The sequence below is a fragment of the Passer domesticus genome, chromosome 11 (assembly GCF_036417665.1).
Source record: "Passer domesticus isolate bPasDom1 chromosome 11, bPasDom1.hap1, whole genome shotgun sequence".
Lineage (NCBI taxonomy): Eukaryota > Metazoa > Chordata > Aves > Passeriformes > Passeridae > Passer > Passer domesticus.
Window position 1 is genome coordinate 33,127,041 of NC_087484.1, and position 70,191 is coordinate 33,197,231.

The following is a 70,191-nucleotide window of genomic DNA, read 5'->3' on the forward strand; positions in this document are numbered from 1 at the left end:
CAGCCATCCCCAGTCCCCTGTTGCTATGATCGGTTTCCATGGCAACCATCCCCAGCCCCCTGTTGCTATGGTGTGTTTCCATGGCAGCCATCCCCAGCCCCTTGTTCCTATGGTCAGTTTCCATGGCAACCATCCCTAGCCCTGCGTTGGTATGGTCGGTTTCCATGGCAAGCATCCCAAGCTCCCCGTTGCTATGGTCAGTTTTCATGGCAACCATCCCCAGCTCCCCATTGCCATGGTCGGTTTCCATGGCAGCCATCACCAGCCCCATGTTGCTACGGTCGGTTTCCATGGCAACCATTCCCGGCCCCCTGTTTCTATGGTCAGTTTCCATGGCAACCATCAACACCCCCCAGTGGCTATGATCAATTTCCATAGCAACAACCCCCAGCCCCCTGTTGCGATGGTCGGTATCCATTGCAGCCATCCCCATCCCCTGTTGCTATGGTCAATTACTATGGCAACCATCACCAGCCCACTGTTGCTATGGTCAGTTTCCATAGCAACCATCCCCAGCCCCCGGTTGCCATGGTCGCTTTCCATGGCAACCATCCCCAGCACCTTGTTGCTATGGTCTGTTTCCATGGAAGCCGTCCCCAGACCATTATTGCTATGGTCAGCTTCCATGGCAACCATCACCTGCCCCCTCTTGCTGTTGTCAGTTTCCATGGCAACCATCCCCAGCTCCCGTTGCTATGGTCAGTTTCCATGGCAACCATCACCAGCCCCTTGTTGCTGTGGTCAGTTTCCGTGGCAACCATCCCCAGCCCCTTGTTGCTGTGGTCAGTTTCCATGGCAACCATCCCCAGCCTCCCGTTGCTATGTCAGGTTTCCATGGCAACCATACCAAGCTCCCCGTTGCTATGATCAGTTTCCATGGCAACCATCCCCAGCCCCCTCTTGCTATGGTCAGTTTCCAAGGAAAACATCTCCAGCCCCCTGTTGCTATTGTCAGTTTCCACGGCAGCCATCCCCAACCCCCTGTTGGCATGGTCAGTTTCCAAGGAAAACGTCTCCAGCCTCTTGTTGCTATGGTCGGTTTCCATGACAACCATCCCCAGCCCCTCGTTGCTGTGGTCAGCTTTCATGGCAGACATCACCAGCATACTGTTGCTATGGTCAGTATCCATGGCAACCATCCCTAGCTCCCTGTTGCTATGGTCAGTTTCCAAGGAAAACATCACCGGCCCCCTGTTGCTATGTGTGAGAGTCTGTCCGAAACTTCCCTCATTTTTTGCCTCTCGATCGTCATGAAAGCCAAGACCACCGGAGAAAGGGAAAGATCCTGTTCTGAAAATCCAGGTCTGTCTGGTCCACCAAGCCAGATTATTGCCTACGGGTGTGTTTGCTCAACTCATGGAACACTGCACCCAAGAAGGGGCAGTGTGCTCTCCTTCGCCTGCATCACCTAGCAACGCTAGTGCTGGAATTTCTCCACCCTTCTGACTTGGCTGGACTTTCTCTCTGGAATGACCTTCCTGGAGGTCGCCACAAAAGGACCCTCCACTCACCGTACATCAACCACCGTGACAGATGGACTGAGATGGGAGAAGGTTCTCCCCTCAAGGACTGAGACGTGCGACCCCTACATGGAAAAGCTCCCCTCTTTTGCCAAAAGGACTAAGACTGAAATCCCCACCGTAGGGTGAAGGAAGGCGTGTGTGGGGACCGGAGCAAGTTTTGCAAGCGACCACTGGACCGAGAAGACAATGGTTCCTGCCTACGACATCTGCTGCTGACAACGCCTGCTCCTGATGGACTACTGATGGACTCCTTGTACCCTTTATCAATAGACTATTTTGAAATGGGTCCCCTTCCCCCTTTTCAAAAGGACTATAAAAAAGGTTAGACCTGACTGATACCTTTGAGATCTCCCCTGACGTGAAGACGACAGGCCTCTTCGTCGACCGGACTTCGAGGGACTTTGTCATCCGCACGTCTGGTAGCTATATACCTCCTTGCCCTCTCTCTCTCTTCTTTTTCTTTTCCTTATTCTTTTCCCTTTCTTCTTTCCCCCTTTCTCTAACACATCTTTGCTATGGCTATTTAATAAAAGTACATGTATTTTGATTTTACTGCAAATCCCCTTGTCGTGTCAGTTTTTGCACCCTGAGATCAGTGAAAAAAGAACCTCCACGAATCACGTCCTTAGGACGGATCGTGTCAGCAAGTCACGGGCTGTGCCAAGTTCTGCGTGGAGAACGATCACGTGTGACTCGTTTGCCTCTGGTACACTCTCCTTTTAGTGTTGTTATTACCGTTTGTGTTCTTTTTTCACTGCTCTTTCTAGTAAATTGTTCTTATCTCAACCCGTGATCTTTACCTATTTGTGCTCTTCTCTCCATCCTGCCACAGGGAAAGTGGTGGGGAAGTCAGTGAGGGGCACGTGCTCTGAGGGGTATCAGTGTGAGCACTCAACTAGGGAATACCATTCCTACACTGCAACAATGTGGAAAACTCAGTTTCCTAAGGTACTTTCCTTGGCTAGTCCTACAGGAAAATCAGCCTGCTGAAAAGCAACTGCTGTCATTGAACTGAAAGCCATTCTAGGTGACACCTGTTTTAAAGCACAGATTTAATAAAGTTACACAAGCAGCAAAAATTAAATATTGCCAAATCGTCTTTATAATAATATTTTAAATTATTTTAAAATCCAAGATGGGAGAAACTCCTGTGAATTTTTCCAATGCCACAGTGGCAAATAATACAAAGAATGTAAAGCAAATTACAACTGAATATTTTCAGCCCCTAAAAAAAAGTTAAGCAAAACAGCAGAAAGAGCTACATTTCAGCTGCATTTCCAAAGCAGATGGTTGATTTTAATGCTTAAGGCTACAGAAGGGGAAATGAGAGAATCTGTGTGTTGAAAAAAAAAAAAACAAACCATAATGGAACTGTGCACATGCATTCTGCTCCTCCTTGAAACGGGAATTGTCATATTCAAAATATCACTGAAAGTTGAGGCCAAAATTTCAAGCGACTTGATGTCAATCAGCTGTGTTGAATCTTTCAAGAGGGCATTGCTGGTCTGGCTTCACAGGCACCTGAATGAATTATGAACAGAAAATCTGTGTGTTCCAAATTATACTTTCTTGGATAAGTCAGATTTTCCAAAGATTCAACAAACAGGTTTGGGTTTGGTTTATTTTCTCCCTCTAAAAAGAGCTAAAAGAGTTCATGCACTCGCTTAGTCAGGTCAAGGTCCTGAAGGGTCACTCAGCCAGTATTGAGGTCACAGACAGTGGATTCCAGAAAGATGTCCTTGATTTTCAGACTTTTCACAGACAAAATACCAAGAAAGAAAAAATTGAAATCAATTGAATTCAGACTGCTTTGCTCTCCATGAAACCACAAACCCACACTCTACCCTTCTCATCAATACAAACACAGAAACACTGGCAGCCTTGGTTGGCAGAAGATGGAAAACTGTCATTTCCAGACACTCACTGAGAGCAGGCAATGTGAAAGCCCCGCCCTGGGTTTCACAGCCACTCCCCTCCTGTGCCCATCCCTTCAGGGCAGGCCCAGCATCAGGACGAGCTGTGGGAAGAGCTGGTGACAGTGGCAGGTCCCTCTGCCCAGGGCAGAAGGCACAGCACCTCTGCTCCTGGCTGGAACAGGGGCTGTTTGCCCAGCTAGACCTGGTGTCCCAAAAAGAGGAGGGGCCCTGGCCCCAGGGCTCTCCCCAGCCCTGCAAGAGGCCAAGCCACCAGCAGCTCTAGCAGGGCTCTTGCAACTCTTTACTCAAGGAAAAGGAAATCAATTGGTATTTCCCTCACACACTCCCTAGACACTGGTTTCTCTCCCTCCTAATGCCCTTCCCCTTCCCCTTGTGCCCCCCGTGGGTGACACTCCTGTGCTGGGGGCACAGCCAAGGGCCCCTGCAGTCGAGGGCCATGGCAGCAGTGCTGCCTCTTCCACAGGAAATCCTGCTGCAGCTGCCACACCTGCAGCATATCAGATGCCAAAGGCAGAGCGGGCAGCAGGAGCATCTGCTCTCTCACAGGACCATGCCCTCAATCTTCCTATCCAAACATCTGGATACACAGTGACTCCACAGCCCGAGGTAATCCAATCGGGGACACTCCCCTCTGATGTTCCAGCCCAGAAGGTAGAACTAATTTCAGTCACCCGAGCTTTGGAACTGAGTAGAGCAAAATGAGTTAACATTTGAACTGATTCATTATACACTTTTGGAGTGCTACGGGTACATGGGATTTCTGGAAAGAAAGGGACCTTTTGACCTCTCAAGGCACATCAATCAAAAATGGAAAAGAAATCTTGGACACACTTGAAAGTATCCAGAAACCAGAGGAAGTTGCCATCAGGCAGTGCAGAGCACACCAAGTGGATAGGACCAAATTTGAATTGGGGAAACATTTAGCCAACGAGGCTGCAGAAAAAGACATGTTAGAAAACAAAGCTTTATCTTTAATACCCTTGCCAGAGATACCTCTCCCAGTAGAAAAAACAGAGTATAATGCTAGGGACTGTCAATTAAGTGAAACTGTAGAAGCGTGATTTGATCCACAAGGCTAGGCACTTATCCCAGCTGGGCAAAGAGTAGTCCCAGAATCACTCCTCTGCGAAAAAATGGATTGCAAACACAAAGCTACTCATTGGAGTATTGAAAAACTCTTGAAACATTTGCAAAAATCTGTAATTGGGTCTGAAATGGCTCAGATTGTACAATCAAGACTCCAAAAGTGTATAGTTTGTAAAAGAGACAACTGTAGCACAGCTTGCAATGTAGTGCTAAGAGCCATAAAATCTGGAGATGTTCCAAGGGAATAATGCCTGATGGATTTCATTGAATTTCTCAGAAAATGGGGGTATCAATCCCTCCTACATCTGGTGGATACCTTTTCTGGGTGGCCAGAAGACTTCCCTTGTCATACCAACCAATCTAGGGAAGTGGCTAAAATACTGTTGAATCAAATAATACCTAGATTTGGGGTACCTTTGGGAATGTCATAGATAGAGGTTCCCACTTTCTTGCAGAAGGGGTACAAGAGGTTAGGAAAGCCTTGGGAATAGCTTGGGATCTTCATGCTCCTTACAGGCCCCAAGCTAGTGGCAAAGGAGAGAGAATGAATTACACAATCCAATTGAACTTGGGTAGAATACGTCAGGAAATCTCCTTGACATGGTTCCAAGCCTTACCCATGGCTCTGCTTTGAATCAGGATTCAGACATGGGGCACCAGCAAAATCTGGCCCTGTAAGCTGCTGTATGGTTGACCCTACCAAGTACCACACATTTCAGGAAACACACACATATAAGGAGAGGTTGATTTGAATAATTACCTCATTTCTCTCAGCAAAACTTTACAGGACTTACAGCGAGCAGTGGCGATCTCCAGACCAACAGGACTGGACATAGCAGTGAACAAGTTCCAACCAAGAGCTTGGGTGTACTTGAAAGGCTGGGGAAACTGCTCTGCTACAGCCAAAGCAGGACCTTCCCGAGTTCTGCAGACAATATTGCTGCATTGAAACAGACAGGGTAAAATTGGGGGTACACTGTGAGCAAGGGTGCTCACAGTGTACCGGAATCAAAAGAGCCAAAGCCTCTTAGCTCAAGAAAACATGTATTTGGGATTTGAAGAAATCCTTGTAAAAATCTTTGCACTTTGTAACATCAGCTGAGCCTGCCCCCAGCCTGGCTGATGGGACCCTGTCAGCAAAGGAAGTGCAGGAAGCCTGGAGAGGAGGCAGCGGTGCTTGAGGAGGCTCTGTGCCCTGCCAGCTCAGCACAGGACTGGGAATCCAACCACCTGACTCCTGCACTCCGTGGGAGCATTCCCTTCCTGGCCAGGCTGCGCTGAAGCCGTGCTGTGCCTGGCGCTGTCCCTGTCCCTGGCGCTGTGCGTGCCGCACGGACAGTCCCGTTTGTGGCTCCGCACTGCCCGAGGCTCTCCCCCCTCACACAGGGCCCCGCCCCGCCCCGGGCGCCCCCTGGCGGCTGCCCGGCCCCGCCCGCCCCGCGCAGGCGCGCTCCCTGCCCATGGCGCCGCCCAGCGGCAGCCGCCCCTCCCTGCAGGCCCGGGCCGGGCTCGGGCCCTGCTGCTCGTCCTGGCCCTCGGCTCCCTTCTTTCCAGAGAGAGGAAGGCTCCAAAGGAAGCGTTTCCAGCTGTGGCCCTCTGCTTTACTCTGTGGGGCCGAACGTCTCCCCTGAAGGTGGCCCTGGTGCGTCCATGAGTGCTGGTGCGGGAAAAGGCCCCTTCCTTCTGCCGCCAGCCGTCATCAGTGGCTCAAAAGCAGCACCCAGCTCTGGAAGGAGAAACAGCCCGTGGCACAGTGGTGCCATCCCTGCCCAGACGGGGCTTTCTGCCACAGCAGCAGCAGCAGCAGCAGGGCTTGCCTTGGCTTCACCTGGAAAGCCAGAAGCCTCTGTAAGTCAGCAGGTTGCCAGGCTGCATCAGCTCCTGATGGGGGTGAATCCTGCTAGCTCTGACCATTTCCAAAAGGTTATAAAGGCAGCAGTACAGACATACATGCAGAGCAACCAGCATCCCATAAATGTGTAAAACTGTGTGGGTTTTGTGGCATTCTTAGGGCTGTCATGCTGACGGTGCCTCCTGCACAGCTTGTGTGCCATGCCATTGCTGGGCCAGCCTTGTCCCCAAGCTGTCACCCCCAGACTCGTTCTCTGGCTGCTGTTGCATCTCAAAGCACGATTGCCCAATTGCTGAGTTCCAGCTCTCAGGCTGGAGCACCAACCCGTGCTGTTGCATGTGAACGAATGGTCTGTGTCCACTTCATTGTGCTGGCAGAAGCCACTTTTGCTGAGACATAGGACATAGAAAGTAGAGGAAAAAATCAGTTGGGAACTCTTGTATCAAAAATCAAGGTGACTGTGACATTGTGGAGAGGGAGAGAGAATGATGCATCTGACTCCACCTTATCAGAAAGCTAATTAATTACTTTGTTATAACATACTATATACATTGCATCTAAACTGAATCTGCCACACACTCACCCTTGCTCACAGCTGCACAGAACTGCATCCACTCTGATTCTCTCGTGACTGTCTCGTGACAGTCCCAACACACACATTCTCGTGGCCCTGATAGGCCAAGGGAACAAAACATCCTCACTTTGGGTAAACAATCTCCATATTGCATTCTACTTTGGCACAACACAGTCATAAGGATTGTCTTTTCTCTTTCTCTGATGTTCAGAAAATGTGAAACCCGGAAATATTCCTGGGAAGAATTGTGCCTTGCTTTTCTCTGTGAAGAGAATATGGCAACACTCTTGGGCTGGGCGCAGGCTGCTGGAGCTTTCTGTTGCTTTCCTTTGAGGAAACAGCAGTGTTTTGTGAATGGTGGGCAGAAAACGGTATGCCTGGCTCTGGGGAATGTTTTGTAAGCAGTGCATGTTTGAAACTATTCCCTGATCTCTAGCCTGGAGGAAATTAGGGTCACCCAGCAACATCTTAAAGCTTCAGGATTATGACACCAGTAAGGCACAAATGTGGGGTGTGCAGATCCACAGGCATTCCTCATCTAATCAGACATTTCTTGAGAATTGTCCTGACTTCCAGTGTGACATGGAGACGGAATTTGCAGCAGGACAATATGCAGCCTCCCAGCTGTCACATGTGGTGTCTGACCAGCTGCTCTCTCCACTCCACTTGCTGGGCTCATGCCAGAGGTGGTCCTGGGGCTGGGAAACACCTGGACTTGTGTAGAGCCCTTCCAAAATGCTGCCATGGCTGCAAGAGCAGGCAAACAGCAAAAGCCCAGATCTTTCTCCGTTCTTTTTAGTTTTTAACTGAGACCTGGTGGTTTTTCCAGGCACTTTCTGTTTGTGCTCAGGAAGGTATTTTTAGGAGGGAGGAAAAAAAATTGGTTTCAAGGGCAGAGGAGAGGAGGGGGAAGGAAGCTTCTGAACTTTGGAAAGCTTTGGTTGCTCTGTTTTCCTGAGCCTGCCTTGCTAAGGTGTGCCCACCAGCTGAGCTATTTGGTCTCTGCCTCATAACTCCCTTTTAGGTGGGACTTTCCCATTTTGGTGGTTTTCCTCCCCCCACCAGCTTCTACATTGTCCCACATTGGGATTTAAGGTTCTTTTCCTTCCTTCTGTGTGTCCATTGGAGTCAGATCCCTGTGACTGCCAGATGCATACTGCAGGGAAGCTGCCAGAAGTGAGGCACAGGCCCCAAAGGCTTCTTTGAGGTGCTGTAATTGTGCAGCAGCAGTGTGCTGTGTGTGCAGCAGGTTGGTTACTTGGCTTTTTCCCCCCACTTAGGTGTCATTCTTCCTTCAGCAAGCCCTACAGTTTGCTGGTTGATGTTAGCCATGCAGCAAATGGGTGGGAATGACAGGCATTCCAGCTGAGTGAACTCTCCAGGATATTAGCAAAGCACAATTTCATCCACAGCATATAAGCAAATGTTCTTGGTTTTAATCAGAAGCACTGCTGGGCAAAAGGGCACATTGCCTTTGGCTTCCTCACATGCTGGCTCTTTCTGAGTGTTCAGCTTGGCATACAGGGTGAATGGGCTTGGTGCCTGTTCTGTGTTACTCTGGGATCCTTTGAGCTGTGGGTTATGGATTGCAAGGGGGTTTTGTGCTGCTTTGGGGCAGAGGAGAACTTTCTGGGCTTTTCTGTTGTGTTAGCTGTAGGGAAGGTTTGGTTGCCTTGCATGAACTCACAGAGCAAGCCAGAGCAGCTGCTATTGTGATGTCAGCAGAGGGCTGCCACGTCACAGCATTGTCACCAGGAGGTTTTCCTGGTGCCCACAAGGCCTCAGCGTCCAGAGCAGCTCTTGGCGTGCTCCTTGCAGGAGGATCACCTCGTCTGAGCTGTTCTCAGATTACGGCCGGTGTTCCTTTTGTCTCTGTATTTTCTTGCACAGTCCTTGGACTGGTGCAAGTGTCCTGTTTTTACCCTTTTTACTTGCACAGTCTCAGGACTTGTGCAAGTGTCCTGTTTTACCCCTTTTTTACTTGCACAGTCTCAGGACTCGTGCAAGTGTCCTTTTTTTCCCCTTTTTACTTGCACAGTCTCAGGACTCATGCAAGTGTCCTGTTTTTCCCCTTTTTACTTGCACAGTCCCAGGACTTGTGCAAGTGGGGTTTTTTTCCATTTTTGTTTCCTGGCCTACGGACTCGAGCAGCCCTGCTCAAAGGATGGAGCGAGTCCGTAGAGCAGTCAGCAGCGCCTTTTCATTGGCGGCTTCTCGGAAAGCTTTTCTTCGTTTGGCTGGTAAATAGAAGTTTTTTTTTCCCTTTGGGGCAGCACGTTGGGACACAAATGGCATAAAGATGCCATATGTTTGGTAAAGCTCCTGTCAAGAGCTTCAGCTGGAGAAGGGGGTGTCTCTTGCCCAGCAGGGTGTAGGAACCTCCAAAATGCAGACTGGGAGAGCCTTGCATGCATCCTTCTAAAAACTGTGCAGGTCTCTGCAGAACTGAGGAAAAGCATCTTTGGATTGCATTCAATACTTAAAGGATGTGCCAGTCTAACTGGACCCCCTCTGTGTGCTCCAAGAGCCATTGGCTCTGCGCTGCAGGGCAAACTGCCGAGCACTTTGTGTGTGCTCCTGAAGCCCAGAGCTGGGCCTGTGCTGTGTCCCAACAGAACTGCAAGTGCTGAGAGGGGTTTGGTGGAAGCTTTTGTAGGGAATTGTTTACAGCAACTGTGTGGGACATGCTTCATGCAATTTACAAAACAAAAAAACAAGTCCAGGAAAGAGAGGAGAAAAAAGCTGCTTTAGCTGTAGGCTGGACAATGAGCTCCAATGTAGGCACTGCCTGCTAAGGAACAATTTGCATCTTCACGGCCAAGTTTCTAGTTCCTTAGTGGCAAAGCTGAGCAAAAGGTAGACACAGCCTAGGGTATTGGCCTGCAGTCTTGCTTGCTGTGTTAAAGAAGTGCTGCTCCTGGAGGGATGTTGTGAAAGGAGAATGCTTTCTGCTTGGGGGGACTTGTTCTGTGGGATTCCTCAGCACAAAGAGTTTTCTAACAGCACCTGGTTCATTTTCCCTTGCCCCCGGCAGCTCGCCTCAGAGGTGGAAGGAGTCCAGCGCGCGCTTCGGTGAGTGGGACGGGCACCCTTGACATTCCTGGTGTCTGAGGAGTGTGGAGAAAGCTGTGGGCTTGGCCTGTTGCAGTAGAGTGCCAGCCTGGCAAGCTGAAAGAAAGGCCACATCAGCGCCTGTATGAACACTACCAGAAGGATTCCATCCCTTTCCTCCTTTTCCACTGAAGAGGTTTTAACTAATGGAAGTCAAGCTTTGCAGGCAGGAGGCTGCATGCTGATTGTAGCCAGCCTGAAATATCTCCTGCAGAAACATGCACAATCCTGTCTAAACATTAGCCTTATCAGCCCTTTTTAATTGAGTTTTAATGCCTGAGCATCTCACTTTTACCCAAATTCATGACTTGTGCTTAGGACAGCTGGGAATAGAGCTCAGGAGAAATCAGGCTCTAAATGACAGGTTACTCCCTGTCCCTCACACTGCTGCCTGTCTGCAGAGCACCACAGCAGCAGCAGAACCTCCTCTGGCTCGCTCTCTTCCTCCAGAGGCTAAAGGGGACACAAAGGACAACAAACCTCCAGGCGTTGTCAGTCCAGGGCCTGAGCATCCTACAGCAATCAGTGGCAGCTTTGGTTGGTTGAGTGCAAAGCTTTGGGGCAGTGCAGAGCTGCAAGTTTCTGAGCAGACAGCCCTTGCCCTTTGAGGCTGAGGATGCTGTGGGCTGGAGTCCTGCCATGAGCTCGCACTTCAGCCCAGCCACTGACCCATGAGAAATGGCATCTGAAAATTGACATGCAGGCATCATTTTCCTGGCATTCTCACAGGGACTGTGAACTTCCCTTGGTGTCAGAGAAGCGGTAGCATGATGTCCTTTAGTGCTACTGGTGTGGAAGTCAGCCCCTCTGTGCACAGAGTCTGTGCAGGCTCCCTGCTGTCAGCAGAGAGAGGTCCCCAGGTGCAGTTCACAGCCTTGTGGGGTGCCGAGGAGCCGCTGTTGCCTGCAGGGACCCACCCCTCTCCACGCCCTGTCTAGGTAGCTACAGGCACTGCTTCCACTGCCTCCTTAACTTTGACATGACCCAAGTGTGTTGAAAAGACTCCTGAGCAGCTCTGCATGGCAGAGACAAAATCTGTCTGTGAAGGGCTGGAATGCAGTTCCTTTTGGCTGCTCTTGAAGGCCTGAAATCCTGAGGGGAAGCCAGTTGAGCAGAGCTGAGCAGAGAAATGTTCCCTGCTTCTATTCAGACACTTCCAGAGCAACTCCAGGGTTAGTTGGGACATAAACACCACATCAATACCACATAAACAGCCCCACACAACAGCTTTTGTCTTCAGGAGGGCTGCTGCTTGCTGCTTCTAGCAGCTCTCAGGAGCCAACTTCCCTGCTCCTGATTGCTTGTTTGTGCTTTTTCCCTGCCTATTCCTTGCAGGTCCCGCGAGGAGAGGATCTTGCCAGTCAGGACTCCTGGGCCCAGACAGGAAAGGCGGAGCGGCAGGAGAGCACGGACAGAGTGCACGGTGCCCAGGAGTTCAGGTGTGTGTTGAGCTTTCTCGCTTTCTCTGAGCAGGGGTGGGCATTGCTGGGCTTTAGGAGGCCCAGTGTCAAAGAACAAATTTGGCTTTCTCATTGTTGACTTGCTCAGCACAGATGAGGGAAGGCAGCCCAGGGCAGGTCTGGCTGCTGAGCAACCTAGAGCACAGCTGCTTTCTGGGACTCACTCCTTAAACCCTGACAAAAAGCATTCCTAACTAGACCAGAGTAAAAGCAAGGGAGGGTCAGGCTGGGCTTAAGGAGAGCACAGCATTGACCTGCAAAGGCAGTCATGCAGCAGAACAAGTGTCTCAGAGAGCTTGGGCAGATTCCAGCCCTAGACATTCCAAAGCCCCAGCTGGATGGGGCCTTGAGCAGCCTGTCCAGATGCTGACCCCAAGTGCTTGGAACTGAAGACTGGGCTAGAGGCTTCCTGGGATCTCTGCCAGCCTAACCATCCTTTGATAATTGGATTGGAAAATCGTCCCCACCTCCTGCCCAAGCTATGGCTTGCAGGCTCTTTCCTTGTTTCACTAGTGAAAGCAAGAGTAATTGTGGCAGTACTCATCTAGACTTAGCAAGCATGTCTTAGCCAAAGAAGAACTTTTACAAGTCCAGTATCCACTGTAATCAGAAAGGAGTGTAAGAGCTAGCAGGCAGGAAGCTGTTACGCTGAGAGTACCTGAGCTTTCTGGAAGTGTTCTGTGGCTTCTGGAAGCTTGTTTGACTTCCTCAGCGGTGACTCCTTCACCTGCAGGAACAACAAAGAGAGATGCTGGTCTAGGGAGGGAATTGCAGCATTCTCTTGAGGTGGAAGTAGAGGGCTGTTGGAAGCCCCTGAGACTGCCTTGTGTGGGACATGGTATGCAGTCCTGGTCTTGCAAGGAGACTGTGTTGCAATTAAAGGCTTGTTTGTCTGTCTGCTTGCCGTAGGTGGAAGGAGTTGGCTGCATTTGAGAGAAAGCGCCACTCCTCACTAGAGAGGGTGTCTGAAGTGGCAGCACCGACAGCGGAGGAATGGCAGCCTCAGAGGGATCTGCTGAAGGAAGCGGTTCCTCTGGCAGTGCCAAAGGTACGCTCACCTTGTTCCTAGGCAGCACTTGTGGGAGAGGGATTTGTCCTAGCAAGACTCCCCCGAATGCTGCTTCTGGCAGTAAGCCAAGACCGAGCCTGTGTTGTTGTTGTTGTTGTTCCTCTTGAAAAATGGTGCCCCCCCACTGCCAGGTTTTCCGCCGGCAGCGGCCAGCCCACAGGGGCCTGGAGAAGCTGCTGCAGGAGTTCTCCCGCCAAGGGCACACCCTGTCCCAGGTGTGCAGAGAGAAGGCGGTGCTGGCGCAAGAGAACGCTGCCCTGGAAGCCTGACTGGCAGCCACGGAGCGGGACCTGCGAGGCCTTTCAGAGCAGCTGGCAGAGGCCAGGTAAAGGCAGGGAGGAGACCCTGGGTGGGACATTACTGAAGGTCTGTAGTTACAAAGGTGGTGAGCATTATGCCAGGATTTACTGCCTGCTGTGTGCTCTCCAGATGTTTCTTGGGCAGAGAAGCAAAGAGATACAAGCAAAAAGGGAAGGATACTGTGATGTGAATATTACTTTTCTGCCAGCTCAAGCTCTCAAAGCTTTTTTTGGGTGCCTGCTTGGGACCCCTTGCACATTCCTGTGACTAGTGCAAAGCAAGCCAACTTGGCACTCAGTTGAGGACCAGGGACACTGTGCAGATGTTTGCTGAATCCAGAAGTTTCCCTCTGGTTTTGCTTTCTCCTTCAGTGCATCTGACCATCAATCTTTTCTTGCCAAGTTGTTTGACACGGGGTTTTTGGAATTCAAGGCTCTTAGATGTGAATGATGTGAGTAGGACGCTGATACTTCAGGTGAAGCTGGAGGGTCATGCTGAAAATCTTGAGAGCCTGCAGAGCTGACTCTTGTGAAGGATGGTGCAGAACCTAGAACTACTTACAAACAGCAGCAGCAGCAGAAGGGAAAGGTCTTGTGACTTCTTGACAGTGTCTGGGGATTCTTGCTGAGCACTGATTCTTAACCACTTGTCCAGTCACCTCTGTAACCTGTCAAGGATCTTTTTGGCTGATCCTTCTTCCTTTTTAAAGAGTGCCCAGATATTTGGGCACTGCTGGCTTAGTTAGCCAAAAATAAAGGTAGCAAGTGGTCTTGTTCATCCAATTCCAGTAATTTAATTGGCCGGATATCTGTCCCTCCTCCTAGAGAGTTCTTGTGCAGATAGAAACCTACTTCTGGTTTCCTACTCATGCTGCTAGAAGCCAGAGGTTTTGCTATATGGTTTGGTGAATTCCTTTAGTCCCTTTTACTTAGAGAGTGCCTGGCCAACAAAGTACCTATACGTCCACTATGAATGGCATGAAGCATTGAGGAGTCAGCCAGGAGAGCCCTGTTCTGTCCTGCACCTGCGGAGTGACTTGGAAGTGCTGATGAGATCAGGGCTGTGAGCAGAGGCTGGGCTTTTGTCCCTTTGCAGATACTTGGTGGGCACACCCGTGTGTGATAGGTCAGGCAACAGCAATTTCAGCTTTGGTTGCTGAGACCAAACTGAGCTGGGCTAGGTCATGAGGAAAGGCTGCCCAGTCACCTGGAGGGGCCTGCTTTGCTATGTAAAGTGGCAAGATAGTCCTGCTGTATCTGAGTTTCCATGCAAGCCATTTTGTGTACTAAGGTGTAGGGATCTTAAAGCACATCTTACTGGAGAAGCTGCCCCTGTGTGCCAGGAGCAATTGCTCTTCATCTTCACGCCTTGTAGGTCAGAGAAGGAGAGCCTGCAAAGCAGCCTGCTGGAGGCTGAGCAGCACATATGGGAGCTGGAGATGGCCAGGAGCCCTGTGGAAGCCCAAGTGCACAGGGGCAGGCAGGCCAAGGAGGCGATACTGGGTGAGAGCCTGGTGCGCTTTGTTTCTGCTGGTGGCCCTGCCCCGTGCAGTGGCTGCGAAGGCAGCTCTGTGCCCAGGGCTTCTGAGCAGTGAAGCAGCTGAGGGCAGGTCCCTCCTTGCCTGAAACTGGAAGGGCTTAAGGCCAGCAGATTGCTCTGCTTGTGGAGTGTCTGACTGCTGCCGTGTGTCATGTTTGCAGAGGATGTGAGGGGCCTTCGTTGTGAGCTGCTGGCTGTAAGAGCTCTCAGCCAGCAGCAATGTGAAGACATGGCTGAACAGCTCCGCTGGGCACAAGAACAGTGCTGCAAGGCTCTGAGACTCTGGCAATCTGCCCAGGAAGAGGAAAAAAGGAACCTCATGCAAAAACTGGCAAGAAACAAGAGGCCCCTGAAGATTTCAGGCAGGTTTGGTGGGCTGGGTCAGCAGAAGAGCAGCCTGAGTATGTGACATGGCCACAAGCATCTGCTGTAGGCCAGACGTTGCTGGGCCAGGCAGCAGGGGCCTTCAAGGGCTCATACTTGAAGGCCTGTGAAGAGCCAGAGGACAATGCTGGGACAGTATATGCAGCCACAGGTTGAGGATGGGCATCAGCCAAGTTCCCCAGGAGGCTGGGTGGTCGCCACCCAAAGCATGGCAGCGAAGGGGCAGGATCTTCCCCACAGCCTTGTGCCATGCAGCAGGCGGCTGCTGACCTTGCTGCCAACTGCAGTCCCAGCAACTGGGTTCCTTGCTTTCTGTCCTCCCATGGTGGACAGATGTCTTTGGGCCTGAATCATACGCAAGAGGCCCCGTGCTGCTGGTATTTCAGCTGGTGGCCTGCCTTGTGACTGGATCATGGAGGCGCTGGCCTCATCCTCATCCTGCAGTCCATGTGCAGCTCTTCCTTGATCAAAGGGCAGGGGGAATGTGAGCACAGAGCCTCTGAGAACAGGCAGAAATGCTGAGGAGAGAGGGGCTAGAAAACAGGCAGCCATGAGAGCAGGGAAGGAAGGTGGCATCTCCTTCCTTCCACCTGCTGACACTCCCTCTACATTTTGGGTTAGAACAGCATTGCTGGAGGGCACAAAGTCATGACTCGTGCACTTTCCAGGTGGGGGGGTTGTTGGAGGGATGAAGCTTCCATTTCTCTCTATGGGGAGCATTGCTTGGACTTCATCAGGAATTGTCTGTTCCCCTGATCAGGAGAGACAACTGGAAGAGCAGCATGTGGAGGCACGGAAGCAGCTGGAGGAACGGGCAAACTTCCTGGCAGAGGTAGAGAGGGAGCAGGAGAAAAGGCTGCTTGAGATGAAGGGGGAAATTGGCATCATGCAAGCTGAAGAAGAAAAGCTACTAAGCAGAGGCAGTCAAGAGGCACAGAGTGTGGAAAGAGAGTTTGTGTGCTGTTTTGGACTCCTCTGGGCTCCCTATGGGCACTGCTTCCCTGGGCACTGTCTGTCTGGGTGGCATTGTCTCTTAGCTGGCCCCACAGAAATACGAGCATGAGAACAAAATGCTTTTGGAAAGCGAGAGCACATCAGTCTTGGTTGCCACACAAGTGGAGTGTGGGAAGTTTAAAGCCATCTTCTCTTCCTTTGTGGGCAGGTGCTGCAGGAAGAGCAGCGTCAGAAGGCTTGTGTCATCCACAAGGTGTACCAGCTGCAGAGAGAGCTGAAGCAAAGTGAGCAGCTGAGGCAGAAGCTGAATGAGCAGTGGCAGAATGAGCAGGTGAGCCTGAGTAGGCAGGCAGCAGAGGGAAGGGCAGTGATGGGGGCAGGAACTGGAGATCTGAGGAAAGGGGAGGCAAGGACTACTGCCCGCACTGGAAGCACAGAGCCTGGCAGGCTCCAGTGCTGAGCAGCAGGAAGAAGAGCTGGGATGGAAGGGTTAGAGCTGGGTAAAGAAGCAGAAAGAAGTGGCTGAATAGAAGTGCTTTTGAGACTGGAAAAGAGGAAACGTGAGTGTGATGGCAGGTGCCAGTAAGATTTCTCTTGATGGAATATCAAGGTCATGCTGCAGGCTGAGCTGCAGGAAGCTGAGAGAAAGATGAGGGCAATGGAGAAGAGGCACCAAGAGGAAATGGAAAGGATGCACAAGGTCCTGCTGCAGTACAGGCTGGCTGAAGAAAAGCAGGTGAGTGAAAGAGCAGGAGGCACTGCAGTCATGCAACAAGTGGTCTCTGCCCTTGCTGCCTTTCCCCTGCAGAGCAGCAGTGGATGGGGGCAATGTCTCTGACCGCCGTGCTCTGTGGGCTCCATAGCAGCTGGACAGAAGAACACTTCCTGGGCTGCTGAACCTCAGCTGCTGCCCTGGGCAGCAGGGCTAGTGCTTTGGCCAGTGGGCCAGCAATCCTGTGAATGTATTTCTGCTGGCCTCTTAGTGCTCCCTTTGTTTTTTGAGGGGTTTGTTCAGGTAAGCATGGTGACCCACACAGATTCTGAGCAAGTTGTCCCTGTCCATGGTGACTGCAGTCCTCAGAACGGGCTGAAGTGTAAAGTTGCTCTTTCCCTTTCACACTCTCCTCTACGGCTGGCTGTGACAAGCTGTAGTCTCTGACTGCTTGTGTGGGTTTGACTTGAGGAGGAAGAGTTGACAGCTCAGCTTGCAGCCTAACACCAGTGCTGTTCCTAAGGGCTTGCCTTTGAAATGCTCTGTCTGGGGCATCTCTGCCAAGCACCTTTCTGACACAAACAAATTTCTTGTCCCAGGTGGACGCAGGATCTGCCATCGAAGCTGCTGGTGCAGCAGCATCCTGCCAAGAAGCCTCCTCTCCACAGCCTGAAAACCAGAGCATGAGCAGCTCGGCCCGCTCAAGCCAGGAGAGAGAGAAGCAGTTCCTGAAGCTGCTGAGTACGTGCTGGGGATTTCTTGTGTGACCGAGCAGTGTTTTATGGTGTGTGTGCCTCAGCATGGGCTGGAGCACATGTTCCTCCTGCCTTTGGTGTCAGACAGACATTGTGGATCTCTACAGAAGCCAGTGTTGTGCTTGGGGGCAGCCAGACAGCACTTTGAGGCGTTCCTTTTGCCTTTGAGGGCAGCTGGGAGTGGGTGGGCTTTGCCTGAGCTTCCCTGTGCAGTGAAGACAAGAGCAGGGATTGTTTTGCAAGCAGCAGAAGGCTGCAACCCAGCCAATGACTCCGTGAAGGTGTGTGTGCTAGTCTGGCCAAACTGATGAGAACACTTGGCTTCCTGGATTCCCTTTAGACTCCTGACCTGTCATTGGAGACAAAATTTTGTCATTGGAGACAAAATACTTCCCAGAACTTGATTGTCTGTGGGGCTGGTTTAATGCTGGTGTTGTTTTTATAACTGTTAGTACTTCTACTGTTCCTTCTTCAGTTTGGGCTTGATAAGAATTCTACATTTTGGTTAGCCTGACCTTCTGGATGAGAACATCAGTTGATAGCACAAATAAGAGAGGAAGAGGTCTTTTCAATGTGCCCTAAAAGCTAAAATTCTTAGAACAATCCCGAGGTATCAGAGAAGAAGAGTTGTTTTCAAAGTGCCCCAAAAGATGAAAACCACCACACTTTTTTTGACAATCCCTGTTTGATATTTTAGTTGTATGCCTAGGAAGATGCATCAAAGAGACACATCCATGTGGCATTTCCAGATAGAACTGCCCTGCAGGCAATTCTCAGGAGGAAGCCTGCAGCCCCTCTGCTGCATGTTCCTCCAGTACCAGGCACTTTGTCACTGCTAATGCCCAGCTGATAAACACTCTTGGAATACTAAGCATTGGCCTCAATCCCTGCACAGATTCCTGCACTCGAGGAAAGCACACCAAGGCCTTGGTGACTCTGCAGTACAGCTGAGTTGCTTCTTACAACTAGTAAGGGCTGCCAGTGCAGTGCTGTCAGAGACTAACGGGTCAGGCACAGAGCAGAGCCCAGTTTACTCAGTGTCTGCCATCAGCTGTTGGGACAAAAGGTGGATTGATTGACTCCTCCGTGGGTCTGAAGAGAAAGACAACCATGTTCTGTCTTGAGTGGGGTCAACAGCTTGTAACAGAGCTGGGTGTGCCTCTGGCTTCTTGACAGTGGCTGTCAGTGGCCGTTCGTGGGCTTTGCCAAGCTTTTTGTCATACCTGCCCTGCCACTGACAGCTGCTGTGCCTGCAGGGGCTGGAGCCTTCCTCAGCTGTGGGGTTGCAGCTGCCGCCCCGTTGCTGCAGCTTTGCCTGGGCTGGTGAGAGGATCAGCATCTCCTTTGTGCAGGTGTCTGTGTCACGGCAGCGCCTGAGGAGCGGCGCTGTCCTTGTGACCCGTCTGGGCTGTGCCCTTTGGGAAGATGGGGCACGTGGGTGCTGTTCAAGGGGCCAAGTCCAGTGCCCGTGGCTGCTGCAGCCTGGGCTGAAGACCAGCACTTGTAGTTCTTCACTGAATGAGGAACAGGCAAAGTGGTCTTCAGAACTTAGCCTGCTCCTAAATGAAAAGGGTTCTAATTCTTAGAGCCATTGTTCTTGGATGTAGCATGAGCTGCTGTTCTCTGAAAATGTCAAGGCATTCTTTAGGCAAACTGCTGAGAGGAAGGGAACATCCCCTCCTCTCCTGGAATTCACTTTGCAATATTCTTTCTGGTCTGCAAAAAGCAGATGTTGATAAAAATTCATCCCAGATCCCAGGGTGCATTGAATCTTTGGAAGTATGTAATCTTGTGCTGAATCTCCCAAGAGAGTGTTTCTTCCCAAGAAAATGAAGGCTGCTGATTTTTCAGCCCTCCTTCCCATTTGTAGATGACAGCCGCTTGCCTTGGTGCCTGTTCTCTTCTGGTCTCTGTCTGCTCTGATGGTTTTTCCATGGGCTTAGTTTCCTGTCAAGGCAACCCTGCAAAGGAGTGTGGGAGAATCAGACTCTGTGCAGAGCTGCCTGTCTTGCTGGGGCTGCTGTTGTTGTTGTTCTTGTTGATGTTATCGTTAGCCAAAAGACCACAAATTGCTCAGAGCCCCAGAGAGTGGAGCTGGGTTTCAGATCTCCTGCAAGCTCAATCTCTCTGTTTTGAACTTTGCTTCTTGCATTTTGTTTCTTTCAGGGTGTGTGGTGAGTGTGGAAGATCCAGAAAAGAAGTACACTGGATGGGAACATCTTGGCAGTGGGTGAGTGCAGCCACGGGCCACAGAACCACGGGCCAGGAATTTTGGTGGTGCAATAGCATGTGGGAAGTCAGGCAAGCTGCAAGCATCTTGAGAGCCTGGCTCCAGATTGTCCCTGTCTCACTACTGAGGCAGTACAAGGCATCATCAAAGATAACTGGATGCTGACAATGTCTTGGCTGCCTCAAGGAGCAGGACCTGGAAGCCCTCCTGTCCCTCCAAGATGGGGCACCAGTTTGCCTATTTTCCCAGGAGACATGGTTTTGTATGATTCAAAGTAATATGGCCACACTCATGAAGGAAGGAAAAGCTGAGAGAGCAGGTTTTGTGTGTTGTTTCCCACCAGACAGCTGTCAGATAACAGCTCTCAGTAGCATTCCTTAGTAGTATTTTTCTGGAAACAATATTCAGTGGTCAGGAAAATAAGAAAGGCTGTATGGCATTTCCTGAGTTTGGCAGGTAGGATGAAAAGAGAGCAGTGAGAAGGCCCAGCAGCACTGTGTGTTTCATTGCCTGGAAAGGCACGTCACAGGCACAGACACAAGAAGGAAAAGGCAAAGAAAACCCCCCAACATGCATAAGCTAGTGTGTCCATTGGAGATTTCTAGCAGCCCTTTTTCTTCCTGTGGGAGCCAGCTTTTCTCTTGGACACTCTGCATGGCAGAGGGCTGCTGGGCTGCTGTGCCTTGGCTGAAGAGTAGACAAAGCCCAGTGTTTTAGAGACACTGCAGGCAGCAGAGAGCTCCTGCCTGGGGTGCCTTTTGCTCCTCAGCACTGAACAACTTCTCTGCTCTTGCCACTGTTCTGATTCTAGGGGCTTTGGAGCTGTTTATAAGGCCTTCGACACTGCCACAGGACAAGCGGTGAGTGCCCATGCAGATCTTGCAGTTCTTGAGTGCTTTCCCCTGTGATGTGATCTGTGGCCAGAGCTTTGGCCTGCCTGTCTTTGCTGCAGAGGCTGTTCTGCAGAAGCAGTCTGTCTAGAGGCAGGCTGCAAAATGCATTTGGGACAGACTTTGTCCTTCCTACCTACCTGAATGAATGCAAGGATGGCCGTGGTGTCTTTCAGAGGACACGCTAGCTTGGACTTACTGGATAAATATGCATAGATTAGCTGATGGCAAGGGCCATCATTCCAGCCCAATTCCTCTTAAGCCCAGGATCAGACACAGATATTTTGTTTTCTATCACGTGATTCAGTTGGAAAATACAATGCAAGCCCTTCAGAAAGAGAGATCTTGTCTGGAGCACAGTTTTGCCTTTCAGTCCTAGGGAACCTAGTTCACATACACACACACCTACACACACACACACAGAGAGAGACACGTGCACAGATGAATGAGAAGAAGTTGATGAAGAGCCTTAAATAATACAACCTTGTGTTGATCCTGTGTTCCACTAGAGAGATGCTCTCTGTTCTGACCAGGCATGGTGGTGTCTTGGAGAGTCTTGCTGCTCTTTGGGGCTAGAAGTTCCAAGTCCTGAATTCTTCTTTTTGACTCTCAGGAAATACATTCCATCTTCCTTAATAGTAAGGAATTAAAGAAGGTAGTTCCTTATCCAGCTGCAGAGCTGTGCTCAGGAACTGCACTTGGAGGGAGGTTTCGGAGGCGTCCGAAAGCCCTGAGCCCTGTACTTAGAACCTGGGGCACATCCATAGTGTACCACAGAAAGGGGTATTCATTTTTAAACCCATTCAATAATTTCAAGTCTAAAGATTGTTCTTCAAAGTTGCAAAAGCCAAACTGAAGAAGTGAGGATGTGCTGGGATTGTAACTTTACCTTGAGTCGCTTTGCAGTTCTTTTTTGACAGCATTTTCCCCATCATGTTTGTATGTGTTTACTCTGGCACACAATTGAATTGGCAGCCATCTCTTCACAGGAGAAAAATTACTTTTGGCTTCCAAAGCGTGTGTAAATGATAATAGTAGTGCTAAACAAAGTCTGTTTGAGAAGCCTGCGAGTGCAGAGGGTGGTGTTAGCGCTTTGTGGTTGATGGTTTAGAGTCCCTTTTTTCCGAGGTGACAAGGCATCCAGGCCCATGAGTGCCAGAGAAAGAGGCTCTGGTCATGTCTGTCCCTAAGAGCTTTTGATGTCATTGTAGGTGGCTGTAAAGGAACTTTATCTCCAGCACCAGGGCTGTGAGGGAATATTAAAAGAAATCCTGCTCATGAGAGAAAATAAGAACGCCAATATTGTCAGCTACTTAGAAAGGTAAGTAGTTCTGGTGATTTTCTGGGAACGTTCATTTCCATACTTGCAAGGCAAAGATTTAAAAGCTCTTTAGCCACTGGCAGAAAATGGATCTTTCAATGAACATCAATCCACTCCTGCACCAGGCATGGGAGGAGTTTGCATTCTGTCCCCATGAATGCTTCCTGACATAAACAGCTTGAAGATTGCTCTCAGAAACCTGGCTCTCTTACTAAGCCAGCAGCCTGTATGTTCACTTGCTGCATGTGGTTTTGCTGGTTTGGGGCGTGATTTTTTCCAAGTGTTGGAGGAGAAAACATGCCAGAGATTATGTACCTTGTGCTGTTCCCACTATTTTCCATAGCCTTGCATGCCAAAAGACTAGGCTAGGAGACACATAATTTGCCAGGTCTGAAATTGTTTTCCTGTTTGTGACTGTCCTTTCTGCAAGGTTTTCCAAAGGGTGTTGGCAGTGCTGCACACCCACTTGCCTTTAGTAAAAGCTGTGAAAACTGTGTCTCCTTGCTCCTGAAAGGAATGCGGCAATTTGTGTCTGAAGATGATGAAGCAGCTGCTGGGATGTGTCCACTTCCAGATTTATCTTTTTCCTCACTAAACCTCCTTTTTCCCCTGCTTGCCACCTAAGCCGTCTCCTTTTCCATGGATGTGCCTTCCTCCTTTAGGTGGCACAGATGGCAGGCACTGGCTAGCCTAGGTGGAGTGTGTCTTCATTTGATTCCGTCTTCATTTACCAGTGACCTGGAAACAAAACTCAGCTGTAGTCTTTTCTTCCCCACAGCAATTTAGCTGTGCACATTCAGCTCCATGCTCTTGCTTTCCTCTTGCAGCTACCTTGTGGATGAGGCTGTCCTGCTGGTGTTGGAATATATGGATGGAGGCTCCTTAGCTGATGTGGTCACCGTGAGAAGGATGGCTGTAGGACACATAGCAACAGTGTGTCGGGAGGTAAGGGGTCCTGCTTGTGCTTGCGAAGGCTTGGACAAGGCTAGTCCTTTGAAAGCACTGCAAAGGGAGTGATTCCATGTTCAGAGCTTTCTTTCTGTGTTGCTCTTCTGCTTCAGAGAAGAAAGAGCATCTGGACTGAACTGCCTGCCAGTGTCCCTGCCCTTCCTGTACTCTGTTCTTCACTCTTATCCACCATCATTGAACTCTCTGTCTCTTTTTCCTTTTTATTTTCTGTTCTGCACTTTGCCTCCCCAAGCCTTTGCCCAGAGCCTTTCTGCACTGCCTTCTTTGCCTGTAAGTGCAAAGGTGCTGCTGTGAGAGTTTTAAACCAGAGGCCAAGCCAAAGAGAGACTCATCTGCCACAGGTCTCCACTCCAAAGGATGGCATGGCACCCAGCATGGTGCTTGCTGCTGAAAACTGACAAAGGAGCTACTTCCAAGTCTGCTGTCGAGGCAGCCGTAGAACCCTTGTCCTCCAGTCTCCCGCCCGACAGTGATCCCCTTGGTATCCAAGGCAGGGACGTTTCCCTCTTTTGGCAAACCATTGTTTGTCGTCCGGACGGGGAGAGCGCATCCGCTGCAGCAGCGCTCATTCTGACTGGCTTTGCAGGGGACAGTCTCGAGCAACGACTGACTGATGTTTCCCCCTCCAAAGCGAATATGCCTTCCCTTGGAAAGATCCTGCTCTCCTAGTGCTGCAGCAGCAAGCTCTTCCTCCTGCCAGCACTCACTGCTCCTTGGAGATCTGTGAATCTTTAGGAGCAGCCTCCTTTTGCATGTGATGAAATCAGATCAGGCTAACTTTTGGCCTCCTGTTTCTTTTTCCCCTGGCAGTGCCTGCAAGGCCTGGCTTTCCTTCATGCCAAGCAGGTGATCCACAGAGACATCAAAAGTGACAACATCCTTCTGGGCCGGGACGGCTCCGTCAAGCTGGGTGGGTATTCCTGCTCAGGCGCAGCGCTGCGGGGAGGCGGTGTGGGGCTGCTTTGGAGAGGCTGCCGGGTGCCAGCAGTGGCTGCTGAGAGTGCAGGGAGCGCTGTGCAAGCCCAGGCCACAGCTGGAAGGTGCTGAGTGGTCTAGAGAGCAACCAGGTATCCAGAGTAACTTTGGTTTGTGGGTGTTCCTTCCAAAGGGAGAGAGTTACAGTGTAAATGTTCAGGGCAATGAGGAAAAGCCAAGGTTTTGTAGGAGTCATGGGCGGGTTGTCACCTGCACAATTGCCCATGTCCTTGGCTGCAGCCCTGAGGAAGGAGAGCCCAGCTGCTTTTCCAGATTGATTCAGCACTGCATTCTGGGACTGAGAGTGAGGAACCCTTTTCCTTGGTTTCCTACTTGAAGCAGTGTTTGTTTTCCTCCTCAGCTGATTTTGGCCTCTGTGCTGTGCTCAGCCCTGAGCACAGGAAACGGAGGTCGATGGTCGGGACCACTTACTGGATGGCACCCGAGGTCGTGAGAAGAGAGCCTTACGGCCCCAAAGTGGACACCTGGTCCCTTGGCATTGTGGGAATAGAAATGGCCACAGGAGAGGCTCCTTATATGCAGGAGACCAGTGACAAGGTAAGGTGCAAATGTGCTCAGATAGCCGTGTCCTTCTGCTCCGAGTCCATTAGAGAAAATCCCATTCCCACAGCTTGAAGTGCTTCCAGCAAGGGCCACTTCTCAAAAGGTCCCTGGGGCTCACATCAGCTGTCAAGGCAAGACCTGGTGCAGCTTGGAATAGCTGGGGCTGCACTGGAACCTTTTTTCCTTTGGGAGAGAAGGCTCATCTCTAAGTATCTGGTAGGCAAGAAATTGCCACTGCAGACTGGAGCTTCAAAGATGGGGTCTAGGTGAGCCCTGAAGGATATGGAAGAATCACATAGAGTCTCATGTTTCCTTTTGCTTCAGGCCAGCTACCTGATAGGCAAGCAAGGGGTTCCAAATCTGCACCAGCTCAGGCTACCCCCTGGCTTGTGTGAATTTCTGGGCTGCTGCCTGCAGATGGATGTGGACAGGCGAGGCTCTGCCAAGGAACTTCTGCAGGTACAAGGCAAAGCGGCTGCAGGCCAAACAGCTGTTCCCTGCCAGGGTTTGCTCCTCGGCCAAACTCCAGGGAATCAGATGGGCCCCCCACAAAGTAATCTCTGCTTTGGGTGCTTTTCAAATGAAAGCCAAGTAGGCTCTTGATTGCTGAGGTTAGAAGGGCCCAGTGAAGGTCATCTAGCCCAGAACTCCAGCCACTGGCAAGGACATCTTCAAGTAGATCAGGTTGCTCAGAGTCCCATCCAACCGGAGCTTGAATGTTGCTGGGCTTGGGGCTCCTCCCAGCTCTCTGGGCAGCCTGTGCCAGTGTTGCAGCACTCTCCTCACAAACAGTTTCTTCCTCAGAGCCAATCTGAATTGAGTGTCTTTTAGCTTAAAGCCATTCCCCCTTGTCCTCTTGCAATTGGCCCTGCTAAAAGATATGTCCCCAGCTTTCTTAGGAGCCCCTACAACTATTGAAAAGTCTCCTTGGGGCTTGCTCTTCTCCAGGCTAAACAAGCACAAGTCTCTCAGCCCTTCCTCAGAGGAGAGCTCGCACCTTCTGGTCATTTCTGTGTCCCTCTTTTGCTCTCAGGTGTTGTATTCAGGTTTGCCTGGTAGCAAAGGAACTGAAGTATTGCAATGCTGGGGACGGGGGCTTGAGGAACACAATGAAAGCAGTCCCTGCCAAGCGGTTTTAGATTGGTCTGTGGGAAGGTGGGGGCTGGGGTGGAGCTCACTCTGAGCATCCGAGGGCAGCCAGCTTGTCCCTCCTGGCCCACCCTTGGAGGTTTCTGCCAGCCAAACAGGCACAGCTGTGCAGGATTTGTGCCAGCCCCATGTGCTGCCTTGCCCCATCAAGTAGATGAGAATGGCTGTGGCTTTGCTGCCAGGTTTGGTGGCAGACAAGGAGCTGGTGACCGGGCCACTTCCTTGGCTGTGCCTGCTGTGAAGGAAGATGCCAGCCAGCACAGGAGGGAGTGGGGTGTGCTGAGGCAGACACTGCTCTTCCTGCAAGCCAGAGCTGAGCACATCTGCACCCTGCTGCTTGTGTCCTTGCTCCTGGCTTGCTGCTGAAAACCTGCATGTCCAGCTTTCCTGAGATCAACACGTGGGATCAACATTTTTCAGAGCTCTTGGGAGTCTCTTGAGGAGTGCCTTTTGCCATATATCTCTCTTGGACACTCAAAGAGCCCATGTCTGTAGAAAAAAGGAGCTTAAATAAGTCTGCTGACTTTCCTGAAAGGAATAAATCCTTAGGACAGCAAGCAGCAATCCCACAGTTATAGGAGGACAAAAATCCCAGCAAGTGACAACACCATGAGGAATGGACTAGTGCAGTTCTGGGCTGTGTTTGCCTGTGACAGCAGCATGCTGGACATGAAGGCAGATGTGCTGCTGGTGCCCTCAGCCCCATGTCTGTGTATTTCTGGGTGCTGGAGGAATCCAGCTCGACCCTGTTAGGAAATCAGTTTGGAAAAGAATGGTTCCTTTTTCCTTTGTCTCTTTTAATTTGGTTTGTTTTGTTTCTTTTTCCCTTTGGGCAGCATCCATTTCTGCAATCAGCAGAGCCTCTCTTAAGCCTCTTCTGACAGCCTGATTGCTGCCATCCCTGCAGCAAGGGAATGCAGGAAGCAAAGGAAATGAGAAGGACCACGTCAGCACTGGAGAACAGAGCCTCTGAGAGCACGTAGGAATCCAGAGAAGAGAGGGGCTAGGAAAGAGGGAGCCATCAGAGCAGGAAAGGAAGGTGCCATCTCCTTTTCTCCCACCTGCTGAATTTCTGCTTAGGACAGCATTTCTGGAGGGCACAGAGTCACTACTGATGTGCATTTTTCTGGTGGGGGGTGGTGTGAGGCAAGAAGCTTCCACTGATTATTTGGGGAGCTTGTCTGGGACTACATTGAAAGTGTCTTCCTCCCCTCACCAGGAGCTGGAAGGGCAGCGTTTGGAGGCACAGTAGCTGCTGGCACCATGGGCAAACTTCCTGGCAGAGGTAGAGAAGGAGCAGGAGAAAAGGCTGCTTGAGATGAAGCAGGAAGTTGCCACCATGCAAGTGACCAAGAAGAGGTACGAAGCTGAGGCAGTCAAAAGGCAAAGGGTGTGAAAAGAGAGCTTGTGTGTTGTTTTGGACTGCTCTGCACTCCTTATGGGCACTGTTTCTCTGGGCTCTGTCAGTCTGGGTGGCTTTGTCTCCCTGCTGGCCCTTGGTAAACAGTGCTGGAGAGACCTTTGTGCCATGAGGGAAAGGAGCGGTCAGGTGAGAGACTACCAGAATGCAGGTTTGAGGAAGGCAGGAATGGCACTGCAGGCCCAAAGATAATGGGAAAGGCAGAGCTGTGTCTCAGAAGGAGGGAGGTCCCCCAGAATGCTCCCTGCAGAGCCAGGCTGGAGCTGTGGGAGCAGGCTGGCTGTCAGGCTGCTGAGGAGGTGCCTGAAGCTGCTGAGTACGTCCTGAGTGTTCTCTGTCTGATGGACCAGTGCATGGTGTGTGTGCCTCAGCATGGCCTGGAGCACATGTTCCTCCTGCCTTTGGTGTCAGACAGACATTGTGGATCTCTACAGAAGCCACTGTTGTGCTCAGGGGCAGCCACGCAGCACTTTGGGGCATTCCTTTTGCCTTTGAGGGCAGCTGGGAGTGGGTGGGCTTTGCCTGAGCTTCCCTGTGCAGTGAAGACAAAAGCAGGGATTGTTTTGCAAGCAGCAGAAGGCTGCAACCCAGCCAATGCCTCCGTGAAGGTGTGTGTGCTAGTCTGGCCAAACTGATGAGAACACTTGGCTTCCTAGATTCCCTTTAGACTCTGACTTGTCACCAGCCATTGAAGACAAAATACTTCCAAGAAATTGATTGGCTGTGTGGCTGGTTTAATGCTGGTGTTGTTTTTATGACTATTAGTACATCTATTACTCCTTCTTCAGTTTGGGTTTGATAAGAACTCTACATTTTGGTTAGCCTGACCTCCTGGAGGAGCATATCAGTTGACAGCACAAATAAGAGAGGAAGAGTTGTTTTCAAAGTGCCCCAAAAGAAGAAAACGACCACACTTTTTTTTTTTTTTTTAAATCCCTGTTGGATATTTTAGTTGTAGATGCATCAAAGAGACACATCCATATGGCATTTCCAGATAGAACTGCCCTGCAGGCAATTCTCAGGAGGAAGCCTGCAGCCCCTCTGCTGCATGTTCCTGCAGTACCAGGCACTTTGTCACTGCTAATGCCCAGTTGGTAAACACTCTTGGAATACTAAGCATTGGCCTTAATCCCTGCACAGATTCCTGCACTCGAGGAAAGCACACCAAGGCCTTGGTGACTCTGCAGTACAGCTGAGTTGCTTCAAATAGTAGGAGCTGCAGAGAGGCAGAGAGGACTTTTATAAGGTCACTTCCAGTGAGGTTTATTTGAGCGCCCCAAAGGGGAACCAGAGACAAATATGAGCCATGTCCTCTGCACAAGGTTTAAGCGGGGGTGGGTACAGGGTCCGTAGCAAGGGGCAGGGCAAAGGGAATTGGCTCTCAGGGAAGAAGGGGCCATCCACCTCTTCCTGACCCCCTCTCTTTACATATTGTGACTAAACCACTAAATGTGTTTTTTTCAATGGAAGTCTTGCTGGATATGAATGGAGATACTTGGTTGTTTCCAACTGGTGAAACATTAATATGGCTTAAAACTCATGCGGCAAGGGAATAATTCAGCTCTGTGCAAAAAGACATTGTTCAGCTCTAATTGCGTGCTCACACCCAATTCAGGAACAATCATATTTCTCTAGTGTGCATGCAGCAACCATAATGAAGATTTGTTTTCTGAAATGTCTGCCCATAGGTAGCCAAGTGGAATCCAAAGGAGAATTCCTTCAGTCTGAAGGAACATCTATTTCAAACCCTTCAGACTGATTGGCCTGGCTACACTGACACAGACAGACAGAATTTGAAGTTAATATTCAGTCGTTCAGAGAACGGGAAAAAAAAAGCCCTGGAAATGAAGCCTAGATTCTTAGAATATGCTGAGGTAGCAGGGACCTGCCAGGATCCTGGTCCTGCACAGACACCACGAGAATCACACCCTGTGCCCAAAGAGTTGTCCAAACGCTTTTTGAGCTCTTTCTGCAGTGACCACTGGCTTGGGGAGCCTGTTGCAATGCTCGAGCACCCTCTGGGCCATGAATGTTTTCATGATATCCTGATTAAGCTCCCTCAATTCAGCTTCATGCTGTTTCCTTGAGTCCTGACACTCAAGGTCTGTTTTCCTTGCATGGAAAGAACTATGACAGTTGATATTCAGGCTTTTTAACATGAACTATTGGATCATCCATACAGAAAATCAGCTCCATCTCAGAACCCCACCAACACCAGTCAAGTGACATCTCTGGGACCTTCTGAGAGAGACGCTCCAGCAAGACCTGCTCAGGTATTTTGTGCATTTTTAACCTTCTGGACTGTATGGTAAATTTTAGCAGACTTGCTGGTGGTGTAAAAGCTGTGATGTCAATGTGCAGGACCTTCCCTTTTCGGGAAGTTTTGATGGAGCTCCTGAATGGGAATGTCTTTCTCTCAAAGCATTTTAGCTCCAGACTTGAAGTAGGACTTGCTAAGTGCTAGGATGAGAAAGGAGGGATGAGATAGAGCGTGTATTTACCTGCAGTTTACTTGCTAGTTTGAATGCTCTTTTTAGTTAAGAAAGATGTGTTTTCAACCTTGGCCAGTTCAGAAATGCTGCCTTTTCAGAATGGGAGCAAAAGCTGACCCTGCTCCTAGGTTGATGAACAAATGATGTTGTCATTGTTGCAGAAACGGCCTCTGGCTTCTGAATTTACCAGTCCTGTGATGAGGAAGAAGAGGACAATTGGTCACTGGCCCAGTCATGTCCAGGCAGCAGCTGGTGGCCACTTTTCTTCCTTCTTTCTGCCTTCCACATCCCTTTGCTTTTTGGACATGCTTCCAAGTTTTGGCTCCATTTCCCCCTGCACTCATGTGGTGCAAAAACGAGAGAAATTTCAGAGTTCCATCATCCCAGCACCTGCCAGAGTGCAGAGGAGATCCCCAATTCAAACAGGAAGAAAAATGAATTGGGAAGACTGAAGCAGTTGCATCCCTTGGATTTCGATGAAGGTATTAATGTGCTGGTTTCCCTGACTCCTGTTTTCATAACTGTGGTGTAAAGATTTGGTTATTAAGGTGCAATTAAGGTGCAAGCGCACCTCTTTCCACAGTCAAGAGTAAAAATGTTATTGAACAGGAAATGCAAAGTAGGGAGATAGAAAGAAATAAGAGAAGAGAGGCAGGGTGAGGGGAAGAGAGAGACATTCAGTAGGAAGATATCATCCCCACATGGGCCCTCTGTCATCCAGCTGGTCCTTCCTCACCCTTGGTCTTCTCGGTGGTGGGGGTTCCCAAGTCTCTCTGGGGGTACCACCTTTATACTGACCAAGATTGGGGGATCCACAGGGTGGTCACAGCTGTCCCCACGTCTTGGGCTAGAAGCCATGGAAGCAGTGATTCTCCTTACCCACACTCTCTACAGTGGAGTTTCTGTCTGGTGTCCTAATTCCAAACCTTCATCTCTGCTAGGCCAAGGCTTAGTGCTTTTCTTCCTGCCATCTGTGCTTCTCTCATATTCCTCTTCTGGTGGTTCATTATATGGAAACATCCTTCTTTGACAGTGTTTGGAAATAGTTAATTGTGCTCTTGCACCTTGTGACAAGGGAGCTTTGAAAGCTGGCTCTGGATACACAAAGGCACTGCTCTACATCACTGCTCTACCATTACCCCTGCTGTATGGTCATGAAAAATCAAGAATTTTTTTTTTTTTCCTGCCATTAGATTAGATTGTATCTCTTGCTTTAAAAGACAACAACAGCAAAGCCCAGAACCTGTGCTGCTGGAACCTTGTCTAAAATGACATTAAGTTTTAGAAATTCTCCCTCTAAGTAGTGCAAAAACCAGTTGAGGACAAAGAAATGTGAAATTGCTTGCTGTTGGGAGAAGCTGATTAAAATGAAGAACCAGGCATTATAAAACCACAGGGAATGGGTTATTTCTTTCCATTTGATTTCTAGTAAACTGACCGTTGACTGAGACACCGCTTTTTCCATCAGCAGATTTCCAAGACTGCATGCTGAATGCACAAACCTGTCACACATTGATTTCAGACTAGTTTACTGAAACAGTCAAATCTCTGTGATTGCATGGTTTTTCACTGAACTCAGCCTTTTCATGGAAACTCCAAAGGCTCAAAACCTGGGGTGTGGTTTCCTGGAGATCTGGATTTGAATGGGGCTGTGAGTTCCTCTCCATCCCAGCTGCAGAATTTCCTTCTTCAAAAGCTGTGGAAGTAGTACAGACTGAAAACAGTGTTGAAAAGCTAAACATAAAGGCATAAAGAACACTTGATTTCTGATGACAGGGACACAGGCAGTAGGGCAGAGTTCAGTTGCTTTGTTAAATCTGTGGCTTGTCTCTTTTGGAGGTTGACCTTGCAGATTCCAAGTTGGGTTTGGCGTGGAGGCAGGTTTAGAGTGTGCAGATGCCTCTTGCAAGTGCTGGTGTGCTTGTAGAGACAGGTGCTTTGAGATGGTCTTCCCACATTTCTTCTGGACATGCACACGGCACCTGCAAACCTTGGGAGCCTTTGGAAGGATTTCTGCTTGAATCCATAAACACATGAGCAGCTTTTATCAGGAGGCAGTAACAAAATTCTGCCCAGATGGTGAAGGAAAAATCTGTTCTGTGTTTCAAATTGGGGCTCAGGCTGAAGCTTTTGTGTGGACTGAGCCATGAGAGCAACTGCACTTTTGGAAATTAAATGCTCACAGCAAAGGCAAGTTGTATTGAACATGCTCTGACTATTGGTATTTCTGTCCAGCTTTATTACTATATTTACACTTCTTTTTATACTTCTGCTATACCATGTAATAGTTTGAACACTGAAATCAACAAAAGCAAATGGAATATCACATGACAGCTCTTTCCTCAAAAATTAAAGCTCAGGTGGCCTAAAGATTGGCAAGAATGGCTGAGTTTGAACAAGATTACTTTGTGTAAATAAGGGCAATGGAAGCTCACAAGGAACATAAAGGATCCTGTGGGTCTTTGATGCTTGGCACAAAACCTCAAGTGGAAAGCAGAGATTACCAAGATCCTGAGTGTTCCTTCCTGTTTCTGCTGACTTTTCCTTATGGCAGCTCTTTTTATTATCATCGTAGCTCTTCAACATTTCTTTGGAAAGAGGGCTTTGAGGTTATGTGTGCAATGCTTCCCAAATGCCTTTGGAAAGAGCCAAAGGGCAATTCACAAGTGCAGAGCTGTTTCCAACCCCATCCTGCCATGTTAATCTGTTTTGGCTGCAGGTCATTGGAGCCTTAGTGCCAGTAAGCCAAATAGAATGGAACTGGCTTTCCTGCTGACAAGAGTGCAGGCACTCCTCCAAACTTTGGGCCCTGGAACTGGCAGGGAATTGGGGATAAAACATGGTGTGAGAAGAACTCAGCTTCCTTCTTCATTTCTTGTTAGAACCTCAATGTTGGTCTCTCTCAAGCTGTTGTCTTTTGTGAAGCTGCATCTGTTGCTGCAATAATTGAATGGCTCTGCAGATGACACCTCATGCTTTATATATGACAAATTATATAGCTGGGGCTAACACTGTGGGAATGCACAACCTGTAGGATAAAGTGGCCATTCCCTCTTTCTAAACCCCAGGACAGGCTACTGTGGAGAGGGTTGTGTGTGCCCCATTAATAAATGTTACTGCTTCTTCTAAATAATTTATTGTGAAAAGAAAGCACTGAAGGACTTTTCTCAAGAATGTCCAGTGGGGATCCTTTGGCCTTTTAACGATCTCCTGACGAAGAGTGTCAAAATTCTGCTTTTCTGCAGGAACAAGAAAAGATCCTTCCATTGCCTCCACATGCTCTGCAACAAGCAACCAAGCAGACTACTTGAGGTGAGCCAAATAGCAATTCACTCTTGCCACTCTCAGTGGGGTGCAGTGTCCATCTCTTTGCTGTGCTGAAAGGATGAGTTTGAGCAGGTTTTGTTGGGCCTCCAAGGCTCGGAGCAGAGATGAACACCGAGGTGGGTTAGGCCCAGACGGGCCCTCCCTTCCTGCAGTGCAGCTGCACAGGCTCAGCTGCAGCAGTGCTGCTGCATCCCCTCATGGCATTTGCAGGAGAGGAGGGAGAAGTGTGTGTGTGGTATAAAGCCCTGGAAACTGCTCGCAGCTTGTGTCAGGGTAGTGGTGTTGGCAGGGGCAGCCAGGCCTCCTGCAGCTCTGGGGCTCTGGGGCAGCTGCGGCCTTTGGAGCAGGCGCGGCAGGGCCCCGGCTCACATTGCTCCGGGACCGCCCAAAATGGGGAAAGGCATCTGTGGTTTTCTTTTCAAAATTATCCTGCTAGTCAGGTGTATCAGGCCTGGCATGCATCCTTGGCACAAGTTGTTGTCTGTCCTACTACTGAATTTCAACTTGTTAGCAATTTACTGCTTGTCAAAATTAATCTCAGGGTGGTTTGAAGGAATTGATTCCAACGTGGAGGGAGTTTTTATCATCCAATAAGAACCAGACCTTAAGGCCCAGAGGAGCAGAAGCATTGGTGTGAGAGTGTTGGCAAGTGACATCTATTATTCTCATTGCCACTTCATCTTGGATTTGTATCATGAGCTTGATAAACCTCACACCTGCTGATTTGAGGGAGAAGGAAATGAAGAAGGTTTGACTCCCATCAGTGGCTTTGAGCATTAATGAGTTTTTCCCTCCTTAGGAGCTGATGTGCTTTGGGTATTCTTCTTGTAGTTTCTGACTTGTCTAGAATTTGCTTTTGTGGCTTTGTTTCCTTTTGTGTATTAGAAATGCCTCAGTTCCCAGGTCAGTGATGTAACTTGCTCTCCACTAGAAGAATCAAATATTATCATTGACTCTGCTTTACCATTAGCAGAAAAGAATGTAGCTCAAAAATTCACTCATCTCCATAAATACATTCCTTTACAAAAATATTTTGCAGATGAATTTTTGCAGTCATATGTAACTCAATTAAGTTTTTCCTACAGAGGAAGAGATTATAATTTAGTTATGTCTTCTCTTCCTGAAGCTGCTGTGTTTGTTTTTCCTTTGACATTTGAAATGAGGGCACATAATTTCTAAATGTGCTCCACCTGCTCATGAAGGAAACCTCTACAATGTCAGCGATTTTGAACTAGAAATGGGCCACATAGAAATGTGGCAGATTCCCAGAGTTACCTGACTACATTCTCTTGATGCACATGAGCTTGAAAGCAAAAACTGTCAGGCCCAGAGCCACTGACTCAAAGCTTGGTTGTCTGTGTTTGAGATTTCACTGTGCTTGGTGTCAAATTATATGTGTGTTTTATGGATTAGAAACACACTCAAATGTTCTCTTAGAGTTCACTCAGAGAAAAATGGTCTCATTTTTTCCTTTAGAAAATACAGAGCAATTGTCTCCTTGGAGCAACGCCAGCACTACAAGGACGACTTCAATGCAGAATATGAGGAATATTGGAATTTATATTTTAAGATTGACAAGATCATCAAGAAATTCAGACAATTTCAGGAGCAATGGAAGTCTCTGACTCCAGGCTCCAAAGCTTATCAGGTAAAGAAGGATAAAACCACGAAGACTGTGCTTCATCACAGCAGTGTTTTGGATTCCCTGGAGCTGCTCAGTGAGACAGAGGGAAACTGTGGAACTGGCAAATATGCTCAGACACTGCTTGGGCTGAGTCTGATTTTTGCAAGACCCTGCCCAAAAGCCCCTGTTTGAGCTGTCTATGAAGAAACAGTTGTCTATGAGAGATGTCCCAAGCAGAGTCTTAGAGCATGGACTCCTTCTGTTGCCTATTGAGAGGCTTAATTACAGATCTTGGGTGATGCTGGGAGATGGAGATTTATTTTGCAGAGCTCCCAGAAGAGTGGTGGCTCACAGAGAAGAAAATCTCTATAGAGTCAGACTGAATGTACTTTTAGTGTTTTACCAAAGCGTGCATTTTATGGTGCCAGTGAAACATTCTTCATGATTTGTTATTTTTGTTTCTTTGTTTTTCCTGCAGATGCTGCATTATCGAATCCTAGCAGATTATCAGCAGTTACAACAGGTACGTGTGACACCAGACCTGCAGGGCCATGGCAACTGCTAAGTTTGCCTCAAGGCATTTTTAAAGCAAAGGACATCACATTCTAAGCTCTGCAGAAGTGTTTGCGTGCCCTGATTTTCTTTTGCTTTCTCCTTCACAGGGTAGCCCCAGCTACTCTGAAATGAAGAGTGGGTGCCAGTACCTCCACAAGAAGCTGGCCCATATTCAGAGCCACATTTCTGAATTTGACCAGCAGTGAGTGGAGTACTGGCACCAGACATCAGCTTCAGCATGGAAGATCTCTGAAATCAGGATTTTTCATTTCAACTAGAAGATTAGATTTTTTAGGATTCTTTAAATTAGTACAGAAGAGTAGGTTATCTTAGCACTGAGCAGTAGGTGATTTCTTATAAATGTAGGATTAGTTCAAAGAAGTTTAGTAAGTTTAAGTCAAAGTTGAAAGATGATAGTATTGAAATTTAACAATAAAGAAATCTCACTATTGGTAATTCCTTCTCTCCTTGTTGATTGTATCATTTGCATTGGGTTTCTTCTGGTCACTTGTTTTCTTCAAGTCCTAAGTTTGTCCACTGAAATAAATTGATCAGTAGAGGGTGGAAGCCCACTACCTCTACTATGAAGTTGAGCTCATTTTAAGAAAAGATGGTAGTGGATGGAAATTCTTTATGATAAGTGTAGGGGTGGTTTTTGACCTTTCTTGTTAAATTCAAACTCTTTGCCAAAGTTGTCAAAGGCTTAGAAGTTGGACAAACCTGTCCCCAAATGACCTTGTTTTGGAGGGTTGCAGAGGAGTGCACATGGGCTGCTCTAAGCTGTCAGCTGAAGCAGCTCTCAGGACTGCTTGGAGATCATGGCCTCCCCTTGTCAGTGAGCCAGGAAAGATCCAGATCTCTGTAAGAGTTTTCTAAAACACTTGGAGTAATGTTGGAGGCAAGGTACTTCAATGGATTTTAAATGGAAATTCAGTTCAAGTGTCCCTATGGAAATGCTGTCAATTTCTTAGCATTTTTAAGACTAATCTGTCTCAAGCAGCCTTTCTAGAGAGACACAGATCTTGATTCCAGCACAAACCTATGGGGACTTTGATGTTTGAGACTTTTCCTAAGTTTCCTCCATGTATTCATTCAGCTGACATGGTAGAGCTGTTGCCAGCAAGGCTGTAAGCGTCTTTAGGGAAAGGATATGAAATTGATTGAGGGAGGATAATATTTGGGAACACTCAAAGGTGGCTATGAATGCCCCTTTCTTCCTTGCAGAGCATTCCACAAATTCCTCCATTGTCTCCAAGCCAATGATGTTGAGTCCCTGTACCTGAGAGCCCTTGGGGTGTTTTGTGATTGAACACCTGAGCCATTGTTGCCCTTCTGCTCTCCTTCAAGCCAAGTTCAAGAAAATGTCACCTCCTAAACCCTGAGACTTGGGTCCATTTTTGCCTTGCTCAGGGGTGCTCCTCCAGCTCTGCAGTGCAGCAGCCCCAGGGACGCTGCCGTGGGGGGCATGGGGTGAATTGTGCTGGGCTGCCTCCCCTGGGCTTGCTGCCTGCTGCTGCTTGACAGAGCGTGCCAGAGTGCTGCTGCCCAGGCTGGGCTGAGACTGAGGACTTTTCATGGTTACCCCTTCATGATATATCTTTCCCTTGATGGGATTTCTTCTAACTCACTCTAGACTGCATTAGAAAGTTTTATTTCCATGCTTAACAAATTGAGGCTTCAAATTCTCATCTATATTTTCCCCTCCAGTCCCTTATGTGTTGGGGCTGGCTTCCCTTGGGGACAGGTGTATCAATGTACTGATCCCATCCCCTTTTATTGCTGCAGGAGTGCTTAGGAACACTTCAAATGGTCCTTTCCACTTTTCTTTAGGTGGCTTGTTGCTGTGCTTTCTGACATAAGACACAGTCCCCAGGCTGATGAGGATGTACCTGAGTATCCAAAGTCACCAGGGTTGGTCACAGCAGAGACTTGTGGAAAAATGAGAGCACTTTCCAAGAAGATGATAAGGGACTGAAATTATCATTTCCTATCATATGATTTTCTCTAGAAAGCATTGGAACTTTATAGTGCCTTCCATAGAGCATTTCCTATGGGCTCACTTTTTCTTTAGAAGCCACTGGAATTCTGCACCTCAAGAGAGCAAGGGGAAGCACTGGTGGCCACTTCAGTGAGTTTTCCTGGCCACTTTTATTCATTTCTGGTTTTAGACTCTGATTTGTTCTCTCAGTCTTGCTGCTGGGAATGACCTCCATGGGCTGAGTAGGTCCCATTTAACTGGGAGTGTTTTAGATAACTTTTGTACGTACAGTTTCAGCTCTGAAATGAGAATCTCTATGGATGACATTCCAAAAGGAATAAATGAATCCTAATCTTAGTAGTTTTTCTTTTATTACTACTTGAGGTAATTCTTTGAGTTGGTTTGTTTTTTGGTTTTTTGATTTTTATTTTTTTTACCTTTTTGTTTTGTTTTGGTTTTTTGGGTTTTTGTTTGTTTGTTTGTTTGTTTGGGTTTTTTGCTATTGTTGCTATTGTTGATTTTGGGTGGTGGTTTTGTTTTGGGTATTTTGTTTGTTTGTTTGTTTGTTTGTTTGTTTGTTTGTTTGTTTTTTTGTTTGGTTTGGTTTTGTATTTGAAAGTTTGTGGGGTTTTTTTGTTTTTCTGTTGGGGTTTTTTTGTGGCAAGGAAAAGCCTCTGGCCATACAGAAAATGGGTCCACAAACTGTAGAAGGGTTCCTGGCTGAACAAGGCCATGGCATTCTCCTGTGAGAATTGGAAAATCTGGTCTGCAGTTTACACAGTTACTCTGAAGACCATGTACTGTCCCCAGAACGAGACAGACCATGTACTGTCCTCCAACAGATACATCAAGGAAGAAGGAGCATTGTGCCCAGATGAAACCAAATGCCAAACACACACAAGTGGGAACTGCTAATTTGGCACACCTTAGCTAAAGATGCTTATGGTGTGACAGCCAATCAGTAATTAACATGCATGTGTGAATGCAGCTACTGAACCAAGGAGCATTAAGCATTAGTGGCCTGAGACAGTGTCTAGAGAAGGATAAATGTGCCAAAGTTGCTTAAAAAAGGGGAGCAGCATGTAGCCACATGGGCTGTGAGTGTCGTTCCTCGGCCAACTCTCCGTGGGACCCTCTTCCCTTTGGTGCCTGTGAACAGGGACTCTCTTTGCTGAAATGCAGTTCGCTCAAATGCAGTTCCCCTAAACGCAGAAGACTCCGAGCATCAGGTTCCCAGGCATAGCAGGAATCTATGGATGCACTAATGGAGCACTAACATTCTCACCCTGCTCTACTTACTTTACATTTGAATACAGGCTGGTAGAAGGAGAGATCTGGCTTTGATTTCTCCCCAAGTTACCTGTTGCACTTTCAGGTTAGGAGTACATGTAAAATGCAGCTAATCACTCTCTCTACCCATGAATATTCCACCAGTGGACTGATGTACAGAAACATCCTTTTTCTCTTTGTACCTTCCTAAGTGGTGCCATAATGAACAGAAGATTTGCAGAAATCACACAGAAAATCACCAAAACTGCTGAAATTAACACTCAATTCCATGAGAAAGGCTTCTGAGAAAATGCTTGACAGGATCACTGAACAAACTCAAGCTTGGAAGAGAAATATTCATTTTAGCACTGATCAAGGGGAAAGAAAAAGAAATGCTGTAAAAATTCCAAGTGGAAGATAAGGAGAAAGACAGGAAGCTGAGGAAGAGCAAGGCCCTGTCAGATGAGCTGTGGAAGGTAACTTTGTGCCCCAGCGCTGTCAGAGGACGTTCCCTGTCATTGGTGCAAGCAGCTGGAGACAGAAATACTGCTTGATTTGGGGGCCACAGTCTAGGTAAGTGCAGAGGTGGTTCAATAACGTGACATGAGGGAGTTCCCCCAGGGCAACTGGGATGCCTGAAAGAAGTGAACAGCTCACCACAGCCTGGCCTGCTCGGCTGCTTTTCCTTCTGATCCTCCTGGGGAGGCTCTGACATTTCCTCTTCCCTGATGGAAGTGCAGCTGCTGCCAAGGGAAACGTCCCCATACTGACTCAGTGTTCCCTTTGCTTCCCAGATGTCCCATCTGCTGTCCCTGTCCAGGAGAGCTGCTCTGCACGGGAGGAGGAGACCGAGGGAGAGCCTGGGAACATGGGGGGCTGCAATCCCTGCTGATCTGGTTCTGTTTATGGATGGGTAGAGTTAGACTTGGATAGTTACAAGTGTAGGGATATTTACATACATTGACTGATATTTGTGTAGGTATCTGTGTATGTATATTGTTATATTGATGCATGGATATTGATGGGTTTACACCTGTAGTTATATTTACATACTTGTACATTTTTGTAGCTGTGTAGTTCTATTGCTGGGGTTGTATGGATTTTTTTATTGATCCATTGATATTTGTATATTTATAGATATGTTTGTTATGTGTGTATTATAAGTCATATATGGAATGAAATACGTAATACATATTTACATCTATATATTCTTATGGATATATATGTATTTACTTCTACTTAAATATATATGGAGTTGCATAGTTCTAAAATTGTATTTATTTCGTTCTGGATCTGAGATTCTTTAGAGAGGGATATTGATATTCCTGTGCTGGGGTCGGCTGTCGCTTGTCTCTGCCCCAGCACGGGAAAAAGTGGTTCTGGGTAGGCCGCGCTCTTGAAGAAGGAGTCTGGACTCTTGCTTTTAGGCCTTCAGTCGAGTTTATTATTTCTTATCTACAAAGATTTTCTGTCTGTCCAGCCGAGGTCAGATCAGCAAGACAGCCAAAGGCACTCTCTCTCGCCCACGAGGCGGTTGTCTCTTTTATAATGAAAATTACGTATTCGATATTTACCTTTACTTCCCAATACTTTCTGCCCTTGTTGGCAAGTGTACTCTTTCTATGAACCAATCCACACATGCCAACATCATCTTGAACATGGATGCCAAGGAGAAGAAAGAAGAAGGACAGGGCACGCCCAAATTCCTCCATCTTGGGACTCCTGATCCATGTACAGAATTCTAGACCCCCCTGTACAATACATAAAACCCCCCTGTACAGTGCATTCTAACTTAAGTTCTAACAAGTGAATAACATCCCCTCACCATTCAGACATGAAATTCTCTCATCTCCTCACCTTCAGGTGTCATTTCTTTAAAAGGATCAAAGTCAAGCCACCAGGTACTTTTGGCAACATTCCAGGGCCTCCGAGCCCCCCAAGGGTTGTCTCGGTAGCTCTGGACATCCGGAGTGATGTACTGAGTTCCCACATTCCTGTATTTGTATATGGGCTGTACAGTTGTAGTAATATGTAAAAAATTTAATTGTTAAACTTCAATTCATATTTGTGTATAGTGAGTTGTAGAGTTGCAATAAACTAATTTTTTAAACTGAAGTTGATATTTGTATATATTTACAAAGCACAATTATCTCAAAAAGAATTAGATTTAAACTTAAATTGATATTTGCATGTTTATACATTGGCAGCACAAGTGTAGCAATTTAAAACAAATTTCATTTTTAAACTAAAGGGTTTTTTGCATATTTGTACATTACTAGTGCAGGTGTAGCTATCTGCAATAAATGTAATGATTCAATTGAAGGAACTGTAGATTTGTGCTACCCAAAGCCAGGAGCAGATGGAAATGCTGCAGGATTTGGGCCATGGAAATCCCCGGCCATGCCCAGCACAGGCCCCACCTGCACTCAGGCTGGGCAAGGGCAGCGCAGATTTGGGATGGCAGCAGAGCCACACGTTGGCTCAGAACTCGCTGCCAAGGTCTGCTGAGAAAACTCCGGGGCTACACTGAGAGCAGAACTCCAAGCAGGAGCCACCTGGGGAGGACAAATCCACCCCCCATCCCACGGGCAGCTCTTCAGGAAGAGCTCCAAGTGTCCCCCTGAAGCTCATCCCAGAGCCCAGAAGCCAACAGGGATCCTGAGCCAGCTCCGCTGCCTTTGGCAGCACTTGGGCAAATGAGCTGCAGCAAGGGGGAGGCAGCAGTGACTGTGACTGCTGCAGGCTGGGGATGAAGGAAGGGCCATGGACACAAGTGCTGAGATGCTCCAAAATCCAGAAAGAGGCTGGAGAACCGGGAAGGAACAAGTTCTGACAAGCACTGAAATGATGGAAGCCCTTTGTGTGAAGTTCCCTGAAGGAACTACCAGGGATATGGATGCTATAATAAGTAGTACCAGAAGACACAAATGCAGTAACACCAGGAGATGGTCTGTATGACCCACAGGCAATGGCTGAGAAAAAGACCAAGTCTATATTTTATATTTTCTGTTTATTATAGTATCTATATTAAAATATATAGTATGTAGTCTACAGATGACAAATTACATATATAATAAATTCATATGTGTTGTGTGATACATTTTGGTATATTTTGATAAATGTTTTTATTTTGTACAGATTTGATATATTCCTCCAACTTGGGAGAGTGAAGATGTACAGCAGTCCAAAACCTTCTGCCCACACAGCAATCAGCCCCGGCTGTGTGCATGCACACCCACCCACTGTCCTTGCTCTCCTCAGCACCTCGGGGCTGCTGTTTGCACAGAATTGGGATGAATTTAACTCAACAGAGCCACGAGTGGGGTGTCCAGCTTGTCATGAACACTCATGTGGCAAGGAACAACAGAGCTCTCAAATCACATCATCACAGGTCCTTTCATTCCTGCTGGGCACTGAGGAACTCCTAAAAGCACAAAGACACAGAGAAGAGGTGGAAAAAATTGGCATCATGCTACTGCTGGTATCCTCATGGAGGAAAATCTGCTGGGTTTCTTAAGGTCAAAGCTTTCCAAAAACTAGGAAAACTGCTCAGCACCATGAGCCCAATTGTGAGAGGTTTCCTTGACTTGGCAAAGCTGGGATGTTAACAGTGGACTCTGTCCTTGGCTCAAATCACCTGCCCTCACCTGCAGACAAAAGCACCACCACCAGCAGTAGCTACATCAGTCCATTTTATCAAAAAGCTGTGTTAAATACGGGAGACAAAAGGAAAACATATCAGACACTATGGATTAATGACAGGACCCTGTGAAACAGTTGCAAAGCAAAGGGCAGCAGCTTCTCTCTGGGACACTCCCTGTGCTCCAGGGCAGTCGGGCTGTCCAGCTGCCCAGGACCCGGCGCTGCGCGAGCTCTGCAGAGCTGCACAGCGGGGAGGCAGCTTCGGGCACCTCAGCCCCTGGCCAGGAGTGGCTTCGTGCTCTGGAGGGCTCCCTGTGGGCAAATGCAGGCTGCTGGCCTTCTGCTCTTGGCCCTAGCCTGGCCTTGCAGGGCTAATCCTCTTCCCTGTCTCAAATGTGCTAAAGACAGACTTGTTTGTTTCCAGCTCTGCACAGCAATGATTTGCACCACAAAATACTGAAGGACTGAAGCCTGAACTTCAGACCCTGCCTGAAGCCTCAACAACAGGACCTGAGCCAAAGCTGCCCTCTAGGTGACCCTTCCAACCAAATGTGCTGTGTATCTGCTCCTTAACCAAGTATTGCTATCAAAAGGATCAATGCATCCATTCACTGGGGAAACACGTCTGCACCTTTCTGCATTAGGAAAATGGACAAGGCCACACCTGGCCCTGGCTCCTCCTTGAGCCCTGGGCAGGCTCGGGCAGAAAACCAAGAGGAGAATGAAATCAGATGTCCCCCAGAAGAAGCTCTGTCACGTTGCCTGTCCAGCACTGTCAAAGCCGGGCTGCTCTCACAGCGCACTCGGAAGCCTCGTGGCCAGCAAAGGTGGAGGCTCTGCAGGATTTCCCAGTTCCCGGCCGTGGCTCTCCAGGGCTTGGCTGGGACAGCTTCCCCCAGCTGATGTGCCGCTCTGGATGAAGGGGAAAGCATTGGGGTATCTGCTGATGTATCTTTCTTAACCACTAGAGGCAACCTTTTGTAATAATGCTGGGGTGCATTGCTTGGCTTCTCCTTTTCTGACTCTTTCTTGCACTTTTGCATTGCAGTAAATGACACTATTCCTCCAGCTGGTGTCTGTGTCTGCATCTCCGACCCTCCCCACTATCAAAACAAACACACAGCCACTTTAGCACCAGACCTGCCTCTCTGCCAGCCCTTCTCTTGGAAAAATCCCTGATGGCCATCTCTGCAAAGGAAATTCTCACTTGGCAACTTCCTTTTCTGCAGGCAGCTGAGAAAAGGAGCCACTCCCAGCTCTGGACACCTCTGGAAACCAGCTGCTTTCAGCAGTCACAGCCCTGAAATATCAACCTCCTTCCTTAACCTGCCACTGGGAGCTCCCACCAAGAGGCCTTTTGTCCAAGGATGCCCACAGAAGAGCTCGAGGAGGGAGCAATTTGGAACACAACTCCTCCAGAGTTTAAACCTGCCTTTATCTAATGAGCACACACCGACCTGTCCCAAAGAGAAAGCAGGCAGGAAAGAGAAGCTGCTCTCCCACAACAGCAAACTCTCTGCTTTCTTCTGTTCCAGCTGGAGAATGGAAAACATGGCCTACACCTCAGTGTGGGAAGGAACCTGGGAATTGGCCTCATCTGGGAGCCTAGCAGAGAGAAGTTTCCTAAAGACATGGAAAAGATTCTCTGGAAGCAAAAGATTATGGCAATAATTCTGCAAGGAAAAAAACCCAAAAAACCAAACCAAACCAAAACAAAAAAACCCACCAAACAAACAACAACAACAACAAAAAAAAACCCTAAAAAAAACACCAAACAAAAACAGAGTAATTGAAGCATTTCAAGAAGTTCCCAGACTGAAATTTGTGCCCCAACATGACAGCCTCAAAGTCTCTGTGGCGAGTCAGGAAGCTCAGGAATGAATCTGCAGGGCTTGGATAAACATCATTGGTGTGCGTCCCCCAGAGCACAAGCAGCTCCTCAACAAGACTTCAAGGCTGAGGGACAAAGCTTCCCCCTTCAGCCCTCCACTGTGGAGGATTTTGTGAACAGCTGGCTAGCTGACAAAGGTCACACTGATATAATACCGTTAGTTAAGGATGAAGGAGATGGGTATAGGAGCCAGCAGTCAGTGTCCAAACCTGGCAAGGGCACTGTGCCCTTGGTGCAACATCAGGATGGGGGAGAGGATGGTTAGTTAGAAATATGAAGAAAAGATGTGGACAGCTGCAACATAGTAGCCACAAGAATGCTAAGGTAGGTGTAGTTACCTGATAAGTAACTAACCAATGATGAGCTCGCCTTTTGCAATATGTATTGGCCTCATTAGCACCAATATAAATGTATGTGCCTATCAATAAAGTTTTGAGATTTGCTGATCACTCATATTGAGTGCCGCATTTCTTCCACCGATTACCACAAATGGTGACCCTGGACGTGAAACCGGTAACGGCAACCACGGTGGATCGGTGAACGAGTTCGGGTCCTACAGCAGCAAGGACGGCGAATAAGCATTGCTGAAAAAGGGAAAGGTGCCGTGCCCTGGGTGACCTTATAGAAGAGCCCGGCCAATATGTGCTGCCGAGACCTTGAAGGGCTGCAAAAACGTTGATGTTCTCAAAAATGGAAATGGAAAGGCAAGCAGAATATGATTTATTTACTTGCTTTTTAAAAAAGCATCAGGTTAAGGACATAGATTTGCAGAACGAGCTCCCACAGTTGTTAGCTTACGGGTATGCACAAGGAGTTTCTCAAAATCCTTATACAGTACATGAATTAACAGAGTGGCATAAGTTCGGGACCAGGAGTGCGACAGGGGCCGCGGGAGAGCCCGGGGCAGACGCGGCGGCGAGAACGCGTGTGGCAGTGGTGGCATGCTCGGTGCCGGCGGCAGTTACGCGCACCGCGGGTCCAGTGACGCGCACGGTGACAAAAACTCACACGGCAGCTGTCCGTGGAGAAAGCGCACAGATCACGAGGGAAGTGCCAGCCAGGGCCGGGCCAGCCAAGGTGAGACGCGGGGGCCGAATACACGGCAGCGACAAGCGCAGTGCCAGTGATAGCGGCGCGGACGTGCACCAGTAACACGAAACCCGAAAGCTGGAGCTGGGAGGGCTTTTTCACTTTTTGCAAGCGCACAAGAGCACCAGCGGTGTGGGACATTCTCCTGCTGGCTGTGGGTGTTGGCGCAGAGCCAGGGGGAACCAGCCCGAGCGGAGATCCAGGCAGAGCGGAGCCCAAAGGAGACGGGGCTGCGCGGGTCCGGGGTGAGGGCGTTCCTCTCCACACCCCCGAGGTGGCACAGGCTGAGGCTGTGCTGGAGCAGGTGGAGACGGGGCGGGAGCTGACATTCCTCAAGGCACCGCCCTGTCACAGCTGCCTGGCAACCACAGCAGCCAGCCCATCGCAGCAATTCAAACAAGTGTCTGAGAAAAAACAGGTCAGGAATTTTCTTCAAGATCAGGATGGAAAACTTCTGAAAATTCACACAGTGCTTTATCCAGCTTTTCATAAAAAAAAAAAAAAAAGGGCAACTCCACAGAAAATGCAGCAGATGTTTCACGGGGCACTTCACCCAACTGTTCCACAGGCTTTACAGTTAGTTTACCGTTTTGTGGTTTTTTTTGTAAATGTGTTTGCTTTTTTAAAAGTGGTAGAGTATTTGGGTTTGATGGCTTAAAGTTTGATGACTTCATTGCCTTTCCCTTACCTGAGGCAGGAACAACCTTTTAAGGGAACAGAATCTAAATAAACTTCCTAGTTTCTGTTTGGACTACATGTGAGAAGATTTAAACTGTAATATTTCTGTATACTATGGTCTTTATGGTCTTTGCTCTCTTCTATTCATTAAGAGATGGCATTAGATAAATGGATGTAAATGTGCGAATTGTTTTTGTACTGTCCTTATTTTAAGTGAAATTATTTGTGTTTGAAATTATCTGTCATCTTTCTCAGTTATGTTTTAAAATATCTCTGCGAACTGTCCAGCTTTACCAGCCTGTTATCCTTCAGTTAATGATTGTTGTCAATCAGTAAGAAATCTCAGTGTAACAAAATGCCACCTGGATTCATCAAAAAACCAAAAAAAACCAACAAAAAACAACAAAACAAAATTTAAAAAAAAAAAGGGGGAACTGCTTTTATTATAAAAAATTATTCCCTGGGAAACAAAATGTCGTGTAAAGATGAAAGTATTAGTAAAGATTTAATTACTCAAGGTGTCTTGGAAGACAAAGCATTTGGGAAAGGTGAATCAGATCCTGTTGTGGGGTCATCAGTCGATTCCCCAATGATTCAAAGTTTTAAGAATTATTTATATTAAGTTTATAACCTTTGTTATTTTCGGTTTTTGTAAGTAATGCTGATAGATAGTGATTGTTGTTAATACTAGATGAATACTTTGGGAAGGTTGTCTTAACCCCTTCAAGCACTTCTTGTTAGGGAGTTTTCAGATTTTTGTGATGAGAGTTGTTGTTGGTGTGTTGTTGTGGTGTTTGTAGCCGGCTTTCATGTGTTTTTCTATTTTTTTTGTGTGATCACCTGCAAGACACGTGTCTCTTCAAGATCCTGTCTTTTTATTTCCTAACTATTTAGATGTTTCTGAGGGTTTTTATCCAAATTGCCAGTTTTGTGGTTCTTTTATTATTATTACAGAAATACTCCAGCAGAGAATTCAAGAAGTGTGCTGTGTTTAGAAAATCTCTGTCTTGACAGAAACTTCAGAAGGATTCAATTATTTGCTGGTTTGATTGGTTTGTAACCCTAAGGTTTCTTGTTTATAACAGCTGTTTTTAAAAGTCCTGTTTAAAAAATGTGTTAAGTGATACTCACCAATTAGAGTTCGGGCTCTGGCCAAGTTCTAACTCTATTTGGATAGAGTGACTGACAATCGACCCAGATGTTTTCTGCATCAAATAGTATTCAAGTCCTTTTGACTTGGCGATTTGACCATCTATGATGGCTGAGCCATTTTCAGAGGTGATTTGGAGAACCATGAATCCGGACATGATTTCTCCAATTCTCTGTCATTTTAAGGTTTATCAGCTGTCGCAGACTCTGGGATAAGAGTTCAGTGTTGTAGTGTTTGGTAATTTTCTGATCTTGTATGTGTTGTTGATGGTGTGTATTATCTGAATTTATTCCTAATTACTCTTATCTTAACATTTCTCTATGTAACATTGCAAAATGAAACCAGGACCCATTCTTCACCTCTAGGATTTTGAGAAAATTCTTCAGTCCTGCGGGGACGTGGGATTTGTTTGTGTTTTAACAGGTGCAAAGTCCAGATGGATTTCAATGAAGAATGTGAAACTCTATCAAGAGCAAGAGAAATGTTGACCATTCAACAAGCAAAGAAGACAGACAGATATTGGACTGTGTGACACAGGGCAGTGTCCGGAGACGAGACCTTAACCTCCCTATACAGCTGACAGTTTGGTGTGGAACTAAATACTTACTAGGTGCACTTACTCAGCAAAACAGAAAAACGGGGGAGGCGTGGGCCTTGGAATGGATATCTCTTCCACTTCAACAGCATAAAACCCTCTTTCAAAAAATCGAAATTTTGGCTGATTTCATCAAGAAGGGTTGTGAATGGACACTACAGATCATGGGAAAGGAGCCTGCTCAGATACGGGTACCAATGAAGAAAGATACATTGACCTGGTACCTGATAAACAGTATGGAATTACAAGAGGCACTGTTAGGAGCCGGAAGTGTGATCGCCACTGATGATATCCCCAATATACCGTTGAATTGGGTAGGGCAATGGGGTTGGACTCAATGCCCAAAAAGGTCACAGAAACCCCTGTCAGGATGCCATAACAGCCTACACAGATGCAGGAAGAAAATCCAGAATTGCTGCAGTGACCTGGCAGGAAAAGGGACAATGGCACCATCAGATTCTCCAGGCCTCCGAATTGGATACTTTACAAACCATGGAGTTATTGGCTGTTGTTTGGGCCATGATGCATTTTTCTGGGCCCCTCAATATAGTGACAGATTCTTTGTACGTTGCTGGAGTATGCGAGCGAATAGAAGATGCCTCTATAAAAGAGGTTCAAAACAGGAGGTTACATGAGCTGTTTATACAGTTACAGAGGGCAATTAAGCTGAGGAAGTATCCTTTCTCTGTCATTCATATCAGAAGTCATAAGTGGGATATTGGTCTAGGAAAGGGTAATGCCTGAGCAGATAAGCTAGTCTCAATCACACATGTGACTCCAATTCCCAGGCAGACTATGGCCAGAGGGGCACACTCCATGTTTCACCAAAATGCAAAAGGCCTCCATAGAGAATTTCAGATATCTATGGAAGAGGCATGGGCAATAGTCAAAGCCTGTCCCATATGTAGTCATCATAACGGGGGCTGCGGGTTAGGTCTAGGGGTTAACCCCAGAGGGCTGAATACAAATGAGACCTGGCAAATGGATGTCACACATGTTGCTGAGTTTGGAAGGATAAAGTATGTGCATGTTACTGTAGACACCTGTAGTCATTTTATATGGGCCACAGCACAAACTGGTGAGAAAGCAGGGCACGTGGAGAGGCATCTTAGTAGCTGCTTTGCAGTAATGGGAGTGCCACGGCGTATTAAGACAGACAATGGGCCTGCCTACTGCAGCAAAAGAATAAAGCAGTTCATGCAAATGTGGGGGATTGAACACGTGACAGGCATCCCTAATTCCCCGACAGGACAAGTGATCGTAGAAAGAGCTAATGGTACCCTGAAAAGATATCTAGGTAAATACAAAGATATTAGAGAGCCGCAAGAAAGGTTGCTAAAGTGTCTATTTGTCTTAAAGCACCTGTGTGTTTTTGGGGAAAGCAAAGTTCCTGCTGTAATTCATCATTATGTAACAGAGAAAGATAGTGTGAGGCAGGATGTATGGGTAAAATACAGAGATCCCAAGACAGGACAATGGCAAGGTCCTGCTAAGGTATTATACTGGTGCCGTGGATATCTTTGTGTTTCTACCCCTACAGGATCCTTGTGGGTAGCTGCTAAATGGACCCCAGCAGCCGTGTTAGATGGAACCAGACCCCAGACAACTGAGCGAAGAGGACCGTCGGCGAGTGGAGGCAAAGCTGCTGATCACCATTCGACTGATACTTCTCAAGCTGAAAGGACACTGTAGCTTTGCCATTGACCGAGCGATTGATCGGTGTCAATCTCTAGACAATATACTAAGCCTGCTTCCATCGCTTCATACATTTTATCGTAGAAGGCCTAAGAGATTAGCTTGCATTAAGTGTCAAAATACTCAGTGTGCTGCATGGATATTGCCTTTTTGCGGGGCTTGTCAGCAAACTAAGTGGGTGCTTCAGTCCCAGTTACCTGAGCTGTGGTGCAGAAGCTGTACATTTTATTGGCAGTGGGATTCCTGGCAAGCAGAACTCCAGGCCTTTACAGGGTTACCTGGCCACCAAGGGTTACAGCTGTATGAGTCCCCAGAACAGAAAATTCTCACATGGTTTAGGTGGGAAACCCAGCACTTTGCCAAACACACTTTACAGCAATCTCAATTGTGTATCTTACTGTCTAAGTGTGGTTGGGGTATTCCCCTCTCCCAGTTAGATGTAGTAAGTCCGATTCTGGGGGATCAAGATCCCAACCAAGCGTAGGACGATTGTTTAAGGGCTCTAAAAAGATTAAGTCTGGGAAGCTCGAGAAAGAAAAAGGGGAAAGGAAAGAAGAGACTTTCTTAACAGTTTGTGAGCAACCTGTTAATTTCCCAAATGTCTGGATGGTTCAAAACAGCGCCCAGGAAAATCAGGGTGATGTGGCAGACTTATGTTGCTGTTTTACTCATATTTACCCTCTTAATAGACAGCCCAGACATTGCCAAAGGAGTGAGAACCCATCAAGCATGGGCCCCACCTCAGCCCAAGACTAATATTTGGATCACCATGGCAAATTTAACTAACCAGGAGGCTATTTGCTTGTCATTATCTTCTCCCAGCAATCCATTTACCGCCTGTTTGATTGGACTACCGGCAGATCCCTGGCCATGCCCATCAAAAATACCCACCTGCAAAACCAATGACGCCAGGGTCAGTGTAGATAACTGGGACCAATGGATTTCTCATTTTCTTATAGCACCGCAGGAACCCCAAGATTTGGAACTGTTAGGCTCAGTGATAGTGGATGCATGCCTTAGGTTTAAGCATAAAAGTCAGCTGCCAGCCAAGAACTATTCTACTATTGTAACTTCTAGCATGGCCATTTACCGTAATGCAACAACCTGGTGCAATTATACCACAAAGAGGGTGTCAATCTCATCAAATGACCCTATTCAATTACCAGCAGGTTACTTTTTAATATGTGGTGACCGTGCTTGGCCCAGCGTCCCATCGATGCTGAACGGGGGGCCATGTACAATTGCACGGTTGTCTCTACTCACACCCAATACATCCATGATCCTGAATATGAGCCACCGCTATCATAGAATTAAAAGAATGGCCCCTGTATTTACTGCTGACTGCAAAGATGATGTAAAACTTTGGTCCCCAGGGGCCATAATGGCAGCATCCTTTTTGGCTCCAGGGGTATCAGCAGCAGGTGCCCATGCCATTTTAAACAAGCTACGATGCTGGCTTGCTAAACAAACTAATGCCACTTCTTTGGCACTTTCTAGCTTTTTGCTTGATGTTGATTCTATTCTCCATGCAACGCTTCAGAATAGAGCTGCAATTGACTTCCTTTTACTGTCACAAGGCCATGGTTGTGAGGAATTTGAGGGCATGCATTGCATGAACTTCTCTGATCATTCCCAGTCCATCCACTCCCAGCTCTCTGAGTTGCGAAGGTTAATTGGAAACTTACAGGTAGAATCGGGCTCCGGTATTGATGAATGGCTCAAATCTTTAGGCTTGGGATCATGGTTGCGCTCTATTCTTAGAGTCATCATTATAGTAGGCATTATAGCTTTGTTAGTAGTGTTAGTTTTGCCTTGTTTTTGCATGTGCTTACAGAACATGGTTCAAAGAATGATACTTGCTGCATCTAATCAGACTATGCTTGTGCAACAGAAAAACAGGGGAAGTGTGGAGGATTTTGTGAACAGCTGGCTAGCTGACAAAGGTCACACTGATATAATACCGTTAGTTAAGCAAGAAGGAGACGAGGATAGGAGTCAGCAGTCAGTTTCCAAACCTGGCAAGGGCACTGTGTCCTTGGTGCAACATCAGGATGGGGGAGAGGATGGTTAGTTAGAAATATGAAGAAAAGATGTGGACAGCTGCAACACAGTAGTCACAAGAATGCTAAGGTAGGCGCAGTTAGCTGATAAGTAACTAACCAATAATGAGCTCACCTTTTGCAATATGTATTAGCCTCATTAACACCAATATAAATGTATGTGCCTATGAATAAAGTTTTGAGATTTGCTGATCACTCATACTGAGTGCCGCATTTCTTCCACCGATTACCACAAGCTGGCAGATAGGGAAGCAAAAGAAGCAGTGAAAAATGAGGTAATAACTGAGGCAGCCCTGGTTCCAGATGGGCAAATTTCCCTCAAAATACAACAAATTAGACAAAAAAATTGATCTATGAGCAGAAAGGAGCCTATAACCAAAAGGGATAGGCCATCACAGAGGGAAAATTAGTTATAGCTTCTGACTTATTATGATCTCCAATAAGGGAGAAACATCAGAAAACACATAGGGAAATTGACGCCCTACATATCTAAATGAAAGGATCTTTGACAGAAATTTACGAGCCGCTATCACCCAAGTGACTCCACAACGTGACCTTTGCCTCCAGACCAATCCCAGGAATATTCCCAAACCAAAACATGGCCAGATTGGAAAAGACCATGGACCTGGGCAGCAATGGCAAATCGATTTCACAGAATTGCCAAGAAAAGGGGGGTGTAAGTTTTTACTAGTACTAACAGATACCTTTTCAGGGTGGCCAGAAGCAATCCCCACCAGGACTTGTAAAGCTCCGGAGGTAACTGAGGCATTGGTACAGGAAATCATACCATGCTTTGGAGTCCTGGTCACAATCTCCTCGGACAGAGGACCACATTTCATCACAAAATTAGTGCAACAAGTTAGCCAGTACTTGGGCATAGACTAGGAACTTCACACCCCATATAACCCACCATCAAGTGGTCAGATAGAGAAAATGAATCATTTGATCGAACAACAAGTTACATTACTGGGACAAGAGGCTAATTTGCCATGGCATCAATCCCTCCCATTAGCGCTGCTGCAGATTTGGACCAAACCCAGGACTAAGAAAGAGCTAAGTCCCTTTGAATTGCTTTATGGGAGACCATACACGGTGCAGAAGAGAACTTCTGCCCAGGACGTATCGTTATGTGATCGCTCTGACCAAACAGCTTAGAGCAATTGAAAAATATGTGGCTGGAACTCGGGGTACAGGGCTCGATGCACCAGTACATGATGTGCAGCCTGGAGACTATGTATATGTTAAGTCTCTTACAGAGAAGGCCCTGCAACCACAATGGGAGGGACCATACCAAGTGCTCCTTACTACCTTCACTGCAATCAAGACTAAGGAACAAAGTGCTTGGATCCACCACAGCCGTGTTAAGAAAGCTCCAGAAGCCCCTTGGAGAATAACACCGGGTGATGGTAAACTGAAACTGAAACTTACCCGCACAAAATGAATGCATCATGGTGGGTGGGGATTTGCGCTGAAGTGTTGTTTACAATCATCGCTGTCATCCAAAAATTAGAAAGTACTCCTAGCCAGAACAATGTTGAATGGCCTTGGTCCCAAGCCCTTACTCAATACAACGGATCCATGGGAAAACCTTCCCATTTAAAAGGTTTAAACCTAACAACTGGTCATGTGCAAAAAGCAAATATAAAAAACGCAGCAGTGGCAGAAACAGAGGTTGTCGTGACTTCAAGGGACCATGGGGGAGGTAATTAAGATAGGGTGTAGAATGATTAATGGGACTACCTATAGTAAAGCAACCCAAATCAGTGTAAATAAGCACTGGAAGATTTGCAAGCGTCCAAATGAATTGGACTGTTGGCACAACTTCACATTAAGACAAACTGTCGACATGGTTTGCCTCTGGGCCTGCAACACTATAGGGCTGTCTTTCAAATTGAAAATAAGTGCTATAGCTAAGCCTGTTACAACCCACCCCAGCACTCAAGCACAAACCCAAAACACGCTATTTAAGCTTGAACCTAGAGTTTATGAAATTGGCCCATACATAATAAGGAATACAGGTCAACACAACTATTCTTTAATCCAGTATTATGACATGTCGAACTGGTAATACAAACTACTATCTCGACAGTTCAGCCAGCTTGTTCCTCCTTCATAAGGTCATCCTTCGAGGGATGGACAAGATGGCTACAAAAACAAGCGCACTTCAGAGACAGAATGAGAAGGGATTTAACCGAGATGTTAGGGACTGGGCTAGGGGTTTTGAATAGGATTGACTCAGAAATGTTACTGAACAAATTAGCTGTAGCAGCTAGCCATCCAATAAAATTAAAACAGCCTTTACAGTCATCTCTTTTGGCATTGGGAAATAGTCAGTGGCAAGTCTCGAGGGTGCTGCCGAAATGGAGAGAAATTGAAGATCAAGACCATAGCTTGCTAGCAGATGCATTAAAGGGGGCAAAGGATAACATATCTTTAGCCCTCAGCTATATACAAACACAATTATGGGTACAGTCAACAGCTGCTTTAATCATAAGGGAAGGAAGTGAAGGAGTCTTTCCAACTGAAGTGCAAAAGGTTGTCTGGGGCAGTGCTACAGACATTGAGAAAGATTTCCAGTCTTGGTGGGCCATGGTAATTTTACATATAATCCCCCCACTAACACAGCTCCAGCCTTCGTGCTCACTCTGCATAATGGCACAGTTCACGCTATTCACGCCATTGCTGCCTTAGGGCTCAGTCACGAGCAGCCAGCATTATACCCCTCAGAATACAGGGTATGGGCTTGGAAAATCCAGGGGAGATGGCAAACCATAAACTCGGAACCTTGCATTGCTCAAGAACAACAGGGATTTATCTGTCACAGTAATGTGATTAGTGCTCAAGACATATGCCTTGACAATGACCAAGGCATTTGCCACTTTGAGATCCACCCAGAGACCAACCAATAAACGGTACTAGTGTATATAGGTGATGGCTGTGTGTGTTTAAGGACTGTGTGTGATGTCATAGAAATTGAAAAGAACAAGGTTGCCGGGGTCAGGATTTTCACCCGCTGGACCCTGGCTAGATATTTCTCTTCACCAGATAGAAGGATGGCAGCTCGAGTCCTGGATAATTTCAACTGATTTATTGCAGGGCCCAAAAAGGATAGGAAAACACGGAGGGTAGGCTGAGGGACACACGGTGGACTGGAGAGACAGCAGGGATGGTAACAACCAGCAGAGGGACACCAGGGCCAGTGCGAGATCTCTGGGGAAAGTTACAGATTTTGTGCACAGCTACATGGAGGGGGATGGGAGGGGAAAAGTTTTCACAGGAGCAACTAATGAAAGATACAACGGGTACAGGATGAGTGGGATGGGAAAGGGAGTACAGCATTTGAACCATGGGAAAGGAATAAATTTTCCCTGACTTAGACAATGGTGCTTTCCCAGGGCATTCCTGAGATAGCTTTCTCACCCATGACCCCCACATCTCCCCCTTCTTTCTTTATTAAATAAATTTTTCCAAGTGACTTTTCTATTACTCTTTTGAAACAACTCAGGGCAACCATTATCATAAAAATGACAACTTAAATCCACACCAAATTTTTGAAAATTGGTACAAGCCACCTGCGGATTGGTTTCAAATTTGCTGAGTGCTGGCATGTGGGGAGGTGCTTTTAGATGTTAAATTAAAATAGCACAGACCAGCAAAGTCCTGACAGCTGTGACCGTGTGCCAGAAGGAGAAAATCAATGGCAGCTCTATTTTGTAAGGTGGCGTGCCTGGTGGTTTCTTCTTCCGTGAGCAGATCTGACAGGGCTGCGGAGGCAGCTTTGGCCTGACAGCTGAGCCAACACCCCCGGTGGGAAATTTCACCCAGAGAGAGAGAGAGCCTTTGCAGCTGCGTACCAAGGTAGAAAAATGGACGCAGAGACTCTTTTGGATTCTCTCCAATCATAAATTTTGTCATCACAATTTGGGTCGAATTGACTGTAAGATCTCTTTTTGCGTGCCAATCATTCTTGATTCTGCCAATTTATAATTTGTGATGTGTTTGGGGTGAGGACAGTCAGCTGTCCGAGGCTGCAGGGACCTCCTTTGATCTTTGATGGGATCCCTGCCCACACTCTGTTACCGCAGATAAGAAACACGCCTCTCGGTGACACTCTGGGACCATCACTGGACTCAGGTGGTGTGCTAGAGGTATAGTTGCACCATGTGGCTGAATTATGCATTCTGCTATTGGGTGTTACATCTTTCTGAGTTATTGTGCCTGAGACTGCAGAGTCATGCCAAATGGGTGTGTTTTGTAGACAGAACAACCTAACACAGTATGTAGCTGGAGCAGAGCCCATGAGATCTAACTCTTGACGCTCCTGTCTGGCATGTGGTATAATCTTTGTCTAGGTGTCCCAGGTATCAACTGGATTTGGTTTCTTCCCCGCATATGGATAATCTTTTTGTGACAGGCATTCCCACCAGGCACGTAGATAGAGGATTGTCCACGCTGCCCATTGACAAGCAGATCTTATCTTGTTTCAGAGTTTTTGCCAGAGTCAGCCATACATCTTCTGTCGGTTGTTGCACCATGCACCCTTCTGCTGTCCACGGATGGAGCAGAATAATGATTGCAGTGAAAAGCACTCGTTTGAATTTCATTCTTTCCAGGGGGCCTTCCAGGGTGATTCTGCTGTAGCAAATAGCAAGAGAAACATATGACATTAAATTTCTGTACACTCTTTTCAGTCACTCTCCTCACCCTCCCCCTTTTCTAATAATAATAGGACACAAGCAGGAAAGAGATGTGTGGGGACTAGTGGGATGGATTGGGGGCAAGGTATGTGGGAAAAGGGATAGGGATAGTTGGGGAGGAAAGGAGGGGTTCTGCAGCAAGGTATGATGGGGAAAATATCTTTTTGTGATGAGAGTTCGTGCTACAATGTTGGGAATTCTGGTCTTCTTCTTCCAATGCTTCCAAGCGACTGCATCTGCTGCGGTGTCTGGCTGATCAGATGCATCTTGGCTTTTCCTGGGCGGGTCAGCAGGCTGATCTGTGTCTAGGTAGGGTTTGACAAAGTGGCCTGGAATCCACTTCAATGCTGTGTCTGTTGAAACACACACGTACCCTCGGCCCCAGGTTATTAGTGGAAAAGGACCTTTAATTTGGTGGGACTCAGGGTCTCTGATGAGCACAGGTGGGCGTTCTTTGAGATGGGCAAATGTGTTGTTATGAAAATGCCGAAGGATTGAAGGATTTGGATCTTTTGAATGGCAGTTAAGAAAAGTGAGCACATATAGTGCTTTGCAGAGTCTTTCTTGAGGTGTCATTAAAAGGGCAGAATCTTTTTGTAAATCTAGTAGTTTCTTAATTTCTTTGTGTGTGCGTTCTATTATTCATTGTCCCTGAGGGTTGTGAGGAATGCCGGTGTGATGGGGATTTCCCCAAGCTGAGAGAAAATTCTGAAATGCTTTGGAGGTGTAACTTGGTCCATTATCTGTCTTAATCTTTTTTGGAACTCCTAGGGTAGCAAAGGCCATGTAAAAGTGCTTGGTGACATCTTTGGCTTTCTCTCCTGCATGCAGAGATGCAAAGATTGTGCCAGAAAATGTATCTATAGATACGTTAATATATTTTAATTTCCCAAAAGGTGGGATATGAGTAATGTCTGACTGCTACAGCTCAAGAGCATTCAGTCCCCTAGGATTGACCCCTGTAGCTACTGTTGGAAGGGCATGGGATTGGCAATTTGGACATGTGGCTACAATGGCAGGGGCTTGTTCTTGTGACAATATCAACTGACGTGCCAGGGCTGGCGTGTTTTGGTGGTAGAACATGTGGCTCAATTGTGCTTGTTTAAAAATGTCAGGTAAAGTTGGTGAAGTAATTGTGGTGGTGACTGTCATTGCCAATGCATCTGCCCTCTGGTTCCCCTCAGTAAGGAAGCCAGGCATGTCAGTGTGGGATCTTACATGTAGAATATGATAGGGTTGCTCTCGATGAAAGATCAGCCAGATTAATTCTGAAAGCAAGGAAAACAGCTGTTTGTTTTGCACGTCTTTGAGCAGAGCATGCTCTGCTCCATCAGCTATCCCGGCAACACAAGATGAATCAGTCACTAAGTTAAATGGTTGCTGGAATTTCCTAAAGGGCCTCACAACTTCAAAAAGCTCCGCAATCTGGGGAGAACCATCAATGGTCTGAAAATCAGCTTCCCACTTTTAAGTGTTCAGGTCTTTCCAGGTAAATACTGATCTGTGGGACCTGCCAGCCACATCAGTGAACACTGTGACAGCGCCTTTAATGGGAAGATGACTTTTGAAAGTTTTTGGAACTAAATGGAATGAATCTTTGAATAGTTTGTGCTTTGGGTAGTGAATTGAGACTTTCCCGGGATAGCTATCTAAAGCAATTTGGATGTTTTCATTTGTTTGTAACAAGGAGTCCAATTGATCTAACTTCAAAGGCAGGTAAATGCATGAGGGATCACAGCCTGCGAGGCTTCGGAGGAGATGGCGACTTTTGACAATTAATTTTGCTAGCAACTCTGATGGTGTGGACACTGTTTTCACAGGCTGATGTGGGAGAAGCAACCACTCGAGTATGATGAGTGAGTCTTTCTGTGTTGTGTCCTACTGAAACAGGAGCCCATGAAAGTGTGGGCACTTACCCAGGATGACAAATTCAATCGGAAGGTTTTTTCTGATCCTTTGAGCCTGTTGTGTCCTCATTGCCTCTGCTACTTTCTGCAATGTTTCCTCTGCCTCTGGTGTCAGGGTCCGTGGGGCTGTGGGGTCAGTGTCTTTCTTCAGCAAGGAGAACAGTGGAGCCAGCTCTTGCGTTGTCAAGCCGAGCAAAGGCCAGACCCAAGTGATGATCCCACAAATGCGTTGAGTGTCCTCTAGAGTCTGTGGCTGTTCATTAACAGAAAAAATCTGTGGTGTTACAGTTCTCCCAGTGATGAGATACCCCAGGTATCTCCACAGTGCTGACAATTGTATTTTGTCCTGAGCAATTACAAAACCTGCTTTCTCAATAGTAGAAGCAGTCTTTTCGAGAGTGGCACTAAGGTAACTTTTGGTGGCAGCACAAATAAGTATGTCATCCATGTAATGGACTATGATTGCTTCAGGAAACTGTTTCCTGACAAGTGATAAAATCTGAGCAACATACCTTTGGCATAACCCGGGGTAGTTTTTCAATCCTTGAGGATTGATACCCATTGATACCTTTTAAATGGCTCACTTCTGTTCAGAGATGGTCCTGAAAATGCAAATCTGGGGGCATCTCCTGGGTAAAGTAGGATGTTAAAGAAGCAGTCCTTGATAGCAAGGACAGCAAGCTGTCAATCTTGGGGAAGCATGGAAGGGGAGGGGAGGCCAGGCTGAAGGGGGCCATATCCTCAATAACCTCATCAATTTTTTGAAGGTCTTGGAGTAGACGCCAACTGTCTTTGCCATGCCTTCGGATGACAAAAACTGGGGTATTCCATGGGCTAGTTGATGGAACTAATTGCCCGAGTTGGACCTGCTCCTCGACTGATTCGATGAGCGCATTTAATTTGTCTGATGGGAGGGGCCACTGATCCACCCACACCGGAAAATTGGTTTTCCAATTCAGTGGTGGGGAAGTGCACTCTGCAGTGGCCATGCTAAAAATCCCACTTGGGGTCAGGGATATCAAGGCAGACACCTCACTGGGATAAAACATCCCTGCCTAATAGAGAGATATTGGATGACACAACAAATGGTCAGATGGTGGAGACTTGCCCCTCAGGCCCCTCTGCACTTACCAGATGAGGACTTTGCATGGAATTGACAGCTCCACCAACACCGGATATTGTGCCACAAGGGGACACCAGCGCCCAGTCGCGGGGCCACTTTGCTCTGGGGAGGACAGTAACGTCCGCTCCTGTGTCAGCCATGAGACGAAGTTCAATAGATTTTCCATTTTTGGAAATAAAAGATTCAATCAGGGGTTTGTCTTTACAAATCTAGTGACATGCAAACACATCAAAATTTGAATTAGGGTCAACCTCTGAATCCTGGCCGGGTAAAATTGACATTTGTGCAAAAGGTGAGAATTTGAACAGTGGAAATGGTGGATTGTAACAAACAACTGACACAGTAATTTCATTGCCTGGATTTACAGTCACAACTTCTGGTAATATCTCATCTGGGGTATGTTCACTGTCCCCAAACAGCAGGATTGTAGTTGGTTGATTGTGGAAAGGGGGCTCAAGGTACCCAGCTGGAACTCAAACTAGATCTTTGTCGGGGAAAAGCAGATGGACACAACTTACTAACACTGGTCAGAGGCTTTGGGGAAAGTTCCGGGTTCTGCGGAACAACCGGAGTCCGTCCTCATGACTGCGGTCCTCTGTGAGGAGCCTGTTGGGGCGAGGGACTCCTGGATGGCTGGCAGCTGAGGTGGGCTTTGCAGGCAAGGCCTGTAATTTGCTGTTGTCGCACGGCGTGGCCCCGCGCTCCGCCAAGCGTTTCTCTGGGTTGGCTGATAATATTGCTGCTGAAAGTTGTATGTGGGCCGATAGGGCTGTTGGAAAGGAGGAGGCCTAGGAGGTGGAACAGAGTTAATAAATTGCCCAACAGGAAGGTGAGGACAGTCTTTCTGGAAATGTCCAAGTTGGCCACAGTAAAAGCAACGGACATTGCTAATGTTTGTCATGGCTTCCCCCACTCCCTTGCTCACTGCAAAGGTAAGTGTAGTTTCTAGGGATGATGCTTTTCTGCATGCGTCAGCCATTTGGGCTATGGTTGACTCAAGATCCTGAGGTAATGCTCTTAAAATCTTTTTTGTTTCTGCATTAGCATTTGTCATTGCCATTTTGCGTATCAATTAGTCTCTGGCTTGTTCGTTGTCAATTTGTATCTCGATAGCTTCACACAATTGATCTACACATTTTATGAATTATTCAACCACTCCCTGCACAATGGCAGAGAAATTTTGCAAAGGGCTGCTCCCATCTCGGATTCTCAGCAATGCAGATTTGCCAGCAGCTTTTACGTCATTTAAGATTTCAGCAGGCAGTTCTGCTTGTACTGCAGGCTTAGAATATTCACCCTCCCCTGCCAATGCCTCTAAAATGTCATCCTCTTCGAAAATCTGTGCTAGGTGGTTGTGGTTTTTAATCAAAGGTTTAAGTCATTTTTTCCATTGCACCTCCCACAGCAGAAACTCAGTGGGAGAGAGCAAGGCAGTTGCCAAATGTCTTAAATCATGTGGGGTCAGCGTATGTCCTCCAAAAGTTAATTTTTGTACATTCTTAAAATAAGGTGATTCTCTCCCATAATCTTTTGCGGCTCCTCTCAGCTCTTGTAACTCTGTGTATGGAATAGATTCCCACCGCGCTTGGTCACTGGCATCATAGACGAATGGCGTGGCTAACAAATCTAAATCTCTCACTAACTCCAGGTCTCCATCCCTTACTGCTTCTTCCCAGATCCTGCCCCCGTTCTCACGCGGCTGGAGGTTTTTGCTGGGCTGCTTCTGTCCTCATCCTCACCGGAGGATGAAGCGGAGCAAACGAGCACGCGGATTTTTTCTTTGGCTGTCTGGGACTGGTGGCTGGAATTTTTGCCGACCAAGGTGACTGCCTTCCCGTCACGGGCACCATGGGAAAGGGAAGGAATAGGAGGGGCTGAAGGGGCGGGTTCTGGTGACGCACAATCTGTCCCTTCCCCCGAGGTGTGGCCCAATGACGAACGGCTAGATCCACCCCTTGGGGTGTGACTATCTGAAGAAACCGAGCCGCCCCCGAAGGCTTTCCCAGTAACACGGCAGAGAGGGGAGGGGCAGAGGGGGCAAATCCCGACAATGTGAGTGAAGGGGGGGAACCCGACACAGGGAAGGAGCACACAACTGGAAAAGCCTCAGAGGTGGTGGCTGGGACTGAGGACAAAACTGAATCACCATTTTTCACCCTTAAATCAGGGAGGGCGACCGCGTGATCGCCACCATTTTGTGACCCCAAATCGGGACAACTATAAACATTGCAACAGGAATCCAAACCGGAATCAGGGGATTTAGGAGTGAGGGAAAGGGCAGAATCCGAACTGAGATGGCCAGTCTCAGCTGGACAAGGGGTTTGAGCCAGGCAGGAGCCAGCAGGGAGCAGGTTACCACCCTGTGCCAGCTTAGGGCAAGATCTGAGTCCTGTCTGGTCCTTAGTGGAAGAGGGATTAGGATCGGAAGGGGAGGAACACATGGAAGGCGAACTAGGGTTCTTAACTCCTTACTTCCTTTTCACAAACTCATATGTGACGTCGAAAACAGGGTAAAACTTTGCCACTCCAAAGTCCCTCGACACTTGCCATTGATAAATGCAACGCTCCACCTTTCCCCAAAAGGCAACTGATAACACTTCCTCTCTACCAACATTTGGAAAATGCATGAACAACAAATTAACAAAGGCTTTCAGCTCTCTCTTCTTAACAGAAATATTTTCTAACAGAACAGAAGCTCTAATTTGGGTATAAAACTCCTTCTCAGTGGGAGAAAGTTTGTTTCCCATTGTTCTCACCGCTTAAATTGCTCTTTTCTGAGGTAAAGCACAAAACAGAATGTAAAAAACACATGCGCAGCGCTCACCCCCACCCCCCCAGGATAACATGCAGCACCCTGCTGCAAACTCACCACACCAGAACAATAGTGACACGCTGCTTGCGAAAAGTCCTCAGAAAAGGCTGGTGAAGCACAGTGATCCATCAGCTTGTGGAATACCTGCTCTCTCAGGTCGCCTTGTAAACTCACAAACGTCCAGTTGTCACTGCAGCCTCGGGGAGATGGCTTCCTTTAAGGAAAGCTTCACTCCCAAAGGGTTGGCTCGGAACAGCGCTTATTTCCCAAAAATTGCTGCTCACAGAATTTCGGTTTTTAGGAGACACTCTCCAGGACAAAGGAGACAGAGTCCAGAGTCCCTGTTCCAGGGCGCCAACTGCCGGGGTCAGGATTATCACCTGCTGTACCCTGGCTAGATGTTTCTCTTCACCAGATAGAAGGAGGGCAGCTCGAGTCCTGGATAATTTCAACTGATTTATTACAGGGTCCAAAAAGGATAGGAATACATGGAGGGTAGGCTGAGGAACAGACGGTGAGTTGAAGGGACAGCAGGGATGGATAACAACCAGCAGAAGGACACCAGGGCGAGTGCCAGGTCTTTCAGGAAAGTTACAGATTTTGGGCACAGCTACATGGAGAGGGGTGGGAGGGGAAAAGTTTTCACAGGAGTAAATAATGAAAGATACAAAGGGTAGAGGATGAGTGGGATGGGAAAGGGAGTACAGCATTTGAACCATGGGAAAGGAATGAATTTTCCCTGACTTAGACAACGGTGCTTTCCCAGGGCATTCCTGACATAGTTTTCTCACCCCTGACCCACACACAAGGCACCCTTAAGTATCTGTTAAGAAACATTCCAATTTTTCTATTTGCTACTTTGTTAAGGTTACTGGGTGTGACTTTGTATATTCAGCACCAGTCATATACCATTTATTAAATCAAACTACACAACATACAACAAGTTTCCACCCACACCCTTTGGAATGAATTTAACCCTAGTACAACAATGTAACATCAGGATCTAATCAAAATTGTAAAAGAGATTCAAAAGAATGGGCGAAGAAATCTAGTAACTGTCCATCATGACGTAACAGAAAACCAAGGAAAATAAATGCCCAAATGTGCACAAATAACTCCTTTAGCATGTCCTCCTTTTCTTTATAGCTGGTTTTTCCATTGTTCTCTGCTATCTTGTCCTCATCTTTCCACAATTCCTGTGTCTATTCAAGTCCAGCCTGGGACAGTGCACACATTCGCTTTAGTTCTGTAGTGATTTATGCCCAGCCATCCTGCCAACCACACCCATTTCAATGTTGCAACAACCTGACTCTGGGCTGCAGTATGTGAATCACACTCTGCTGTGTGAGCTGGCAGAGCACCAGAGCAGGCACTGAAGAAGGGGCATTCGGTACATTAGTGAAGTGAGTGCTGGAACCTGGGCTAGCTCTTAGAACTCCGGCACTATGGCAGGAGTCGGGAACTGCCTCGCTATGGGGATTTACCAGAGGCAGAACCTTTAGTGCCACTTGCTCTCCAGTGCCAGACACAAGCCACGACAGGGACGAGGCACAGGAGAAAGGAGGAGGATCCTTGTCTTCAGGTTCCGCAAGGAACACCTTAGTCCAGGTGAAGAGAACAGGATGAGAAGCCCCTAGCTGTACTGCCCCCAAGGGGTTTTGTACACATACAAGTCATGGGGTGGATGCAAACAATGAACCAATAGGGAATCCTCAGGAGAGGAGTGAGGGGATTACATCAAGTGTCTGGGGCCAATTGGGGTAGGAGGGTGGAGAGGATGGGTCACAAGGGCCAATGGGGCTTCCAGGGGTAGGGGAATTCCAAAGGGGTGTTGCAGTCAGGGATTGGCCCAAAGGTTCAAGAACCAAGGGGCTGGGTTGCCTTGACAGGCAGGGAAAGAGCTGGAACAAGGGGTGGGGAAGGGCACGAGGGACAGTTTGGAGGGAGGGTAAAACCCACAGGTGAACCAACTCAGGAAAAACATGGGGGCACAACAGATCCCTTAACACTTGAAATGGAATCAATAAAATAAATTTGAACTGCAGCAATCAAGAGCATCTTGAGGGACGCAGCCTGACCAGCAATGTCAGCCGGCAAAATAAAGGTTTTGCTGAGCAATGGCCCTTTGATGAAGCAAAACATTTACAATCAGGGCAGTCCATTCATGCGGACGGGCCCTGGGCTACTCCAGCCACCCCTCCAGAGATATTGCAAAGGGCCTGCAAAGAGGTTGGAGAGCGACCAGGAGCCAGCCCAGAGCTCCCCAGGCCCCTGTGCAGCTTTGGCCATGTCCATTCACATCTGGCTCCCACAGCCTTACCCAACACCCCTGCAGTGCCCAGTTCCCTGTGGCAGAAGGGGATCCCAGCACACCATGGAAATGGTTCTGATCTCTGGCTCCCTTATAGACTGGAATCGTGACATGGGTTTTCAGGAAGTCCTGATGAAGGATGGTTTGAAGTTCCGGGAGGATGCTGGAGGCAAGTTTTCATTCTGCCTTTCCTGAGTGAATAATCAGGATCAATTCAACAAAAGCTCACTTATAAACCATTTCCCTTAATATAATCTTAAGATTGAAAGATTCTGGAAACCTTGCCCTGCTCCCTTCTGGAGCCCTGAGAGGTCCCACAGGATCACTGTCAGTGGGAGGAAGGAGCATTTAGCTTTCAGTCTTCTTCCCGTGTGCAATGCCAGTGTGTCCTTCCGTGTGCTCTGTGCAGTCACAGAGAGGAGCAGAGAGGGAAGGGGCCGGGGCCAGGGCTGTGCCCCAGGGCTGAGCCTTGTGAGCAGCCTGAGGATCTCCTGCAGTGCCACAGGAGCTCTTCTGTCCTGCCTTTCTTTGCAGCTGAACCTGCTGGTGAAGGCCCCACATCCAGGACTGAGGCTCTGGGATATGCTGAGGGTAGGTCAAGGCCTTTCCCCTAGGAGAGCTGCCAGCTCAGAGCCCAAAGCTGGGCCAGGGAGGCCACGCTGCAGGTGCCTGCACAGAACCATGCACGTGTGTGCCCTCGCCCTGCACGATCCCCTCACCGCTCCTGCGGCTCAGTGGTGCCCGTACAGATCAGCAGAGATGGCAGAAGCTTCTGTGGCTGTTGAGTTACAGGTGTGTCTGCAGGGAGGACTTTCATACGTCCTTTGGTGGTTATTGCTGACAAGCTCAGCTCCCATCACAGGGGTGAATATTGTGTCCCTGCTGATCGCACAGGCTGAGCCCTGCTTTTGTAGGATCCATTCCTGGGAAATGGAAATATTTTTCTCTAAGTTCCTCTGACAGGGAATATCCAAGACACAAGAGACAAGATATCCCTGGAACCATCCAAACAGATGAGGCAAGTGCTGAAGGAAATGCTACAGGGAGGACAAGGTGGGTGCATTTGCCTCATGCTTCCCCTGGGACTCAGCAGCCTGGGGCTTTGGCTGCACATCTGGACACATTATTCCCGGAACAGCAGGAAGGGATCCATGGCCCATTCCCAGTAAGGAATGTTTCCATCTGATCCAGCAGCATCTTTTCCATTCTCCAGAAATTAAAGGAAAGCCTGTACAGAATGAAGCATTTCCCGGAGGAAGCAGTGGTTCTGTGCCATCCTCTGCTGCAGGAAGGAAGGCCGTGCCAGGTACAGGCACAGGAGGTAATTGCTGTGCCTCTGGGCCTGAGCCCTGCTGAGGCTTGAGCTGCCGTCTCTACTGCTTGGCAGTGCAGGCACAGCCTGGACTAGAGCGGCACAGCCCAGGGGTATTATCCCGAGCGGGCTCAGGGCACTCGGGTACTGAGCAGTCCTGCTGGGGTCCCTCCATGGGAGACATGTCCTAAAACCTGGCAGCGACTGCACGGGGTGCCCACGGTGGGGAAAGGACAGAGGGGGAGAGCAAGGCTCCAGTGTGTCCTGAGAGGGCCTGGCTGTTTGCCCTTGGGATCTGGGAGCTCTCCCAGCAGAAGGAGGGCAGGAGGGACAGAGGGAGGGAGGGAGAGATGGATAGCTGTGGCACTGCCTGCTGCAGTTTGCCCCAGGGCTTTTGTGAGGATTTCTTCTGTGTGTGAGGGAGAGAGCCTCAGAGCCCTGCACTGCTCAAGCCAGCCCTCCCAGGGATGTTGCTGAGGGCAGGGAAACAGTGTGGAGGGTAATCAGGAGCCAGCCCAGAGCTCCCCAGGCCCCTGTGCAGCTTTGGCCATGTCCATTCACATCTGACTCCCACGGCCTTACCCGAACCCCTGCCAGTGCCCAGTTCCCTGTGGCAGAAGGGGATCCCAGCACACGCTGGAAAATATTCTCAATTGTGCTCCATTCTAGATGAGGTTGCTGGGAAGGCTTCTCCATTAGCTTGGATGAATAAAGTTTCCAAGCCCTTGGAGCCTCCTTCAGGTATGTTCTCAGTGTGCCACCAAGGAAGAATTGTAGACAAGCGGGCAGGAACCAGGTGACAGAACCGTCTGTGGCTGTTGTGCTACAGATGTGTCTACAGGGAGGACTTCTCCAGCTCCTACCTTGGATGCTGCACTCAAGCCCAGCTCCCATCACCGGGGTGAGTAGTGTGTCCCTGCTGACCGCACAGGCTGAGCCTGCTTTAGTAGGATCCATTCCTGAGAAATGGAAATATTTTTCTCTAAGGTTCTCCGACCAGGAAGATTTTAGACACAGCAGATAAGATATCCCTGGAACCATCCAAACAGATGAGGCAAGAGCTGAAGGAACTCCTGCAGACAAGACAGGGTGGGTGCATTTGCCTTATGCTTGCCCTGGATCTCAGCAGCCGGGGGCTTTGGCTGCACATCTGGACACACCGTGCCTGGCACAGCAGGAAGGGATCCATGGCAGCCTTGCTGCCCCGCTGCTGCTTTCACGCCCTGCAGGGCTGTTTCCCAGCCTGGCCTGGCTGCAGCTTCTGCCCAGCCTCTGCAGGAAGGCATTTGGCATCAGCTGACTGGCAGCCCAAACTCTAACACACCCTGAGATCCCCCACAATATCCAGCCCTGCAGATTAGGAAAAGGGTGTCTCTTTGGAGGTGGAAGTGGTCTCATCATGCCACCGTAACCTGCCCATATTCCTGCTCCATAAATTTCAAAAATATTACCTCTGATACCACCGCCCAACTGGGAACAGCTCCATGTGATGCAGCTGTCTCCCTTCTTTTGTCAAGAGGTGGACATAGTGCTTCAGTGGAAGGTGCCATTTCCTGAAGGAAGCACTCCATCTTCGGTGCCAGCCCCTGCTGCAGGAAAGAAGGCAAAGCCAGACACGGGCACAGGCACAGCAGGAAATTGCTGTGCCGGGCTCAGCCCTGGCCGGGGCTGTGTGGCAGCAGCTCTTCCCCCAGGGCCTGCCCTTGCCCGGCCCGGCAGCAGCCAAAGCTGGAGGTGCCTCGGCTTCCAGGCCTCTGGAGCTGGTTCAGAGCCCCGGGGAAACGGGACTGGTGCAGCAACGTCCCTCGCGCTGCAGCTGCTGCGGAGCTGGCCCTGAGTGCCCAGAGGCCCAAGGCACAGGAGCAGCCCCGAGCGGGAGCCCTGCTGCCAGCCCAGGGCCAGAGCCAGCCCTGGCTCCCGACTGAACAGGGGCTGCACTGGATCCTGACAGGGCCTGAGCCTGTCCCCTGGGGCTGGGGGAGCTGTCACGGGGCAGGGAGGGCCAGGGCTGGCAGTGGCTGCTCAGGGATGGCTTTGGCCCGTGTCCCTGGCAGCAGCCACTGCCCAAGCAGCTGTGCTGCCCCCGGGCTCTCCTCCCGGCCTGCTGGGCTTTGTTGGCTGGCACAGACTGTGCCAAGGGCCAGCAAGGTGCCTGCAGGCCCCAGCTCTGGGGGAAACAGAGAATGTCCTGCCTGTATCCACCGTGCTGCCAGCTCAGCAGTGCAGCACAGCACGGGCTCACGCTCCCCATCGCTCCCACAGATGCAGGCAGCACCACAAGACCTGTTCCCAATGCCCAGGATGGCCTCAGAAGGGGTTTCTGTCAGGGAACAGGCTGCTGGCTAGTGTTACTGGCTGGTGTGGGTTTTTTGAAGCTTATTTTCATGTTGTGATTCTTTGGAATCTGGTATTCGTGGAACAGAAAACAGTGAGTGTTTTGTTGCTCTCCCCCTCCAAAAGCTTCTTTTGAAAGCCTAGTGTGGACAGGGAACATTCCCATTGAGGCTGCAGTGGAGTTGTGGCCTGTCCATGATTGTCCAAATAACTCTGCTGAGGGTTCTGCTGCTGCCCAGTGCTTCCATTGGCCTCTCAATTGCTGGGCCTTGTCCTGGGGGCCCCGCTGTGGCTGCAGCCAGTGCTGGCTCCCACTGAGGCTGCCTGGCCAAGAGCAGCCCCAGGGGCACGGGGCAGAGGCAGAGGGAGGTGGGGAGGAGAAAGAGCAGGGCCGAGGTTGCTCTTGAAAGGCAGAGGCGCTCTGGGGCCCGCTCCTGGCCAGGGACCCTGCCCAGAGCCGTGCCCTGCTGGCCGGGGCCTTGAGGGGCAGCTGTCCAGCTGGGCCCAGCTGTGCCAGCAGCTCCAGCCGTGCTGGGGAGCCTTGCCAGCTCTGGGCCCTGCTGTGCACGAGGGTCCCTGTGTGCCACTGGCAGCTGGGGCCTCGGCCACCTCCTCTCTGCACAGGAGCACCTCTGGACAGCAGTTGGAAGACGGTGGCTGCACCTCACACCCAGACAGCGTGAGCAGCTCCTCCAGCAGCAGGAACGGCCTGGACAGCCCTCTCAAGTGTTCTGTGAAGAGGACCCCAGAACAACCGTCTACGAGGAAGCCTCTTATTGCCCCATAGATCCCACTGCCACCTGCTCTCCCCATGGGCCTCCCCAAGCTGCCTTCATCCCTTTTTTTCTCTCCATCTGTCCCATCCCAGCCAACCCGAGTTCCTCCAGAGACACCAGGACCAGCCCAGCACCTTCCAGCCCTTCCTGAGACCAACACATCCCTTCCTCTGCTCCTGAGCCCCCTGGCCTTGCCCTCTAAGAAACACTGAAGGTGACACCCCACCTCACCAGCCCCCACCCTCCCCCGCTTGCAGAGTAGGCAACGGCCCATTCCTGTGTTCAAATAAAGAGATGGATCTGTGTTGTGGTTTGAACTCAAAACCAGTGAGAGACTCCAAGTCAGAAATACAATTTATTAGGAAAAGTGAAAAAAACCAAAATACATGCAATAATACAAAAGGAAAACCACTGACTGGGTCAGAATACAACCTGACACCCTGCTAGTTAGGGTGGTGGAAGCAGTCCAGATGAAATAGACTTGTGGCAGTGGTGATCCTGTAGAAACAATCTGGTAGCTCTCATCCTCTGGAAAAGCATTGGGTAAGGGCGGCGGTTCCTCTGGGAATCCAGTGGAAAGACTGCTTGTTGTGTCCCAAATCCCAGATTATATCCAGCTGGGGATGCTTAGCTCCTCCCCCATGGGCAGAGCATCTCACAGTGGGCTGATATCATTCTACCTTATGCTGTGGGTCCTTGATTAGCCATTAAACAGAAATGGCTCTGGGAGGGAGTTATCTCTGACTCATGTGGCAAGACATTGATGGGACCATTAACAGGAGATAAGGAAGAAACAATGCCCCTCCTGGTTTCAGCAGCTCTTGAGGATGGGATTAGAATACATCTTTACACTGCAACCTAGGACAAGAGGTCACCCCAGTGTCCAGGTGGCAGCAGCAGCAGCAGCAAAGCCCACCCAGCCCCAGCACTGACTGAGCTCCATGCCCAGGAGGAGCCGTGGATGCCCACGGTGTGGGCAGGCAGAAGCCAGGCAGGCGCTGCTTTTGAAATGGAGGTTTTGGGGCGTTCAATTAAGTTAGCAATATGGACTAAGCATTTAAATTTTAAATTGTAGAATTATGTGTTGAATTTTAACCTTTTACTTAAGAAAACTCTGCCATGGTTTAGAGAGCATAGGAAAATGCAAATTTCTGAAGCTTCTTGCTATGAAGGACAATACCAGCATAATAAATTGGGCAGGAGATCTTTCTCCTTTTTAATGCCTGTATTTAAAAAATTCAGCTCAGGCTGGGGAGAAACGACAGGTCGCCTGCACCCCTGCTGCTCCCAGGAGTGGCACGGAGGAGGAGGATGATGTAGCTGTGTCCGCTGGTATGCAGGCAGAGCTGGGGCTTCCGTCCTCGAGGGAGTAGTGGGAATTCTGCTTTTTTGGTCTAACATTCCAGGTCCTCTTTCTAGCTGACATCCTTTCAGGTTAGGGTGAGGAATAAAAAGGATCTTAGCAATACTACGGATTCAGTTCCTCACCTTTAGACATTACTTAGGTTTCTTAATTCCATGTTGGCTTGTTGTTTTTAGGGTTTTCTTCCTGGAAAATTGCAAAGTGTGGTGAAATGCATTCTCATCTGCATACTAGCTCTGATGTCACCCCCTCCACCCTGCTACCTGCAGGCTCCTGGGAAGCAGCAGGGGGACAATTGCGCTTGATTTCTAACCATTAACAGGTAATTGAAGAAAAACTATTAACAAGGGGTGATTGCAACATGAAGCTATCAACAACAAACAGTCAACACTTCAACCCTCAACAACTGGCCCAACCTGTTTATCTTTGCAGCCTTAAAAAAAATGGATAATTTGTTGGGGCAAACACCCCAGGTGTGCAGACACGAGGCTTGACTCCATTTCAGAAGGCTGATTTATTATATATTCTATTAAAATACAATATTAAAACTATACTAAAAGAACAGAGAGGAAAAAATGACCAGAAGGCTACAAAGAAGAAGAATAGAATAGAATGCATAACAAAAATCTTGTGACTGCTCACAGGCTCAACACAGTTGGCTGTGATTGGTCATCAAGTGAAAACAATCCACATGGACCAAATGGAAGATGCACCTGTTGCATTCCACAGCAGCAGAT

At 48.2% G+C, this 70,191-nt stretch overlaps 1 protein-coding gene and 2 long non-coding RNA genes across 5 annotated transcripts; 2 read left to right on the plus strand and 1 right to left on the minus strand.

Annotated features, from left to right (window-relative positions):
- The first annotated feature begins 15,283 nt into the window (after positions 1-15,283).
- On the plus strand, positions 15,284-32,578 carry LOC135278343 (serine/threonine-protein kinase PAK 3-like). Of its 3 annotated transcripts, XM_064384902.1 has the most exons (16): positions 15,300-15,667; positions 15,998-16,120; positions 16,400-16,525; positions 17,101-17,242; positions 19,423-19,486; positions 20,298-20,346; positions 21,588-21,697; positions 22,525-22,642; positions 23,477-23,576; positions 24,003-24,199; positions 24,530-24,664; positions 26,191-26,393; positions 26,574-26,713; positions 28,957-29,047; positions 29,428-29,748; positions 32,512-32,578. In XM_064384902.1, exons 1-12 carry the CDS (start codon positions 15,524-15,526, stop codon positions 26,233-26,235), a joined length of 1,353 nt encoding a protein of 450 aa, XP_064240972.1. In that variant the 5' UTR covers positions 15,300-15,523; the 3' UTR covers positions 26,236-26,393; positions 26,574-26,713; positions 28,957-29,047; positions 29,428-29,748; positions 32,512-32,578. The 3 variants fall into 3 exon arrangements, with proteins under 3 accessions (XP_064240974.1, XP_064240972.1, XP_064240973.1); XM_064384904.1 differs by lacking the exon at positions 24,530-24,664 and having other exon boundaries at positions 15,284-15,667; XM_064384903.1 differs by lacking the exon at positions 29,428-29,748.
- Positions 32,579-32,935: 357 nt separating this feature from the next.
- LOC135278344 (uncharacterized) lies at positions 32,936-35,228 on the plus strand. The gene is made up of 4 exons (XR_010345861.1): positions 32,936-33,341; positions 34,070-34,241; positions 34,696-34,740; positions 34,880-35,228. It is a non-coding gene; the product is annotated as an uncharacterized LOC135278344 (long non-coding RNA).
- A 29,177-nt stretch (positions 35,229-64,405) lies between these two features.
- LOC135278652 (uncharacterized) lies at positions 64,406-66,593 on the minus strand. The gene is made up of 3 exons (XR_010346103.1): positions 66,433-66,593; positions 65,845-65,940; positions 64,406-64,592 (listed from the first exon to the last, which is right to left on the minus strand). It is a non-coding gene; the product is annotated as an uncharacterized LOC135278652 (long non-coding RNA).
- Positions 66,594-70,191: the final 3,598 nt, after the last annotated feature.

Excerpts from the sequence above, each read along its gene's own strand:
- LOC135278343 (XM_064384902.1), top strand. The coding sequence starts at position 15,524 with ATGAAGCTTCCATTTCTCTCTATGGGGAGCATTGCTTGGACTTCATCA. Across the intron at positions 15,668-15,997 it reads GGGCAAACTTCCTGGCAGAG|GTGCTGCAGGAAGAGCAGCG; the intron begins GTAGAGAGGGAG and ends CTTTGTGGGCAG. Across the intron at positions 20,347-21,587 it reads ACACTGCCACAGGACAAGCG|GTGGCTGTAAAGGAACTTTA; the intron begins GTGAGTGCCCAT and ends ATGTCATTGTAG.